This window comes from Rutidosis leptorrhynchoides, chromosome 3, assembly GCF_046630445.1.
Source record: "Rutidosis leptorrhynchoides isolate AG116_Rl617_1_P2 chromosome 3, CSIRO_AGI_Rlap_v1, whole genome shotgun sequence".
NCBI lineage: Eukaryota > Viridiplantae > Streptophyta > Magnoliopsida > Asterales > Asteraceae > Rutidosis > Rutidosis leptorrhynchoides.
The window spans coordinates 76,463,548-76,535,636 of record NC_092335.1 but is presented as its reverse complement, the minus strand read 5'-3'; the positions used below and the strand labels follow the sequence as shown (position 1 = coordinate 76,535,636).

Below are 72,089 nucleotides of genomic sequence, written 5' to 3'. Positions count from 1 at the left end.
ACAACCTATTGGGTTCATTTCAAATCAATTTCCAGAATATGTGTGCCGATTGAAGAAAGCTCTTTATGGCTTGAAACAAGCTCCGAGAGCTTGGTATGGTAAGGTTGCACAATACCTTGTCTTTTGTGGTTTTAAGATTTCTGATGCGGATTCTAGTTTGTTTGTAAAGAAAGAGTCAGGTTTCCATGTTTTGGTGCTATTATATGTTGATGACATGATTATCACCGGAGGAAATGAGTCAGAAATCTCTCGTTTAAGTGATAATCTTTCGGTTCGTTTTGAAATGAAGAATCTGGGGGAGATTGGATGTTTTCTTGGCTTGGAAGTTGATAAATTAGAAAATGGGTACTTTATCTCTCAAAGGGTTTATGCAAGAAGTCTCTTGGAACGTTTCAATATAGGGGAGTCAAAGCCTATGAGTACTCCAATGGAACCAAACCTCAAAATGAAGAAAGATCAAGGAAAAGAGCTCAAGGATGTGAAGTTGTTCCGACAAATGGTTGGAAGTTTGATCTATCTGAAATGCTCCGTTCATATTAATTATAAACGTTTCATATTAATTGGTTTCTTTGAGAGGTTTTGACCTCTATATGAGACGTTTTTCAAATCTTGCATTCGTTTTTAAAAACAACCATAACCTTTATTATTGAATAAAGGTCTTAATGACATAATTTAGATTGTCTATCAAAGACAATCTCCTCAAATAAATAAGTTTTTACACAACCCATTACAATATGATCAAATATATTACAACAAATACTCCGAATGCAAGTTTAAACAATATAAACAATTATGCCGACTCCAAATCTTGACCTTGGGTTGGCATACGACAGCGAAAGCGTTTTTAATATTCACCTGAGAATAAACATGCTTAAAACGTCAACAAAAATGTTGGTGAGTCATAGGTTTAATTTCTATATAATAATCATAACATTTAATAAGCCACAAGATTTCATTTAATTAAATGCGCAGGATCATTACAACTGCAAAAATCATTCATACGATGAGTCGCCTGGTAACCGACCTTAACATAGAGCTCTTAAGATATCTGGCATTATACATTCCACTATTCAAATGTATGACAAGAACCCTTCAAAGTACTAAAGCATTTCCACTATTCGAAAATGGGGGTGGTTGGTGCCCGTAGATCTACCTTTAGGATTCGCGTCAATTAGTGTTTTTCACTAATTCTTAGGTTACCAAGAATAATAATAATAAGTACAGATATCCGGTATAACAAAACAATCGTAGAATGTAGTTCCATGAACTTGTGCTTATTTTGTAAAACATTTATAAATTTTGCATGTATTCTCATCCCAAAATAATTTAGATAGTAAAAATGGGACTATAACTCACTTGTGATGATTTCTGAATAGATGGTGGTAAGACTTGGCCTTTGACAAATTCACGAACTTAATAATAATATTCTTGTGTCAAGATATATATATATATAATTAATATTCCATACTTATGATACTTGTGATAATTTTAATTGTCCATTGTTAGTAGTCCAACGTTCGTAGTCCAATAGTCCAACAGTATAAATATATATATATAATAAATATAAATGCGTATATTGTGTTAGAATATACTAACACTATAATATATTGTCTTAATATAATAAGACACATAATATGTATATTGTCTGAAGCAATCCGCGACCCATTGTATACATGTCTCAGGCTCGATCACAACTCAAAGTATATAATATTTTGGAATCCACTTCGACCCACAGCTAACTCGAGATTACTGCCAATGGTGTCTAATAGTTCGTTCCAATAATATATATAGAAGAAGTCAAAATGATATGTCAAAACTTTGTATACGAATCCACGGTGATCAAGTCATATATATATATATATATGGTGCCTTACGATCTTTATTAAGACTATAATATATTGTCGTAGAACTTAATCACGACTATTATAAATTGTATTTCCATAAGTTCGGGAGCAAGACATGTATAAATACATGTAGGATACAAGGTAAGTTAGCTAGGATAAGGTTAGCATCCATTTTTATAAATCATGTCCGTAGCTAAAAATTAAGAAAAATATCCAATTTTGTTTTACCCATAATTTCTTCGTTACAAATCCGTTTTGAGTGATTCGAGTTGCCATGGTTTCGTATCGAACTCAAAATTATTAATCTTAACAGAAAAATTATAGGTTTATAGTTGAAAATACAGCTTAGGTGTCAAATAAGAGAAGATAGTCATATCCGTCGTAAGAACGACATCTTGATGACCCTTTTGAAAAACATACTTCCACTTAGAGTTCAACCATGGATTTTGGATATATTTCATATCCATATAAAATGAGATTTTTCACCAAAGGAAATCTTTTAATTCAAAGTTTAAGATAGGTTTTTAAAATTAAACCCAAAACAGCCCCTGTTCGACTAAGACAGCGTATATTCGATTTTAAGGTGTTCTTCGTGTTTACAAGTTTTATATCCTTATGTTAGCTTGACATAATGTCATAATACATGTGTTGAAGTATTTTAAAAGTTAAGTTATAAGGATTAAGTTTATTTGCAAACAAGTTTAGAAATAATCTAAACTATGTTCTTGTTGTTATTAGTTATAACTCAAAATAAGATAGCTATATGAATATGAATCGAATAAGATTATGAATAAGGTTACTACCTCAAATCAAATGAGTAAAATTTCTGGAGAAATAAGGAGAATATCCTGAGTTCAAAGATACCCTTGATGGCTTGGAATTCTTGAAGTGTTCTTGATCAAGCTTTGTTATGATGATTATAACTTGGATTATGAGACCAATACTAGCTGAATTGAATGGAGGTTTGAGAGAGTGTTTGAGTATGTGTTTATAGAGTAAAATGATGTAGTTAATTGGAATGAAATGGATGGTTATTTATCCTACATGTTGGCATCAAAATGGGGGCAACAACATGGCTCCATGGTTTGTAATTTTATGCATTTAGTCATACTAGTTTCCAAGCCATGGTTCCCACAAGTCTACATCATGTTTATACATGTCTCACAACTGATTGAGGGCTGCTAAGATCAATGATTTGGTATGTATATACCCATAGTAAATACGTATAGAAGCTGGGTATGATACGGGTATAAATACCGTATGAATACTGTGACACCGGCCTTTTTTTTTTCTTTTTACAATACACAGCGGAAGACTTTAATAATAAACACAATATAAGTCACGTCATTACATTAATCCGTGCAATTACGTTTAAGTTTACACAACGGTGTTACGTTATTACAAAACATTATTTATACAAAAGTCCACATCAGAGTTGGGTTGTCAAACATGTCTTCTGCATCAATAGCCATCCCATCTAGCAGTACCTAAACCTGCAAAGGGGGAAACATGTGGGGGATTAGCGCACCGCTAAGTGAATGAAATCTATCTAACAGATATATCTTAAGCCACACACAAGCTATATACGAACAACAATACATGCTAACCACCAACTAGCATACAATAAGACAATACGAGGATCGGCGGCTTGTACGAGCACACGACTCCCAGCTGATCGGGCCTGAGTCTACCGATAGTCCCTGCTACTCAATTCACAGTATAGTTATCCAGATGCAGGGGGTGCATCGTTCACACTATACTCCACAATTAGTAGCCTATGGACCCAACCTCCCCTCGGCACGGTTGACCTCATACGGACTCTAACCTCTCCTAGGTACGGTCTCGAGTCCCCAGTCTCCCTAGGCCCGACTGGTGCCATTTACACAGTGTACACAAAATTCACATACAACATCAGGCAAACGATATTATTATTCTAACATGGCAATTTCTACACTATGCATGGTAAAAGAGTCAACCACAATAGCATGATATGCTACTTAAACTCTATCCGTAGATAGACCCACTCACCAATTACCAGCAACAGCTCAGTTATTATTTCTGAGCTTCCTCCTTGTCCTTATCTCCGGAGAACAGCAAAAACCAAGTTAGAATAGTGTTCCCATCAAGATTAGACACACTGACAGCGAATTATAGCAAATTAGTAGAAAAAATGCGTCCGCTAAAATTTTCATGCTTAACACTTGTGCACTTTCAAAATTTACATCCTGAACACCAAAATACAAACGGGCAGCATAACGGCTAGAAAAAGGCACTTTGGTAAAACATTCTGCCCTGGACACACAGTCGATCGACTGTCTCCTCAATCGGTCGACTAACGTAGACAGTCGGTCGACTGACTTTCCCATTCGGTCGACTTATTTGGTATCACCACAATCGGCCGAAAGTCGAACTCAGTCTGTCGATTCACTAGCCAGTCGGTCGACTGTCGATCGACATTCGGCCGACTGTGTTCATCATCTGCAGATTCTGAACACAACCTACGGACATCAAGCTAAATTCACCAAAACTCGATCTAGAGCTCGTTTTCGACACCAAAACTTACCACAACTCAATTACTACATGTTATAGACTATAAACCCACAAAGTTTTGACCATAACAACATCAAATCCATGGATTTTGACACAAAATCAAGCTTATGAACAAATACACTTAAAAACACCTTTTTAACACTAAATTGATCATGAAAGCTCATGATTCATACCTTAAAAGAATCAGTAAAGTGTAAAGAACGTGATTTCAAGACCAATTCGAGCTCAAGATCAACAATGGAGAATTAGGGTTTGGTTAGGTGGGAGGGATGAAGGTACGGGTGTGTGTGGGAAAATTCTAGAAATGGAAAGAAGAAGGCAGTACACTAGTCACTTAAGGCTGCTATTTTCCCCACCTCACAACACACGGGTATTTACCAGTTATCTGATATCTTTCGCACAAGATTAGGTAACCCAAACGAGGTCCAAATAAAATAAACAAATCTGTTCTGGGACCCTTGTCACAAACTGGTCACAACACAATTATAATAAAACACTAATAAAATAATTAAAATAAAAAGCACTTAAGACTAAACACAAACCCTAAGGGCAAAAATAGTCCACTTACAACTAGCCCGGGTTTCAGTCTGTCACAAATCCACCCCCTTAAGGAGATTCCGTCCTCGGAATCTGGTCTTGGTCAAACAAATGAGGGTAGCGGTTTCTCATCAACTCTTCCGTTTCCCACGTAAGATTAGAACCCAAACTGTATTTTCACTCGATCAACACCATCAGTATCTCTTTATTTCTCAACTTAGTCACCTTTCGGTCAACTACACGGACCGGCTCTTCCACCAATTTCTTATTCAAATCGACTCTAAAATCTTCTAAAGGAAGGAGTTGCGTTTCATCATCGACTTTACACTTACGAAGATAACACACGTTAAATGTATTATGAATACCGGCTAATTCTGGCGGAAGATCTAACACCACAGTCTGATCATTTAACACTTCACTGATCGGAAACGGACCAATAAATCTCGGTGCTAACTTACCACGTTTACCGAACCTGATAACCCCTTTCCATGGCGAAACTTTTAAATACACTCGTTCACCTACACTAAAGGTTACCGGACGTCTACGCGAATTAGCATACATTTTCTGTCTATCTCTAGCAGCTTTCAACTTTTCTCGCGCGATTACAACTTTTTCGGCTGTCATTTGAACAATTTCGGGACCTGCAAACTGTTTCCCCGGCTTCTAACCAACAAGTCGGAGTTCTGCAACGACGACCGTACAACATTTCATAGGGCGGCATCCCTATACTCGAATGATATGAATTATTATACGCGAATTCGACCAACGGTAAATGTGTATCCCATGAACCACCGTATTCTAACACACAAGCCCTTAACATATCCTCCAAAGTCTGTATCGTTCTTTCACTCTGACCGTCTGTCTGAGGATGATAAGCTGTACTTAAATTCACACGTGTACCCAAATTCTGTTGAAGACTATTCCAAAAATTCGGCACAAATCTGGAATCTCTGTCTGAAACGATCGATAACGGTACACCATGTCGACTAACTATCTCTTTCACGTATAATTCGGCTAACTCACGCAACGAAGCTGTCTCACGAGTAGCAAGAAAATGAGCACTTTTAGTTAGACGATCCACTATTACCCAAATCATATCGTGTCGTTACTGAGTTCGAGGTAATTTGGTCACAAAATCCATCGTTATATGTTCCCATTTCCACTCTAGAATCTGTAACTGACGTAACAAACCATAAGGTTTCTGATGTTCTGCCTTCACTTGAGCACAAATATGACACTTTTTGACATATCGAGTGATATCTGTTTTCATTGTTGGCCACCAATACACTGTTTTCAAATCATGATACATTTTATTACTACCCGGATGTACTGTCAACATGGATTTGTGAGCTTCTGTCAAGATTAATTCCCTCAAGTCTCCAAGCATAGGCACCCAAATACGATCATGAAAGGTTTTAAGTCCACGTGAGTCATCGGCTAGGTCAAATTTTCGTTTAGTCATAAGTTCAGATTTAACATGTTCATCTTCCAAAGCAATGGCTTGAACAGTTTTCAATTGGTCAATCAAATCTGAAGTTATACTCAAACGCAAGAATTTAACATTCTCACTAGACTTTTTGCGACTTAAAGCATCTGCAACCACATTTGCCTTACCTGGATGGTATTTAATTTCAAAATCATAATCTTTGATCAATTCTTGCCATCGTCTCTGACGCATATTCAATTCTTTCTGTGAGAAGATATATTGCAAACTCTTATGATCTGTACATATAACACAATGAGTTCCATACAAATAGTGTCTCCACAGTTACAAAGCAAACACTACTGCAGCCATTTCAAGATCATGCACTAGATAGTTATTCTCATGAACTTTCAATTGTCGCTAGGCGTAAGCGATTAATTTACCTCTTTGCATCAATACACAACCCAACCCAGCATATGACGCATCACAGTATACCACAAAGTCGTCTGAACCTTCTGGTAAAGCTAACACTGGTGCCTGACACAGTAGCTGTTTCAAAATCTGAAAAGCCTTTTCCTGTTCATCAGTCCATCGAAAGGCTACATCTTTACGAGTCAACTTAGTCAACGGACCTGCTATTTTAGAAAAATCCTTGATAAACCTGCGATAATAACCAGCCAATCCCAGAAAACTCTTAATCTCAGTCGGAATCTTCGGAGAATTACAATTCATTACCGCTTCTATCTTTGTCGGATCAACTTTTATACCTTCGGCACAAATCACATGACCCAAAAACTGCACTTCACGTAACCAAAATTCACATTTTGAAAATTTTGCAAATAGTTGCTCACGTTTCAACAAGTTCAAAACCTGTCTCAGATGTTCAGCATGTTCACTCTCTGTCTTTGAATACACTAGTATATCATCTATGAACATAATCACAAACTTATCTAAGAACGAACGACACACTCTATTCATTAAATCCATGAAGACTGCTGGCGCATTCGTCAACCCAAACGGCATGACAAGAAATTTATAATGACCATACCTAGTACTGAACGCTGTTTTCGGTATATCTGATTCAGCAACATGAACCTGATGATACCCGGATCGTAAATCTATCTTGGAAAAGAATGAAGCACCATGTAACTGATCGAACAAATCGTCTATTCGAGGTAATTGATACTTATTTTTCACTATTCTTTTATTCAATTCACGATAATCAATACACATACGCATTGACCCATCTTTCTTTTTAACAAACAATACCGGAGCACCCCACGGTGAAGAATTCGGTCGGATAAACCCACGATATAACTCCTGAATCTGTGACATCATTTCACGGATTTCAGATGGCGCTAATCGGTATGGAGCTTTTGCAACTGGAGTTGTTCCAGGAACCAACTCAATCTTATATTTGACTTCCCTTACCGGCGGCAGACCTGGTAACTCATTTGGGAACACTTCGGGAAATTCTGATACTACCGGAATATCAGCCACAGTTTTCTTTTCTTTCTTCGCATCAATTACATATGCAAGAAATGATTCACAGCCCTTTGCCATCGAATTTTTCGCTTTCATCATGGTTATCAACAGAAAATTATACCCGCCCCGCTCCCCTCGGGCCACAACACGGGTGATGTGCGCAGAGGTGTATATGAAATAGCTTATATTTTACTAGGAAAAATTATTAAATACGATACAATTTTACACAAGATATTTATTTATTTATAGAATGGATATACTTAAACCTTGCTACAACACTTATAGGCAGTGTACCTAATCGTACAGTAGTGTAGTTTTTAGTAAGTCCGGTTCGTTCCACAGGGAAAATCTTTAAACAAAGCTTAACGCTATATTAGTTTTAATTTATAAAAATACAAATATATAAATAAGTAATATTATTATTATAAATGGGGGTTTTTACCGTTTAATGACCGGTTTGTCGATTTTAAAGCTTAGTCGCAGTTAAAACCTAATGTAAAATATTAAAAATAAATATAACTTAATTTAAAGCGTAAAGTAAATAACGATAATGAAATTACGATAATAAAAGTGCGATAAAATAAAATTGCGATAATTAAAAAGTACGATAATTAAAAGTGCAATTAAATGAAATTACAATAAATAAAAGTACGATAATTAGAAGTGCAATTAAATATAAAATAAAGGAAATTAAATATGAAATAAAATAATTATGCTTATTTAAACTTCCGTAATCATTATGTTTGACGTGTTGATTTTAGTTTTATGCTCATGGGTTAATTGTCCTTTGTCCTGGATTATTTAATATGCCCGTCTGGTTTTTATCCATAACAGTCTATCAGTCATAAATATAAAGTGCGAGTATCCTCGTCAAATTATCCTTGTACCCGAAGTCAAATATTCCAACTAATTGGGGACTTAAACTGTAACAAGGTTTTAATACTCTGTTTAATAATTACACCAGGATATCGACTGTGTGTAACCCAAGGTTTTAATACTTTGTTATCAATTATTCCAAGTGTCCTTGTACATAATTTCATCCCTGTTTTAATAATTTCATAGACTGTTAATCCATTCTCGTGTCCGGTTAAATGAACGATTATTCGTACATATAAATATCCCGCTCATCGTGTCCAATCGAGTGTATATGGTTATTTATAGGTATGTCCAATTGTAAATCTTTATATTAAAATTAACAAACTATCATTTATTTAAACAAATATAAAGCCCATTAATAGCCCATAGTCTAATTTCCACAAGTGTCGTTCTTTTGTCCAAACCCCAATTATGGTACAAAGCCCAATTACCCAATTTTAATATTTTTAGCCCAACATCATGATTACTTCGATTTAAATAAGCATAATAATAACTTAGCTACGAGACATTAAATTAAAAAGGTTGAACATAACTTACAATGATTAAAAATAGCGTAGCGTTACACGGACAGAATTTCGACTTACACCCTTACAACATTCGCTAACATACCATTATTATTAGATATTAAAATTAAAATTAAAATATAAATATATATATATATATATATATATATATATATATATATATATATATATATATATATATATATATATATATATATATACGTTTAGATAGAGAGATTAAAGGATATATAAAACGTTCAGAATGCGCGAGCTTTTATAGGAATTTTTGTCCAGGAAAGCTCCGCGAGTCGCGGTATTTTTGCACTACAAACTCCGCAAGTCGCGGAGTTCGTAAATCCAGCTCACACAAGTTTGGATCCTAGTCTGCCGACGGTTTTAATATATAAATATAATATATAAATAATTTATATAATTAATTATATATTATATTATATTTATATACATAGTTAACTTGTAATTTTTAGTCCGTTGCGTCGAGCGTTGAGAGTTGACTCTGGTCCCGGTTCCGGATTTTCGAACGTCCTTGCGTACTATTTTATATAGTGTAATTTGCGTTTTGCGTCTTGTACTCTTGTCATTTTTAGACGTTTCTCATCAATAATTTGAACCTTTTTGATTGTATCTTGTACTTTTTAGCTTTTTGGACCTTTGCGTCTTCAATTCGTCGAATCTGCCTTTTGTCTTCACCTTTTAATATTTAAACGAATATCACTTGTAAATAGAACAATTGCAACTAAAAGCTTGTCTTTCTTGAGGGATAATGCTATGAAATATATGTTCGTTTTTAGCATTATCAAATATTCCCACACTTGAGTGTTGGTTGTCCTCAAGCAATATAGTCTTGAAATACTAGAATCACTTCTTTATTCTTCACACTTTGTACATCAGTGATTTCTTTACGGCGGTATAAACAATGGTAGTAACGTTATGGTTTACAGTCCCACATGACTATAAAAATTTAGATCCATTAAGGAAATTGGATCTTTATGAAAACATTTGATCTTTTGAAAATTAAATCTAGCTTTTATCCTAGATAAGTTTTCCTGAATAACCCTTCACCGGTGTTTGCAAATTCTTTTTGTGGGTTTGGTGGGTTTCAGATTTTAAAATTTTAGCTCAAGACTTACGGTTTTGTGTCACCCACTTGCTAACCTTGTATTGGGAAAGCAACACGTCCAGTATACTTGCTTCGTATATTACCTTTCGGTAAACTACCGTCCGGTTGTAAAGGAAAGCGTTGAACAAGCAACTGTTAAGGCAATATCCCCTGACATGCTTTTAATTATGGTCTATAACGTGTCGGACGCAATTACTATCCTTTGTAGGAGCAATAGTAAAGCTCACCCTTATAATTTTCTGGTCTGGCACAAGGCCCTGTCTTTGACCATGCTATGCAACCACCATTCTTACGGTTGACACCCGATTTGGTTCAGGTGACCTAATGAATTCCAGTTGAATTCCTAGGATTTTACATTCAATGGTAATGAAAGCATTGAAAATGGGTTTTTAGAAAACAAATCAGTTTGTAATTTTGATCAAAATATTTTCTCGTTCAAGCTCGAGTTTAGATATCATTGAATTCCATGAGTTTGTAATTCTCAATCTTTAAGGTCAATCTCTAGGATTGAGTAATATCAGGCTTAAATGCTGATTTTTAATCTTTAAGGAGATTTTTAATCTTTAGTGATGACTTTTCTAGATTTTTCGTCAACCTACAGCTGGTCTGGACGACAACTTCATGACCTAAATCAAGAAGCGCGTTTCTCTTTCGGAAGACTTTACTTCCTTTTAATGATGGAATTGATTCATCGTGTAGATCCATCTCTTCTTTTCTTTCATCGGGTAAAACAGTTAATTATCATCCAAAATAAAAGTATTTTCAATTATTTGTACAAAAATATGTGATATATATTTTGAATAACTTGGTAAATTTTCCCACACTTGGCTTTTATTTTCTTTTATTTGCCTTTTTATTGTCCTCTATTTCATTTTAAATGGATTCTAACATTTTGGTTTGTTTCTCAATTTATGTCCTTTCCAAGGTAACAATAATTTCGGTGTTAACACCTAGTTTTATCGTTCATAAATATGTATAAACATGATTTTAAATTCATTTAGTTGAAAATTTTGAAAAATTTTACTAGAATTGGGTAGTCAGTATATAAGACTAGGGCTGTTCTTTGTTATCAGAGAGCACTAGATTCTAATACAACTACTGCGTTACTAGTATTTTTAATGGTAACCAAGTGTTTAAATAAAAAATTTTAAAATCCGAAAGAATTTAACCCCCTTCCCACACTTAAGATCTTGCAATGCCCTCATTTGCAAGAAATCAGTAACAATTTAAATTATTGAGGGTGATTAGCGTAGAAAAATGATTAAATTTTACCAAAGTTTCCAAACATATTGTTGTTTGTGTTGAATGATACATGGTGCACATCATTTGTTCATTCCGTCTTGTTGTTATTTCACATATATTTTGCATCTTGTAGTAAAAATTAGTTGCTTTTGCTGAACTTAATGCCAGTCTTTGAAAATGCGTTGTTTTACCCTGTTGTGTACATAAGATAAACTGCAAACATATACATATTTTTGAAGTTTGGTATATTACCCCACATTCAAAAATTATTAAAATCTACTAATAAAAGTTAGAAAATTATAAAAACTATTACAATATCAACATAAGTGCTAAATGTAGTAACATTACAAAATAAAATAAATAAAACTAAATAAACTAGGGTTAATACTGATACCAGTAGGGGTTCCATGCATAACCGTATGTGTTATAAAATGCTTCAGCTGGGTTATAAGTAGGATACGGTGGTTGGATCTCTATAGACCAGGGAGGAAATACGGGCTTTGGAGTAGGAATATAGTTTCTACCTATATGTTGGCAATGAGCTATGATGTGGTTTTGATGAACTTGCCAATCTTCAAATGCTCGATGTCTAGCATTTTCATATTCTTGTGAAGCTATAAACCTTTGCATTTCTGTCATTTCATTTCCCCCTCCCACATTACCTGGCTGTTGATTTCTCTCAACCTGTGGATGTCTTCCATTATATCGTATTGCGGCGTTATTTCGCCTCTTCAAAACCTTAGCACCATGATATACATTTAAACCAATTATATCGTGGGGTTCTGGTTCTTCGATTAATAATCCCCCCCGACTTATATCCACATCGAGATACTCAGCAATTAATGTAATAAATATACCACCTCCTATTATACTGTGCGATCTCATCCTCCTAACCATAGCCGATAAATAATAACCCACACAATAAGGTATACTTACAGCGCTTTGTGGGTCTCGAATACACATGTGGTAAAATAAATCTTGCTCATTTACCTGTTCCTTATTTTTACCTCGCTGTGTAATCGAGTTTGCTAGAAACCTATGGATTACTCTTAATTCAGCTCTATCAATATCAAGATAAGAGTAATTTCCCCCTTTAAATCGGTGATGGCTAGTCATTTGACTCCATACACCATGTGTATCAAAATTTTCATCAATCTTCCTACCATTTAATATCAACCCTTGACAATCGGCAGATGCTAGCTCCTCAGGCGTATATATACGTAAGGCCTGAGCCATGTCTAGTAGAGACATGTGGCGCATCGAACCTCCTAACAAAAGTCTAATAAAAGTTCGATCGGTTAAAGTAGCTACCCGATCATTTATTTCTATACTACACAATAATTCTTCACACCATATTTTATATACAGGTCTACGCATGTTGAATAATCGTACTCAATCATTAAAAGTAGAATTACCATACTTCTGTGTAAGTAATTCTCTAATTGGCTCGACCAATTGCACTACCTCTAATGGTTCCCATTCTATTACCCTAGGTACTTCAACAACTTTAGAATAAAGAGTGTGCAAGCCCCTTTGGTATTTTGGATAATCTATCCAACGTCTGTCTAATCTCAAGTTCGGGTGCAAATCTTCCACGTGCATATCTGAAAATGTCATAACTGGATGAGGTATATCTTGTTTGTAATAGTTATCAACATCATGTTGTTTCGCATTCTCAGGAGGAGCAATGCGAGCTTGGGATGAAGATTTACCCCTTTCAGTCCGCAAAACACATCAAACACAATTTTTGTGCATCCAAATATGCATTAGTGTCAGCAAAATCATCAATCAAAATAATTACAATGACATATTCAATTTATATCAAACTTATGCTCATTTTCATATTTTTATCAAATCTACACTTTTTCAAATAAGCATATACGAAAATGTTCGCCAAGTTCATAAGCATTCAACTCAAATAACATGTCAAAATAATCATTATTAGCAATTAAACAAGTTTCAAATGGCATTATCTCTCAAAAATCAAGTTCATGAATTTTAGACTTGAAAAAGTCCACTTTAATTCTCAAAAATCATGTTTAGGCTCAACGTTTGGATCATTTAACTACCTAAACATGTTACACTACTTAATTTAGCAATAATTCATGATAAAAATCGGCCATAACCTGTTTATATCAAAAAGCCCCAAATTGCTCAAGAACACAAACCCTAGATTACTCAAAATTTGAAGTTTAAGGCTTCTAATCATGTTAAATAGCATCAATCTAGGTTATACAAGCATAATACATAAGCAATTTAAGCATAATTACACTAAATAGCATCAAAATCGAATTGGGTATAAATTTGCTCAAGAACACTAAATATTCGGATTAAAGGGTGTTTTGATGTAGAAATTTACCGTTTTCCTTGAGTAATTCCTTGATAGCATTCTTCTCAACATGATTTTGTGAAAGATTTGATGAAAAATGGCCAAAAATTGCGAATTTGTGATGTGTTTGTGTGTGTATATTCGCAGTAAAATGGAAATGGGGAAGGAGCTGGTCTGTTTGATGCGTTTTATTTTTTCTGGATTTTACAACTTTCGCGAGTCGCGTTGTTTGTACCTTACAAACTCCGCGAGTTGCGGCATTAATATATATATATATATATATATATATATATATATATATATATATATATATATATATATATATATATATATATATATATATATATATATATATATATATTATATAAAAACCTTTTACTAATTAAAACTTATAATTAATTAAATTTTAAAAATTTTGTTTCTTTTTAGGATGAGGGCGTTTCGGAACGATGTCCTAGTCCGTCCCTCGACAAAATTTTAAAATTTGTCAATTTAAAGCGCGGTTTTAAAAGCAAAGATTTTTGGGTTTTTTGTAATGTTTTTGGCATACTTTAATTCAATAAGATTAAAAATAATGATAATAAAAGTTCTCGTCCCTCCCTCGGGTAAAGCAATTTCAGTTCAACGACCTAGTCTTCAACTTACGACGAATTTTTAAAAATCATATTTTTAACTTAGAAAAATAAAGTAAATTTTTGTTTTTAAATTCACACCAAACTTAAATTTAAAATGCATAAAATTAAAATTCATATTATTAAAATTCACACCAAACTTAAATTATATTTTTATTTTTATACATACAAACTTATATTAATTTTTCAAATATTTACAATTTTAAATAAGTTTACAATATTAAATTAATATTTATATATTAATTTTAAAAAAAACATGGTAAAAATAAAATTAAAAATCTTTTTGGTCTTTTATCCCACTTTAATCAATCAAATATTATCAAAAATATACGCCCCTCTTTTCGGTAAAGTAATTTCGGTTCCATGACCTAATTTAACTCATGACGAATTTTTGAAATATTTTGGGTTGATTGATTAAAGATATTTATACCTTAAGAATAAACGTTAAATTTCGCAGTGATGTAATAAATTTTTGTATGATATCAATAATTTCGGTCGCAAGACCTAATTTTATTGAATACCAATTTAATACTTTATAGCGAACAAATTAGCGTTTATTATCAAAAGGTTAAAAATAAAAATAAAAATAAAAACTGTACAAACTTACCTGTGAAATAGATTTCTTAGTGATATGCTCTAGCCCACTCATAAGATAGTCGGACTAATTGATTTTCCATGGCTACATAGGCGTAACCTCGAGCATTCAATGTTTTTTCTTCTAAACATATGAACGGTCCATCTTTGCATAAAGTAACAAATTCGGTGTTTGAATAGGTTTGATTATTTGAACATTTACCTTCGTGTGACCATTTTCCGCATTTGTGACATCTTTCAAGGTGTCGTGCTCTTCTTTTCGCTGCGGATTTTGATTTTCCTTTACCAAATTGTAACTTATTATCTTCGCATCTGGATTCTTTTCTTACTCCGTCCAATTTACCTCTGATTAATGATACTATTTCACTCGGAAGTGTGTCATTATTTCATTTAGTGATCAAAGCGTGTAGCATTAGACCATGGTTTAGTTCACAGGAAGTCTTCATTTCGTAAAAATCTAAAAAAATAAAAATTCAGAATGGGGGGGAGAAGACTAGTTCTTTAGGGTCTGCTAGGGAAAGACCATTCGGGTTCCATTTTCGAGAACTACACGAAAACAGAAAATCTAACTCTAACAAAAATACATATTATCCTTTAAAGACTTGATTCTCCCCACACTTAGTTAGTTGTGGTATCGAAATTGTGATTAACTTCGTTGTTGACTTCCATCGGACTATATATGTAGTGTTTAACTCTGTGACCATTAACTTTAAATTCAATCCCATTTGAATTTATTAATTCTATCGTTCCGTATGGGAAAACTCTTTTGACTATGAATGGTCCAGACCATCTTGATTTCAATTTTCCAAGAAATAGCTTGAATGTGAATTGAAAAGAAGAACTCTATCTCCTTCTTTAAATTCTTTTGAACTTCTGATTCTTTTATCATGCCATTTCTTCGTTCTTTCTTTATAGATTAACGAATTTTTGTATGCTTCATGTCTTAATTCTTCTAATTCGTTTAATTAACTTAACCGTAGACGTCCAGCTTCATGTAAATCAAGATTACATGCCTTCAAAGCCCAAAATACTTTGTGTTCAATTTATACTGGAAGATGACATGCTTTTCCATAAACGAGTCTAAAAGGTGTGGTTCCAATTGGAGTTTTGTAGGCTGTTCTAAAAGTCCAGAGTGCATCCTCCAATTTTATGGACCATTCCTTCGGATTTGATCCTACAGTTTTCTCTAGAATACGTTTTAAAGCTCGGTTGGTATTTTCAACTTGTCCACTTGTTTGTGGATGATATGTGGTGGAGATTTTATGAGTTACTCCATATCTTTTAAGAACTTTCTCAAGTTGATTATTACAGAAATGAGTACCCCGATCACATATTAAAGCTTTCGGTGTTCCAAACCTTTCAAAAAGACGTTTTAAAAAGCTGACTACAACTCGTGCATCGTTAGTTGGGAGAGCTTGTGCTTCCGCCCATTTAGATACATAATCAATGGCTACGAGAATATATAGATTATTATGAGATTTTGGAAATGGACCCATAAAGTCAATACCCCAAACGTCAAATACTTCACATACTTGAATGACATTTTGTGGCATTTCACCACGTTGACTTATTTTTCTGGCCCTTTGACATGCATCACAGGATTTGCAAAGAAGGTGTGCGTCTTTGTAAATTGTAGGCCAATAGAATCCAGTATCATAAACTTTCCTTGCTGTTAGTTGTGGCCCATAATGCCCTCCTGTTGGTCCTGTGTGATAATGGTTTAAGATTTTACTAGCTTCATCTCCGAATACACATCGGCGTATTATTCTATCGGGACAACTTTTAAACAAATGTGGATCTTCCCAGAAATAGTGTTTTATATCACTGAAGAATTTCTTTCGTTTTTGGTACGATAATCCTTTTTCAAGGAATCCACATACTAAGTAGTTTGCATAGTCTGCAAACCATGGAATTTCATTACGATCTATCTTCAATAGATATTCATCAGGAAAGTTGTCTTGTATGGCCGATTCATTTAGAACTTCTAATTCAGGATTTTCAAGACGAGAAAGATGATCAGCGGCGAGATTTTCTGCTCATTTTTTATCTCGGATTTCAATATCGAATTCTTGTAAGAGTAAGATCTAACGGATTAATCTTGGTTTGGCATCTTGTTTCGAAAATAGGTATCTAAGAGCAGAATGGTCAGTATAGACCACCGTTTTTGCTAGAACGAGATATGAACGAAATTTGTTAAAAGCAAAGACAATAGCAAGGAGTTCTTTTTCAGTAGTTGTGTAATTCGTTTGTGCTCCTTGTAACGTCTTACTAGCATAATATATAGGTTGAAATCGTTTTTCAATCCTTTGTCCTAAAACGGCTCCCATTGCAAAATTACTTGCATCGCACATAAGTTCAAATGGTAGATTTCAATTTGGAGTTATCATGATCGGTGCATTAGTGAGTTTCTCTTTAAGAATATTAAAAGATTTGATGCATTCATCTGAAAAGATGAATGGAGCATCCTTTTCTAGGAGTTTATTCATAGGAGTGGCAATTTTAGAAAAATCTTTTATGAAACGTCGGTAAAAACCGGCATGCCCTAGAAAACTCCTAACTCCTCTAACATTGGTGGGATGTGGAAGTTTAGCAATTATATCTACTTTAGCTCTATCCACTTCAATTCCTTCCTTTGAAATTTTATGACCAAGAACGATGCCTTCTTTAACCATGAAATGGCATTTCTCCCAATTAAGTACTAGATTTGATTGTTCGCATCTAATAAGCATTCGTTCCAGATTAACTAGACATGATTCAAATGTATCACCGTAGACTGAAAAGTTATCCATGAAAACTTCCATGCATTCTTCTATCATGTCGTGAAAAATCGCCATCATGCACCTTTGAAAGGTTGCAGGAGCGTTGCAAAGTCCAAATGGCATGCGTTTGTAAGCAAAAGTACCATAAGGGCACGTGAACGTGGTTTTCTCTTGATCTTCGGGTGCAATTGGAATTTGAAAGTATCCGAAAAAACCGTCAAGAAAACAATAGTAACTGTTTCCGGCTAACCTTTCCAACATTTGATCAATGAAAGGTAAGGAAAAGTGATCTTTTCTGGTGGCGTCATTTAATTTTCTATAATCAATACAAACACGCCATCCTGTTACAGTCCTAGTAGGAATAAGCTCATCTTTCTCATTTGTAATGACAGTCATGCCACCTTTCTTAGGCACGCATTGAACTGGGCTTACCCATGGACTATCAGAAATTGGATAAATTAAACCTGCATCAAGCAGTTTAATAATTTCTTTTTTAACAACATCTTGCATATTAGGATTTAGTCTTCGTTGGCGTTGCACATACGTTTTATGACCTTCTTCCATAAGGATTTTATGTGTGTAATACGAAGGACTTATTCCTTTAATATCATGAATCTTCCATGCAATAGCTGTTTTATGAGCTTTTAACACAGAAATGAGTTGAGATTTTTCATTTTCAGTAAGAGAAGATGATATTATTTTACAGGTAATTCAGATTTACCATGTAAATAAGCGTATTCCAAATGGTTTGGAAGTGGCTTTAACTCTAATGTCGAAGGTTCTTCTATCGATGATTTATATCAATATCTGTCTTCTTCTTTTAGCTTTTAAATTTCTTCTGTTGTTGGTTCATATCCATTAGCTATTAGTGTAGTTAACATTTCAGTTTCATCAATTGGTTCAGTTCCTTCTCCTAAAGAACATTCTCCTGTTCCTTGTAATTCTGAAAATTCTTCTAACAATTCTGCATGTGAATCTATAGTTTGAATATAATAACATGTATCATCTGCAGATTGCGGTTGTTGCATTGCTTTATCAACTGAAAAGGTAACACTCTCATCCTCTATACTTAGGGTCAATTTCTTACCAAACACGTCTATCATTGCTTTAGCCGTGTTTAAGAATGGTCTTCCTAATATGAGAGGAACTTGAGAATCTTCTTCCATGTCCAGAACAACAAAATCTACTGGAAATACTAAAGTATCAACTTTAACTAGCATGTTCTCCATTATCCCTCTAGGATATTTTATTGATCGATCGGCTAGTTGTATGCTTATTCTTGTTGGTTTCAATTCTCCAAGGTCTAGTTTAGTGTATAGTGAATACGGCATTAAATTTATACTAGCATCTAAGTCTGCCAATGCTTCTATTGAACTAAGACTACCCAGAAAACATGGAATTATGAAACTTCATGGATCAGATAATTTTTCTGGTATCTTATTCAACATCACTGCTGAATAATTAGCATTCATAGTAACAGCCGAGAGTTCTTCCATTTTCTTTCTATTTGAGATTAGATCTTTCAAGAATTTAGCATATCTATGCATTCCTGAAATCACATCAATGAAAGGAATATTTACATTTATCTGTTTAAACATATCCAAGAATTTGGATTGCTCGGCTTCAAGTTTCTCTTTTTTCATTTTACTCGGGTAAGGAAGTGGTGGTTGGTATGGTTTAACATAAGGTTTAGCCTTAACTGTGTTATCTTCATTAACCTTTTCAACTACCGGTTCTTTTTTCTTATCTTGTTCAGGTTGTGGTTCTTGTGGAGTAGGAATAGCTTCATCAGAAATTATAGGTATTTCAGGTGGTTTAAGTGTTGTACCACTTCTTGTGGTAATGGCTTTAGCTGTTTCATTCCGGGGGTTAGCATTTGTATCACTAGGTAAACTTCCCGGTTTTCTTTCACCTATTAACCTTGCTAGATTACTTACTTCTTGTTCCAAATTTTGAATAGAAGCTTGTTGATTTCTAAATGCTTGAGCATTTTGTTCATTCGTTTGTTTCTGAGATGTGAAAAACTGCGTTTGAGTTTCAACTAGCTTCGTCATCATATCTTCTAAATTCGGCTTTTTATCATCGGTTTGTGGTTTGTTTTGAAAATTAGGTCTTTGCTGATTGTAAGTATTATTGGATACTTGTTGATTGCTAGGACCTGGTTGGTTGTTGTATGGAACATTTCGATTATAATTCTGGTTTTGATTGTAAATTGGTCTTGGCGGTTGATAATTATTCTGATAATTATTTCCAGGCCTTTGGTTTAGATATGAAACATGCTCTCTTTGTTCCCTTGTTAGTTCAATACTGAGACAATCTTTTGTCAAATGTGGTCCTCCACGCTACTCACAACTAATTCGTATTGAGTGTATATCCTTAGTCATCTTTCCCATTCGTCTCTCAACAACATCTATCTTTGCGAAAATGGAATCTAAGTCATGGCTAGAATCGGCTCTAGCTGCTTTAGATGATCTAACGATATCTTTTTCTTGGTGCCACTCATGTGAGTGGGAAGCAGTGTTATCAATAATTTTGTAAGCATCAGTTTCGGTTTTCTTCATAATAGAACCACCAGCTGCTATATCGATGTCTTTCCTTGTAGTGATGTCGCATCCTTGGTAGAATATTTGTACTATTTGACAAGTGTCTAAACCATGTTGCGGACATCCTCTTAATAACTTTCCAAATCTGGTCCATGCCTCATATAGAGTTTCATTCTGTTTCTGTGTGAACGTAACAATTTCTCCTTGAAGTCTCACGGCTTTAGATGCCGGAAAGAATTGTTTAAGAAATTTTTCAACTAAAACGTCCTATGTATCGATCGCCCCTTCAGGTAACGATTCCAACCAATCTTTGGCTTCTCCCTTTAAAGTCCAGGGAAATAACATGAGATATATCTGTTCATCCTCAACTTCTCGGATTTTAAATAGTGTGCAGATCCTATTAAAGGTACGAAGATGTTCATTTGGATCTTCCTTCGGCGCACCACTAAATTGGCATTGATTAGTCACCATATGTAGAATTTGTCATTTGATTTCATAATCTGGCGCATTAATGTCAGGATGAGTAATTGCGTGACCTTGGCCAGTGCGTTTAGCTCGCATTCGGTCTTCCATACTTAAAGGTTCCAGATTCTCCATGATTGAATTTGTTGAATTTGAATCACTAGAGGATTCTGATTTAATGGTTCGTTCCTCAACAATCTCTGTTTGAATGATTGGTGGTTCTGGAGGAAAAATTAATGGTTCAGGATCTATGAATCGTCCCTGAATATTCTCCGGATTCTCAATTGTGAGATCGGGTTCAAAAAATGGATTATCGGAAATTTGAATTGGAGTACTTGGTCGACTGGATGACGATTCTAAAGAAAAATCAACGGCGACAATATTAGCTAGATGTCTTGATCGAGTTACAGGTGGTGAACGTACAAAAGGTGGTGAACGTCTTGCTCGGTGCATTCACTGAATATCCTATTAGTTTTTAAAAGGAAAGAAAAATTATATAAGTTATCCAATTAATAGACTTTTCTGATTTTGTCCACTTTTCGAATAGCCAAAAGATGCAGCAGAGGGGCAGGATTTGTTTAGTCTCAATATAATTGAGTACTGTTTGGCTCCAATAACCCTGTCCATGTACAAATCCAACTATTACTACGAACCAGAAAATTTTGATGTCTATCAATTTAACCACTTAAAATAAATTTTCGTAATTTAAAGAAATTTAGATAAGAAATAGAATAAAAATCTATGTCCTAAAAACTAGAATGGCGAGAAATAAAAAAGAAAAAGAGCGCGTCGAAAAAGGTCGAAAAAGAAAAGGGTTGAAAATAAAAGGCGTCGAAAAAGAAAAAAAATGACTACAAAACTTTAAAACACTCGACTAATCCAACCTTATTACTATCACTAACTTAAAATTAAAATTGCAAATTGAGATTACTAATTGGAGTGATAATTGATACATAGGTAAAAGGCGTCGAAAAATAAAAATAAGAAAGTAGTGCGTCGAAACTTAAGAAGGAACTAAAAACTAAAAATTAAAAGTTGCGTCTAAAAATATTAAAGCTTACAAGTAAAACTATATCCCAAATGGCAATATCTTTAAAAAAATACTAAAACTTAGATAGGCGTCGCAAAATTCTAAAGCACCTAAATCTTAGTCTAAAGAGAAAGCACTTAAGCGATTTTACGGCAAAACCTAAAAATCTAGAAGTAAAAAAATAAGCTACGGCAAAATACTAGAACTTAAAACTAAAAATGAGCGAAAAATACAAAAATTACGCTAAAAACGAATAAAAAGGGACAAAATATAAAAATAAACTAAAAGTTGTAAAAAGTACAATTTTTATAAAAATATTATTTTTATATTATTTATTTTATAAAACTATTAATTTTATAAACTAATTAAACTTAAGATATAAATTAAATAAATAAAACTAAATTAATTAATTATTTAAAATACTAACCCTAAGTAGGGTTTTAATTAAATAATAATAATAATAATTACACCGTAATTAATGCAGAATAGGGTTTCTGTTCGTGTCAGGGTGGCTCTGCGAGTCGCGGTTCCATGTACCAGAAAAACTCCGCGAGTCGCGGGGTTTGAAAATTCAAATGAGGTGCAGGTATAAATTCGACAGTTTCAATTTTTTTTTTTTATATTTTTTTCTTTTCTGTTTTTAATTTAATTAAAATATTTATATAAATTAAATAAAAGTTATATTTTAAAAACTAAAATAGAAATAAAATACTTTATAATTTTAAAAATCTTAAAAATAAATTTATATATTTATTTATTTTTATTCTGTTTTTAATTTTTTATATTTTTTTTAATATTTAAAAAGTATATATTTTACAAAAACTAATTAAAACTTAATAATTTTTTTTTATGTGTGTGGCGTTTCGCTTCGGCGTTCCCCGGCAGGGCGCCATAAATACTTGATGTGCGCAGAGGTGTATATGAAATAGCTTATATTTTACTAGGAAAAACTATTAAATACGATACAATTTTACACAAGATATTTATTTATTTATAGAATTGATATACTTAAACCTTGCTACAACACTTTTAGGCAGTGTACCTAATCGTACAGTAGTGTAGTTTTTAGTAAGTCCGGTTCATTCCACAGGGAAAATCTTTAAACAAAGCTTAACGCTATATTAGTTTTAATTTATAAAAATACAAATATATAAATAAGTAATATTATTATTATAAATGGGGGATTTTACCGTTTAATGACCGGTTTGTCGATTTTAAAACTTAGTCGCAGTTAAAACCTAATGTAAAATATTAAAAATAAATATAACTTAATTTAAAGCGTAAAGTAAATAACGATAATGAAATTGCGATAAATAAAAGTGCGATAAAATAAAATTGTGATAATTAAAAAGTACGATAATTACAAGTGCAATTAAATGAAATTACAATAAATAAAAGTACAATAATTAGAAGTGCAATTAAATATAAAATAAACGAAATTAAATATGAAATAAAATAATTATGCTTATTTAAACTTCCGTAATCATGATGTTTGACGTGTTGATTTTAGTTTTATGCCCATGGGTTAATTGTCCTTTATCCTGGATTATTTAATATGTCCGTCTGGTTTTTGTCCATAACAGTCCATCAGTCATAAATATAAAGTGCGAGTATCCTCGTCAAATTATCCTTATACCCGAAGTCAAATATTCCAACTAATTGGGGACTTAAACTGTAATAAGGTTTTAATACTTTGTTTAATAATTACACCAGAATATCGACTGTGTGTAACACAAGGTTTTAATACTTTGTTATCAATTATGCCAAGTGTCCTTGTACATAATTTCACCCCTGTTTTAATAATTTCATAGACTATTAATCCATTCTTGTGTCCAGTTAAATGAACGATTATTCGTACATATAAATATCCCGCCCATCGTGTCCGATCGAGTGTATATGGTTATTTATAGGTATGTCCAATTGTAAATCTTCATATTAAAATTAACAAACTATCATTTAGTTAAACAAATATAAAGCCCATTAATAGCCCATAGTCTAATTTCCACAAGTGTCGTTCTTTTGTCCAAACCCCAATTATGGTACAAAGTCCAATTACCCAATTTTAATATTTTTAGCCCAACATCATGATTACTTCGATTTAAATAAGCATAATAATAACTTAGCTACGAGACATTAAATTAAAAAGGTTGAACATAACTTACAATGATTAAAAATAGCGTAGCGTTACACGGACAGAATTTCGACTTACACCCTTACAACATTCGCTAACATACCCTTATTATTAGAAATTAAAATTAAAATTAAAATATATATATATATATATATATATATATATATATATATATATATATATATATATATATATATATATACGTTTAGATAGAGAGATTAAAGGATATATAAAACGTTCAGAATGCGCGAGCTTTTATAGGCAATTTTTTTCCAGGACAGCTCCGCGAGTCGCGGTATTTTTGCACTACAAACTCCGCAAGTCGCGGAGTTCGTAAATCCAGCTCACACAAGTTTGGATCCTAGTCTGCCGACGGTTTTAATATATAAATATAATATATATATATATAATTTATATAATTAATTATATATTATATTATATTTATATACATAGTTAACTTGTAATTTTTAGTCCGTTGCGTCGAGCGTTGAGAGTTGACTTTGGTCCCGGTTCTGGATTTTCGAACGTCCTTGCGTACTATTTTATATCGTGTACTTTGCGTTTTGCGTCTTGTACTCTTGTCATTTTTAGACGTTTCTCATCAATAATTTGAACCTTTTTGATTGTATCTTGTACTTTTTAGCTTGTTGGACCTTTGCGTCTTTAATTCGTCGAATCTGCCTTTTGTCTTCACCTTTTAATATTTAAACGAATATCACTTGTAAATAGAACAATTGCAACTAAAAGCTTGTCTTTCTTGAGGGATAATGCTATGAAATATATGTTCGTTTTTAGCGTTATCAACGGGTTCCATCGGTCGAACGAAAGGTAATCATTTTCTTATCACACTTAATATTAGCCCTAAGCGAGCTCAACCAATCCATTCCTAATACTACATCAAAGCTAGGAATAGGTAACACTAAACAAGTCACTGGGAAAGACTTCCCTTCGATCTCTATACAAACCCCAGACACATATGTTGTGACGGGTGTGGTCTTACCATCGGATACTTCTACACTAACCGGCTTGGGTAACACAGTAGCTGGTAAATTCAACTTAGCACAGAAATCTAGGGACATAAAACACCTATTGGCACCACAATCAAACAATACACGAGCAGGTATTGAGTTGAGTAGAAACATACCGGTGATCACTTCGTCGGTTGCCACAGCATTCTCAACCGACATCTGAAAAGCTCTAGCCTATGCTATTGGAGGGTTCTTCCTCTTCTGCCCACTCGAGCCAGTTGACCCTACGGCTGATGCTAAACGCACCCCTGACCCTGCCCCGGAACTACCACTCTTCGATGGACAACTAACTGCACGATGCCCTGGTTTATGACAACTCCAACACACACTATTCAGATACGGACATGCTGAAGACTCATGCCCAACCACACCACACTTTAAGCATCTTCTTGTAGCCTCAGAACACTGACCACTATGAGAAGATCGACACGTGTGACACCAATTCCCTTTACCTGATCCAGATCCAGAACTACTCTGACCACTTTTACCCTTCGATTTAAACCCACTAGACTTCTTGGATTTAGATCCTGATTGACCAGATACTTGCCCACCTTGTTGTAGCACATTGCTAAACATTCTGTTTCTGGCAGCCTGAACATCACTTTCCACCATCTTAGCCATCACAACAGCTTGAGACAACGATGTAGCTGTTCTAACAAAAGTTCGGTACTCTGGCAAAATGATATTAACAAAATGTTGCATACGAGACGCTTCGTCTGGCACCCATTGATGTACAAACCTCAATTTATCCATATACTTCTCTACTACCTCATCGATCGTCATTTGAGGTGTCATCTTCATTTCAAGAAATTCAGTCTTGATTCGGTTCATATCAAACGGATTACAATACTGTTCACACACCTTCCCATGAAACTGCTCCCACGTGATCATTCTCACTTGCTCTTTTGGTATACTGGAAATCAAAGAATCCCACCAAATCATAGCCCTACCTTTCAACAATCGACTAGCATATGTCACTTTCAGCTCGGGTTCACACTGGCACGCTTCAAATATCCTTTCAATTTCTCGCAACCAATTGAGAGTTACAGTCGGATCAGTACTTCCAGAAAACTCGGAGGGTTTTCAATCACGGAAGTTCATATAAGTACATCTTTTGGGTGGTTGCATGTAAGGTTGATGAAACATTTGCATTTGGTATGGGTTCATCATCATGGGATTTTGGTAGGTAAAAGTGTTTTGCGGTGGCATATAGTATTGGTTAGGTATTTGATTCTGAAACTGGTTCTGGTGCATATTAGGTATCGTTTGGGATTGCGCGGTTGGGAATCCAGGTGGCGTATCATCATTTCCAGAATGCCTCGCTAATTCAAGCTCATTAATTTTGTCTTCAGCCTCTTTTAGCTTACTTTCTAACTGAAGGATGTAACTATTCTGATCATCATCTGACTCAACACCCTCTTCTGGTGCTCTGAATGTTTCGGGGTTGGATGGGCCAGTTGCGTTTCTATCAGCCATACATGTGCTACAAAACAGCTCACACAAAAGCTTAGTGGATAACAGTTAGTTCAATCACAACTAACACACCTATATCCTACTTTCACTTAGCCCCCACTCTCACGGACATGTTTGACTTGTCTCAGTGTTTAGGAAAAAAATTCGCACGCGTATTTGCTGCCAAACCATGCTCTGATACCAACTTGTGACACCGGCCTTTTTTTTCTTTTTTCTTTTTACAATACACAGCGGAAGACTTTAATAATAAACACAATATAAGTCACGTCATTACATTAATTCGTGCAATCACGTTTAAGTTTACACAACGGTGTTACGTTATTACAAAATATTATTTATACAAAAGTCCACATCAGAGTTGGGTTGTCAAACATGTCTTCTGCATCAATACCCATCCCATCTAGCAGTACCTAAACCTACAAAGGGGGAAACATGTGGGGGATTAGCGTACCGCTAAGTGAATGAAATCTATCTAACAGATTTAGCTTAAGCCACACACAAGCTATATACGAACAACAATACATGCTAACCACCAACTAGCATACAATAAGACAATACGAGGATCGGCGGCTTGTACGAGCACACGACTCCCAGCTGATCGGGCCTGAGTCTATCGATAATCCCTGCTACTCAATTCACAGTATAGTTATCCAGATGCAGGGGGTGCATTGTTCACACTATACTCCACAATTAGTAGCCTATGGACCCAACCTCCCCTAGGCACGGTTGACCTCATACGGACTCTAACCTCTCCTAGGCACGGTCTCGAGTCCCCAGTCTCCCTAGGCCCGACTAGTGCCATTCACACAGTGTACACAAAATTCACATACAACATCAGGCAAACGATATTATTATTCTAACATGGCAATTTCTACACTATGCATGGTAAAAGAGTCAACCACAGTAGCATGATATGCTACTTAAACTCTATCCGTAGATAGACCCACTCACCAATTACCAGCAACAGCTCAGTTATTATTTCTGAGCTTCCTCCTTGTCCTTATCTCCTGAGAACAGCAAAAACCAAGTTAGAATAGTGTTCCCATCAAGATTAGACACACTGACAGCGAATTATAGCAAATTAGTAGAAAAAATGCGTCCGCTAAAATTTTCATGCTTAACACTTGTGCACTTTCAAAATTTACATCCTGAACACCAAAATACAAACGGGCAGCATAACGGCTAGAAAAAGGCACTTTGGTAAAACATTCTGCCCTGGACACACAGTCGGTCGACTGTTGACACAACCGGTCGACTGACTTTCCCATTCGGTCGAATTATTTGGTATCACCACAATCGGCCGAAAGTCGAACTCAGTCGGTCGGTTCACTAGCCAGTCGGTCGACTGTCGATCGACAGTCGGCCGACTGTGTTCATCATCTGCAGATTCTGAACACAACCTACGGACATCAAGCTAAATTCACCAAAACTCAATCTAGAGCTCGTTTTTGACACCAAAACTTACCACAACTCATTTACTACATGTTATAGACTATAAACCCACAAAGTTTTGACCATAACAACATCAAATCCATGGATTTTGACACAAAATCAAGCTTATGAACAAATACACTTAAAAACACCATTTTAACACTAAATTGATCATGAGCTTTCATGATTCATACCTTAAAAGAATCAGTAGAGTGTAAAGAACGTGATTTCAAGACCAATTCGAGCTCAAGATCAACAATGGAGAATTAGGGTTTGGTTAGGTGGGAGGGATGAAGGTACGGGTGTGTGTGGGAAAATTCTAGAAATGAAAAGAAGAAGGCAGTATACTAGTCACTTAAGGCTGCTATTTTCCCCACCTCACAACACACGGGTATTTACCAGTTATCTGATATCTTTCGCACAAGATTAGGTAACCCAAACGAGGTCCAAATAAAATAAACAAACCTGTTCTGGGACCCTTATCACAAACTGGTCACAACTCAATTATAATAAAACACTAATAAAATAATTAAAATAAAAAGCACTTAAGACTAAGCACAAACCCTAAGGACAAAAATAGTCCACTTACAACTAGCCCGGGTTTCAGTCTGTTACAAATACGAATAGGATTCTTGATAAAATTGAATGAGAAAATGAGTATAGCTATCTTTATTGAGTATAAATATATTGATATATATTATTAAGTCTTTCAAAAGTGTATTAATACATATTAATACAATACATATACATACATTTTAATTTAGAAGTTATTACAAAGTTAATCGTTATATATATGTATATAGTCTTGAAGTCTTTAAGTTAGTAATCTCATTTTATGTATATAATCAATTGTTATTATATATAATGAGATACTTAAATTTCATTTTAACAAATCATAAGTATATATATATATATATATATATATATATATATATCCATATATACATCATTATATAATTATTTCAATTTATGACGTTCGTGAATCGTCAGACAGACTGGGTGGCCAAACGTTTGTATAAAATTCATTGCAAATAACCAATTCTTAATGAGTTTGATTGCTTAACATGTTGGAAACATTAATTATGTAAATATTAATCTTCAATATATTAACGGAAAAATCCGGGTCGTTACATTACACACCTGTTAAATTAAATTTCGTCCCGAAATTTAGAATAGTACCTAGTTAACGTGCGATATCGGAAAACAAATGTGGGTACTTCAGCTTCATTTGGTCTTCTTGTTCCCAAGTGAATTCAGGTCCTCTACGAGCATTCCACCGAACCTTAACGATTGGTATCTTACTTTGTTTGAGTCGTTTGACCTCACGATCCATAATTTCTACGGGTTCTTCGACGAAATTTAGTTTCTCGTCAATCTTAATTTCGTCTAAAGGGATAATGAGATCTTCGGTAGCTAGGCATTTCTTCAGGTTCGAAACATGAAAGGTGTTGTGAATCTTTTCTAATTGTAGAGGTAGTTCAAGTCGATAGGCCACCAGCCCAATGCGTTTTTCGATCTTGAATGGCCCAATGTATCTTGGGCTCAATTTCCCTCGCTTTCTGAAACGAATAACACCTTTCCAAGGTGATACCTTAAGCATAACCATATCACCCTCCTCAAACTCTAAAGGTTTCCTTCTAACATCCGCGTAGCTCTTTTGCCGACTCCGTGCTGTTTTCAATCGTTGCTGAATCTGAATGACCTTGTCGGTAGTTTCTTGGATAATTTCTGGACCTGTAATTTGTTTTTCCCCCACATCACTCCAATAAATCGGAGACCTGCACTTCCTCCCATAAAGTGCCTCGAATGGTGCCGCCTCAATGCTATAATAATAGCTGTTGTTGTAGGAAAACTCAGCTAACGATAGATGTCGATCCCAACTGCTTCCAAAATCAATAACACATGCTCGTAGCATGTCTTCGAGTGTCTGAATCGTCCTTTCACTCTGCCCATCAGTTTGTGGATGATAGGCAGTACTTAAATCTAGACGAGTTCCCAACGCTTCGTGTAATGCCTGCCAGAATCTAGAAGTAAATCTGCTATCACGATCAGAGATAATAGAGATTGGTATATCATGTCTAGAAACAACTTCTTTCATATATAATCGTGCTAATTTCTCTATACCATCCTCTTCTTTTATTGGCAGAAAGTGTGGTGACTTAGTAAGACGATCGACTATTACCCAAATCATATCATAACCACCTGCAATTCTCGGTAACTTAGCAATGAAATCCATGGTAATGTTTTCCCATTTCCATTCTGGGATTTCAGGTTGTTGGAGTAGACCCGATGGTTTTTGATGCTCAGCTTTAACTTTAGAACAAGTCAAACATGCTCCTACATATATGGCTATATCGGCCTTCATTCTTGGCCACCAAAAGTTTCTCTTGAGGTCTTGGTACATTTTCCCCGCTCCGGGATGTATTGAATATCTGGTTTTATGTGCTTCATCTAGTACCACTTTTCTCAAATCCCCATTCCTTGGTACCCAAATTCTTTCAGCTAAATACCTGGTTCCGTCTTCCTGAATATTAAGCTGTTTTTCTAATCCTTTGGGTATTTCCCTTCCAAAAGTTCCTTCCTTCAAAGCCTCCTATTGTGCCTCTTTTATTCGAGTAGTAAGATTAGTATGAATAATCATGTTCATAGCTTTTACTATAATAGGTTCTCTTTCCTTTCGACTCAAGGCATCGGCTACCACATTTGCTTTCCCCGGGTGGTAACGGATTTCACAATCATAATCATTTAGCAGCTCAACTCACCTACGCTACCTCATATTTAGTTGCTTTTGATTTAAAATATGTTGGAGACTTTTGTGGTCAGTGTATATGATGAACTTGACCCCATATAGATAATGTCTCCACATCTTTAATGCAAAAACAACGGCGCCCAATTCCAGATCGTGTGTGGTGTAGTTTTGTTCATGAATTTTGAGTTGTCTAGAAGCATATTCAATCACCTTCTTCCGTTGCATAAGAACACACCCAAAACCCATTTTTGATGCGTCACAGTAGATAACAAAATCTTCCATTCCGTCAGGTAACGATAAAATAGGTGCCGTAGTCAACTTCTTTTTCAACAATTGGAAGGCACCCTCTTGTTCGGAAGTCCATTCATACTTCTTCCCCTTATATGTCAATGCGGTTAAAGGTTTGGCTACTCGGGAGAAATCTTGAATAAATCTCCTATCACAACCGGCTAAACCCAAAAATTGACGTATTTGCGTTGGAGTTTTCAGGTTTCCCAATTTTTGATGGCTTCGATCTTGGCGGGATCAACTTTGATTCCATTACTACTGACTACGTGGCCAAGAAATTGTACTTCATTTAACCAAAAAGCGCACTTAGATAATTTTGCATAAAGTTGTTCTTTTCTTAACAACTCTAATACAAGTCTCAAGTGTTGTTCGTGTTCTTGGTTATTCTTCGAATAGATAAGAATGTCATCAATAAAGACAATAACAAACTTATCTAAATATGGACTACATACTCGGTGCATGAGATCCATGAAAACTGCGGGTGCATTGGTTAGGCCGAATGGCATAACCATGAATTCGTAATGGCCATAACGAGTTCTGAAGGCTGTTTTTGGTATATCGGCTTCTTTAACCCTCAGTTAATGATAACCCGACCTTAAGTCGATTTTGGAGTATACGCTCGAACCTTGGAGTTGATCAAATAGGTCATCGATTCGGGGTAAAGGGTATCGGTTTTTGATGGTTACTTTGTTCAGCTCACGGTAATCGATACACATGCGAAAAGACCCATCTTTCTTTTTAACGAATAAAATTGGAGCTCCCCATGGTGACGTACTCGGTCGGATAAAACCACGTTCTAATAATTCTTGTAGCTGACTTTGTAATTCTTTCATTTCGGTGGGCGCAAGCCTATATGGAGCACGAGCTATTGGTGCAGCTCCTGGTACAAGATCTATTTAAAATTCAATGGATTGATGTGGAGGTAGTCCCGGTAATTCGTCAGGAAACACCTCTGGAAATTCTCTTGCAACAGGAACGTCATCAATTTTCTTTTCTTCTTTTTCAACCTTCTCGACGTGTGCTAGTATGGCATAGAAACCTTTTCTTATTAGTTTGCGCGCCTTCAAACTACTAATAAGATTTAATTTGGCATTACCCTTTTCTCCGTACACCATTAAGCGTAACCCATTTTCTCTCAGAATGCGAATCGCCTTCTCATGACAAACAACTCCGGCTTTCACCTTGGACATCCAGTCCATTCCAATAATTACGTCGAAGCTTCCCAATTCCACCGGTATTAAATCAATTGCAAACGTTTCGCTAACTAAACTAATTTTTCGATTTTGGCAAATTTTATCAACCTTAATTAGTTTACCGTTTGCTACTTCAACTATACACTTTTTATCCAAAGGCGTTAACGGGCAATTTAATTTGGCACAAAATTCTCTACTCATATAACTTCTATCGGCACCCGAATCAAATAAAACATAAGCAGGTGTATTGTTGATAAGAAACGTACCCGTAACAAGTTCCGGATCTTCCTGTGCTTTCTCCCCATTAATGTTGAAGGCTCTCCCACGGCCTTGCCTATTTCCATTTCGGCACTGGTTTATGGTATGACCCAGTTTTCCACATCCATAGCAAACAACGCCGTATTATTTGTTCCGGCATTATTTGCTCCTTTGTTTTTATTTGGTCCGTAGACTTCACACTTTGCCACAATATGGCCATTCCTGTTGCACCTGGTACATAACTCTATACAAAACCACTCCGGATGAAACGTATCACACCTTGGGCATATAGTTCTTTGCTTTTTGTTGTCGTTGTTGTTGTTGTTGTTGTTAGGGTTATTGTTGTTGAGACGGTTGTTGTTGTTATTGTTAGGATTGAGGTTGTTGTTGTTGTAGTTTTGGTTGCGGTTGTTGTTGTTGTTGTAATTGTTATTGGAATGGTTGTTGCGGTTATTGTTGCGGTTGTTGTTGCGATTATTGTTGTTGTTGGGGTGGTTGCGATTGTTGTTGTAGTTGTTGTTTTGATTGTTGTTGTTGGACTGGTGACCCTGATCACTGCTTTCCTCCCACTTTCTCTTTCCCTGTTTCATTATGGCCTCCTCGACCGCCTCTTTCTTTATCCTTCCTGTAATTTGGCCTATCAATTTGTGGGCTATACGACTCGTTTTCTGCATTGTTGTAGGGTTGTTAGCACCTACATGCTCTTGGATTCGTTCCGGCAACCCTTTTATGAACGCTTTAATTTTTGCCTCTTCATCCTCAAATACTCCATGACACATTAAAACCAGTTCGTTGAAACGTCGCTCGTAGGTAATGACGTCTAACCCTTGGGTTGTCCGTGCTTTAAGCTCTTCCTTGAGCTTGTTGATTTCGGTTCTGGGACGGTACTCTTCCGTCATCATGTGCTTGAAAGCGGACCATGGAAGTGCGTAGGCGGTATTCTATCCTACGTAATCCATGTAGGTATTCCACCATGTCAAAGCAGTACCCCTGAAGTATGTGTGACATACTTAACTTTATCCTCTTCTGCGCAGTTGCTGATTGCGAACACGGCTTCAACCTTCTCTGTCCACCGCTTTAGTCCAACGGGTCCTTCAGTTCCTTCAAACTCATTGGGTTTGCAGGCCATAAAAGCTTTGTAAGAACATCCTACCCGGTTGCCATTGTTTCCTCCACTGCTGGAACCCGATTGGTTATTGTTGTTCATTGCGTTCACCACTGCAGCCATATTTGCAGTGAAAGCTTGAAGTTCTTCTGTGTTCAATTGTTGTTGTCTAGTAGCTGGAGGAGCCATTTCCTTCAAAAATAGCCGACTGAGTTAATCATATAGAATTTTAGAAGTAGCCAAAAAGTATTTTGTAGCTTATTATGAACTTATTATTATAAAAGCATTTTCTTCATATTAGCGTTTTATAACTGTAATAATGTTCATACTTAGCAGCTAACACACAAATTAACTACTAAAATTCTAATATGAAAAACTATGGTAAGTTATTACGTTACTACGTAATAATAAGTTGTAATAATAATAATAAACCTTCCATGCTTATTCTTATTATTATACAATCATAAGGAAAATTACATTGCGGATTTTCTTACAAACTTAAACACACAATATAATACATATTTCACAATGCATGGAATACAGGATAGTTGCCGATGGTTCAAGAACGGCGAGATTTCTTAGATGCTGACGTTGTTTCTTTCTCGGCCAAACGTTTGGATTTTCGTTTGGATAGTTCTTTTTCCAATTCCTCCCAATTGGGCTAATTGTTTGGGAGCAAAACCAACAGTCGTTATACGAGCGGTCATTTTATAAACTGGTCTCTTAGGTGGTTCAGGTAGATGATCACAAACATTTTGGGTCATAATAGGTTCATCGGGTTTGAGATCGGGTATAACAGCCAAAGATTTTCCCAAATCACGTTGTGGTTCGGTAATTTCCACAACTTCTTCAGGATCCTCTTCTTCGGGTTCCTCTTCGGGATCTTCTTCTGGATCCTCTTCTAGAACCTCTACTGGCAATTGTGAATCTTCCCAATTTTCCCAACAATTTTCCACTTTAATGGTAGCACCAAAAGTTAACTTTTCCGTTGGTTCATAAGTCGTATGCTTTGACTCAGCCTTCAAATCACTTGATAAGTAAATGAAATCTGAATCACTAGAGATGCTTATATGATCGGATGAAGTCATCTATCACATAATAGCAGGCACGTTAAGAGAATGATATATCTTATAATATTTATATGTTAATAATCTTATGTTTCCAACAATTATATTAAGCAATCATTTTTAAAATAATTACGGTCGAAGTCCAGACTCACTAATGCATCAAAAATCAGTTAGACACACTAATGAAAAATTTTCGATTCTCTAAGACCAATGCTTGGATACCAACTGAAATGCTCCGTTTATATTAATTATAAACGTTTCATATTAATTGGTTTCTTTGCGAGGTTTTGACCTCTATATGAGACGTTTTTCAAATCTTGCATTCGTTTTTAAAAACAACCATAACCTTTATTATTGAATAAAGGTCTTAATGACATAATTTAGATTATCTATCAAAGACAATCTCCTCAAATAAATAAGTTTTTACACAACCCATTACAATATGATCAAATATATTACAACAAATACTCCGAATGCAAGTTTAAACAATATAAACAATTATGCCGACTCCAAATCTTGACCTTGGGTTGGCATACGACAGCGGAAGCGTTTTTAATGTTCACCTGAGAATAAACATGCTTAAAACGTCAACAAAAATGTTGGTGAGTCATAGGTTTAATTTCTATATAATAATCATAACATTTAATAAGCCACAAGATTTCATTTAATTAAATGCGCAGGATCATTACAACTGCAAAAATCATTCATACGATGAATCGCCTGGTAACCGACCTTAACATAAAGCGCTTAAGATATCTGGCATCATACATTCCACTATTCAAATGTATGACAAGAACCCTTCGAAGTACTAAAGCATTTCCACTATTCAAAAATGGGGGTGGTTGGTGCCCGTAGATCTACCTTTAGGATTCGCGTCAATTAGTGTTTTGCACTAATTCTTAGGTTACCAAGCATAATAATAATAAGTCTAGATATCCGGTATAACAAAACAATCGTAGAATGTAGTTCCATGAACTTGTGCTTATTTTGTAAAACATTTATAAATTTTGCATGTATTCTCATCCCAAAATAATTTAGATTGTAAAAATGGGACTATAACTCACTTGTAATGATTTCCGAATAGATGGTGGTAAGACTTGGCCTTTGACAAATTCACGAACCTAATAATAATATTCTTGTGTCAATATATATATATATATATATATATATATATATATATATATATATATATATATATATATATATATATATATATATATATATATATATATATATATATATATATATATATATAATTAATATTCCATACTTATGATACTTGTGATAATTTTAATTGTCCATTGTTAGTAGTCCAACGTTCGTAGTCCTATAGTCCAATAGTCCAACAGTATAAATTTATATATAAATATAAATGCGTATATTGTGTTAGAATTCACTAACACTATAATATATTGTCTTAATATAATAAGACACATAATATGTATATTGTCTGAAGCAATTCGCGACCCATTGTATACATGTCTCAGGCTCGATCACAACTCAAAGTATATAATATTTTGGAATCCACTTCGACCCACAGCTAACTCGAGATTACTGCCAATGGTGTCTAATAGTTCGTTCCAATAATATATATAGAAGAAGTCAAAATGATATGTCAAAACTTTGTATACGAATCCACAGTAATATATATATATATATATATATATATATATATATATATATATATATATATATATATATATATATATATATATATATATATATATATATATATGGTGCCTTACGATCTTTATTAAGACTATAATATATTGTCGTAGAACTTAATCACGACAATTATAAATTGTATTTCTATAAGTTCGGGAACAAGACATGTCTAAATACATGTAAGATACAAGGTAAGTTAGCTAGGATAAGGTTAGCATCCATTTTTATAAATCATGTCCGTAGCTAAAAATTAAGAAAAATATCCAATTTTGTTTTACCCATAATTTCTTCGTTACAAATCCGTTTTGAGTGATTCGAGTGGCCATGGTTTCGTATCGAACTAAACATTATTAATCTTAACAGAAAAAGTATAGGTTTATAGTCAAAAATACAGCTTAGGTGTCAAATAAGAAAATATAGTCATATCCGTTGTAAGAACGACATCTTGATGACCCTTTTGAAAAACATACTTCCACTTAGAGTTCAACCATGGATTTTGGATATATTTCATATCCATATAAAATAAGATTTTTCACCAAAGGAAATCTTTTAATTCAAAGTTTAAGATAGGTTTTTAAAATTAAACCCAAAACAGCCCCCGTTCGACTAAGACGGCGTATATTTGATTTTAAGGTGTTCTTCGTGTTTACAAGTTTTATATCCTTATGTTAGCTTGAAATACTGTCATAATACATGTGTTAAAGTGTTTTAAAAGTCAAGTTAGAAGAATTAAGTTTATTTGCAAACAAGTTTAGAAATAATCTAAACTATGTTCTTGTTGTTATTAGTTATAACTCAAAATAAGATAGCTATATGAATATGAATCGAATAAAATTATGAATAAGGTTACTACCTCAAATCAAATGAGTAAAGTTTCTAGAGAAATAAGGAGAATATCATGAGTTCAAAGATACCCTTGATGGCTTGGAATTCTTGAAGTGTTCTTGATCAAGCTTTGTTATGATGCTTATAACTTAGATTATGAGACCAATACTTGCTGAATTGAATGGAGGTTTGAGAGAGTGTTTGAGTATGTGTTTAGAGAGTAAAATGATGTAGTTAATTGGAATGAAATGGATGGTTATTTATCCTACATTTTGGCATCAAAATGGGGGCAACAACATGGCTCCATAGTTTGTAATTTTATGCATTTAGTCATACTAGTTTCCAAGCCATGGTTCCCACAAGTCTACATCATGTTTATACATGTCTCACAACTGATTGAGGGCTGCTAAGATCAATGATTTGGTATGTATATACCCATAGTAAATACGTATAGAAGCTGGGTATGATACGGGTATAAATACCGTATGAATACGAATAGGATTCTTGATAAAATTGAATGAGAATGAGTATAGCTATCTTTATTGAGTATAAATATATTGATATATATTATTAAGTCTTTCAAAAGTGTATTAATACATATTAATACAATACATATACATACATTTTAATTTAGAAGTTATTACAACGTTAATCGTTATATATATGTATATAGTCTTGAAGTCTTTAAGTTAGTAATCTCATTTTATGTATATAACCAATTGTTATTATATATAATGAGATACTTAAATATCATTTTAACAAATCATAAGTATATATATATCCATATATACATCATTATATAATTATTTCAATTTATGACGTTCGTGAATAGTCAGACAGACTGGGTGGCCAAACGTTTGTATAAAATTCATTGCAAATAACCAATTCTTAATGAGTTTGATTGCTTAACATGTTAGAAACATTAATTATGTAAATATTAATCTTTAATATATTAGCGGAAAAATCCGGGTCGTTACACTATCTAACCATCACAAGGCCGGAAATTGCTTACTCGGTTGGCATTATTTCACAATTTATGCAATGTCCAACTAATGTTCATCTTGATGCAGCAAAAAGAATCCTTCGTTATGTGAAAGTATCAATAGGTCATGGCTTGTGGTATAAGAAGTGTGATAATGTTTTGTTAAATGGTTGCGTAGATGCAGATTGGAAGGGAGACGCAAATGATCGCCATTAAGCTTCGGGTTATTGTTTTAACATAGGTTCCGCGGTTATTTCATGGTGTAGCAAGAAGCAAGATGTTGTTGCTTTGTCTAGCGCGGAAGCGGAATACATAGCTGCAACAATGGCGGCTCAAGAATGTACTTGGTTAAGAAGATTGATTGGTGACATACTTGAAAAAGTAGATTATGTTGTCAAACTGAGATGTGACAACGAAAGTGCAATCAAGCTTGCTTCGAATCCAGTTTTTCATGCTCGTACTAAGCATATTGAAATGAGATATCATTTTATTCGTGAAAAGGTTCTAAGCGGGGAAATCGAGCTAGCAAATGTAAGGACAAATGCTCAAGTGGCGGATATCTTTACTAAAGCTCTAATGAATGCCAAGTTCATAGAATTTCGAGAGGCGTTAGGGATTGTTGATCGGGAGTTTGCACCAAGGGGGGGTGTTAAAATATTGGTGCAAACAAAATTTGAAAATAAAAGCGCCACTAAAAGTGAGTTAAAGTGTTGCACGGATTTTGCAGATTTCGGTATGCGTGAAACACACAAATGCGGCGCATCCCTTCACTGATGCGGCGCATCCCTTCACCAAAATGTCCCGAAGGTTTTAAATGCGGCGTTTCAAAGGGATATGATGAATCACCACAAAGAGATGCGGCGCATCACTAGCTGATCAGCTGACAGGCTGTTAAAGTTAACCCGATTTCTTTTGATTATTTTGGTGTATTGCTTTCTTGTTGGCATACTTTTGCCCATGTTGTGTGATCTATTTCCACATGTATGTTAGGTGTAAACATCCTTTAATGGTTGGCTTAGGTGTGTGTTTAATCATTATGTTTGTTCTTGATCTAGTATTTAAACAAGTGTATTTGTATCATTTGATTTAAGGAAAACCATTCACAATACACAATCAGTTTCATATCTATTGTTCTATATTTTGTTTACTACATTTTCATTCATAGCAAGTTATTAGTTGTTTTATGGTATCTAGAGCTTGGTTCTAAGATAAACTATTGTGTGCAAATACTCAAAGTTTACTCAAAGTTCCTAACTAGTTATCTTGCTATCAAAAATGGAAGGCTCAAATGGAAACAATGGTGGTATGGTCAATGGAATGGAGAAACTTGTAGGCAACAACTACAAGTATTGGAAGATGTGTATGGAGGCTTTTCTTCAAGGTCATGATCTATGGGAACTTGTGTCCGGAGGTGAAGCCATAATTCTCATAGAAACTCTAGAGAATGTAGAGTCAAGAAGAAAATGGAAGGTACGATGTGGAAAGGCTCTCTTTGCATTGAGAACTTCAATTAGCAAAGAGTTCATTGAACATGTTCGTGATATTACTTCTCCAAAAGAAGTATGGGATACTCTTGAGAAACTCTTTTCTAAGAAAAACACCGCAAGGTTGCAATTCTTGGAAAACGAGTTAGCAAATCTCAAGACAAGAAGGTATGAGTGTTTTCGAATATTTCTTACGGGTCAAAAATCTATGTTCTGAAATTTCAGAGATTGATGACAAAGAGAAAATTAGTGAAGCTCGTTTGCGAAGATATATGCGGTTTGAAGAAAGAGTATGTCCCATTCATAACCTCTATTCAGGGGTGGGCTACTCAACCTTCGGTTGAAGAATTGGAGAATTTACTCTCCAATCAAGAAGCTTTGGCCAAACAAATGGCTAAAGGATTTGAAAATGACGCAGTTTTGTTTTCAAAGGGAAAGAATCACAAGAAAGGTTCTTTAAGCAAAGAAAAGGAAGAAGAGCAAACTAGTTACAAAGGTAACTATGAGAAGAAACCTCCTACATGTTACAAGTGTGGGAAGGTTGGTCACATCAAGAGATATTGTCGTTCCAAAGTCACAAAAGCAAACGTGGCTTGTTCAAGTAACGATGATGATGATGTCAAATGGGAGCAATGTTTTACCATTGATACGGTTATCAAGAAGAATCAATGGATTGTTGATTCGAGTTGCTCTCATCATGTGACCGGTGATGGAACTCTTCTTCATGACGTTAGAGATCACAATCAAAATCGAGTTGTAATCACGGCCGATAACTCAACTCATCCGGTGAAAAAGGAAGGTAATGCTATTATTGATGTTAATAATGATACATTTACTTTGGAAGATGTTTATCTTGTTCCTAAATTGACTAAGAACTTAGTTTCGGTACCTCAAATTACCGAATCCGGGAAGTATGTTCTTTTTGGTCCAACGGATGTGAAAGTCCTTGAGAATGACAAGGAGATTGTGATTGATGTTCTTTTCACATGAGAAAAGAAAGGTTCTTTGTTTGTGTTGTCCGCAGGTGAAGCTTATGTGAAGAAAACAAGCCAAACTGACAACGGAGCTATTTGGCATGCAAGACTAGGGCATGTGGGATATCAAATGTTGCAAAAGATATTCTCACATAAGCTAGTTGATGGAATTCCTAAACTCAAGAATGTTCGTGAAGAGGTGATATGCCAAGGTTGTCAATATGGAAATTCGCACCGGCTTCCATATAAGAAGTCAACAAACCGAAAACAAGGTTTACTTGACTTGATTCATACGGATTTGATGGGGCCAACAAGAACACCAAGTTATAGCGGTCATTGCTATGTCATGGTGTTAATCGATGACTATTCTCGGTTCACTTGGGTGAAGTTTTTAAAGGAGAAGAGTGAAGCCTTATCAAAGTTCATAGAGTTCAAAGAAGCGGTAGAATCTGAATTTGGAAGAAAGGTAAAAGCTCTTAGGAGTGATAACGGTGGAGAATTCATGTCAAATGATTTCTTTACTTATTGCAAAGCTAATCGTATTTCTCGCCAAATGACTTGTCCGGACACCCCTCAACAAAATGGTGTTGCATAAAGAAATATTGCTTACTTTGTTTCAATTTGCTTATCTTGGTTACATGACAAAGGGTTGCCTAGGGAGCTATAGGCGGAAGCACTTCAATGTGCTTGTCATGTGTCTAATCGGTTACCATCTTGGCCAGGTACACAAAAATCATCTTTTGAGCTAGCTTATGGTCAAAAGCCAAATGTAAGCTATTTTAGGGTGTTTGGTTCTATTTGTTATGTTCATGTTCCTAAAGCTAACCGAACCAAACTTGACCCAAAAGCTCGAAAGTGTATTTTTGTTGGTTATGATTCTCACAGGAAATGTTGGAGGTGTATGGATCAAGAAACAAAGAAGTTTACCACTTCAAGAGGTGTGGTATTTGATGAAGTGTCTTCTCAATTTTCTGAATCAAGCAAAAATGGTGAAGAACATAGAGATTACAAATTTATGTTTCCTAGTTTTGACACTCAAGAAGAAAGTGAGAATGATGGTGTTTCTCAAACTCAAGAAGAGGCACCTAGTGAAGAAGTACCAACTCAAGTTAGAAGGTCAACAAGAGAAAAGAGACAACCAAAACATCTAAGTGACTATGAGGTGAACACAGTCACAACTTGTTTCTTTTCAGGTGGCTTAACCTAAGAACCAACATGTTATGAAGAAGCTAAAGATTCTCCGGATTGGAGAAAAGCAATGCAAGAGGAGATTGATGCATTGGAAAAGAATGAAACTTGGGAGCTTGTCAAGAAACCGGAAGCATGTAAACCGGTTACTTGCAAATGGGTCTACCGTTTGAAGAAGAACTCGAATGGAACCATTAATAGGTTCAAGGCTCGGTTGGTGGCTCGTGGCTTTTGTCAAATTTATGGGCTTGATTATGAGGAAACTTTTAGCCCCGTGGCTAAAATGGTAACGGTGAGAACAATAATCTCACTAGCGGCTTACAAAGGGTGGAAATTGTGGCAACTTGATGTGAAGAATGCTTTTCTATATGGAGAGCTTGATCGTGAGGTGTTCATGGAACAACCTATTGGGTTCATTTCAAATCAATTTCCAGAATATGTGTGCCGGTTGAAGAAAGCTCTTTATGGCTTGAAACAAGCTCCGAGAGCTTGGTATGGTAAGGTTGCACAATACCTTGTCTTTTGTGGTTTTAAGATTTCTGATGCTGATTCTAATTTGTTTGTAAAGAAAGAATCAGGTTTCCATGTTTTGGTGCTATTATATGTTGATGACATGATTATCACCGGAGGAAACGAGTCAGAAATCTCTCGTTTAAGTGATGATCTTTCGGTTCGTTTTGAAATGAAGAATCTGGGGGAGATTGGATGTTTTCTTGGCTTGGAAGTTGATAAATTAGAAAATGGGTACTTTATCTCTCAAAGGGGTTATGCAAGAAGTCTCTTGGAACGTTTCAATATGGGGGAGTCAAAGCCTATGAGTACTCCAATGGAACCAAACCTCAAAATGAAGAAAGATCAAGGAAAAGAGCTCAAGGATGTGAAGTTGTTCCGACAAATGGTTGGAAGTTTGATCTATCTAACCATCACAATGCCAGAAATTGCTTACTCGGTTGGCATTGTTTCACAATTTATGCAATGTCTAACTAATGTTCATCTTGATGCAGTAAAAAGGATCCTTCGTTATGTGAAAGGATCAATAGGTCATGCCTTGTGGTATAAGAAGTGTGATAATGTTTTGTTAAATGGTTTCGTAGATGCAGATTGGATGGGAGACGCAAATGATCGCCATTCAACTTCGGGTTATTGTTGTAACATAGGTTCCGCGGTTATTTCATGGTGTAGCAAGAAGCAAGATGTTGTTGCTTTGTCTAGCACGGAAGCGGAATACATAGCTGCAACAATGGCGGCTCAAGAATGTACTTGGTTAAGAAGATTGATTGGTGACATACTTGAAAAAGTAGATTATGTTGTCAAACTGAGATGTGACAACGAAAGTGCAATCAAGCTTGCTTCGAATCCAGTTTTTCATGCTCGTACTAAGCATATTGAAATGAGATATCATTTTATTCGTGAAAAGGTTCTAAGCGGGGAAATCTAGCTAGCAAATTTAAGGACAAATGCTCGAGTGGCGGATATCTTTACTAAAGCTCTAATGAATGCCAAGTTCATAGAATTTCGAGAGGCGTTAGGGATTGTTGATCGGGAGTTTGCACCAAGGGGGGGTGTTAAAATATTGGTGCAAACAAAATTTGAAAATAAAAGCGCCACTAAAAGTGAGTTAAAGTGTTGCACGGATTTTGCAGATTTCGGTATGCGTGAAACACACAAATGCGGCGCATCCCTTCACTGATGCGGCGCATCTCTTCACCAAAATGTCCCGAAGGTTTTAAATGCGGCGTTTCAAAGGGATACGACGCATCACCACAAAGAGATGCGGCGCATCTCTATGTGATGCGGCGCATCACTAGCTGATCAGCTGACAGGCTGTTAAAGTTAACCCCATTTTTTTTGATTTTTTTGGTGTATTGCTTTCTTGTTGGCATACTTTTGCCCATTTTGTGTGATCTATTTCCACATGTATGTTAGGTGTAAACATCCTTTAATGGTTGGCTTAGGTGTGTGTTTTAATCATTATGTTTGTTCTTGATCTAGTATTTAAGCAAGTGTATTTGTATCATTTGATTTAAGGAAAACCATTCACAATACACAATCAGTTTCATATCTATTGTTCAATATTTTATTTACTACATTTTCATTCATAGCAAGTTATTAGTTGTTTTAATGTGACAATGTTGATCAATATGGGGTTGTTTGAAATTAAATATTGTGTTAGTAAAATGCAATAATACCAAAGGACATTGATGTAGCATTATCGAGAAGTCCTTCCATTAAAAAGTTGTGAGTTTAAGTTCAATAATGAACATTTGTAAATATCTATGAATAAATTTTTTAGAGTGTGTGAATTTGTCTTTTAAAATATGTAAAATGTAATGTAGTTATTCAACAAATAATGTATGACAAAAAATATTACTATCGTATAGGAGTACATTATACTAGAGAGAATGCAATTAAAAAAAAAAAAATGCTAGAGATACTTTAAAAATCTAAAACTAATTTTAAACACTCAGTTTCAAACACCCTTTATATATGTCTTCTTGATTTACTCTATTATAGATTATAGATTTTAGATAAAGATATATTAAAGCTTTAATCGGGTAAACAAAGTACAAGTCATTTCAAAATTCATTACTATTACTATATTATGCTACCAGGCAGCCATCATGTTGTCGTTTTGTTAAGTTTTGCCGTCGTTTACTCTTCACATACAAGGCGTATGGGTGTGTTTTTGAGAAAACAGATACTAGTATTCTACATTATACTTGAAAAGATAGCTCGCTGGTTGGAGCTTTGAGTTCTTTAGCTCTCAAGTTCGAATCTTGTGTTAGATGAATATTTAGTAGTAGTAGTCAGGGATGTGTTGAAAACATCCAGGGAGCAGTGGTGACTCTAGCTATGACCTCGTGAGTTCACGAGACACCACTAGTTTATTTTTTAATAGAAAATACTTTTTAAATTGTATAGAACACTACTAAATTTAACTGCAGTATCCCATATATTTTTCAAATTTATAGTTTTTCTTTTAAATTATATAGGACCCAGTAAATTTAACTACTCGGGCTCTATATATTTTCCAAATTTGTAGTTTTTTTTTTAAAGTAAATTACCACTAAAATAGCATTTAAAGATAATTAATATTGAAAATAAAATTCTCCACTGTCGGGGAATAAGCATGTTGGGTTGCGTACATTAAGTATAAAGTCATATTACTCGCGCTCACTATAGCCTGAACAGATAAAAACCAATTACCATTTTTTTGTTTTTTTTTTACTTTTAAATAAGGTGCCATCTATAAGTCGGCTTAATAAGCCATCATGCATTGAATCATTTATTAAGTGGAGGGAGCGTAAGTTATACATGTAATGATTAAAAATTGTCACTTGATGGATTAAAAATTGTCACTTGATAGATTTAAAATTGTATGTATATATGTAATATACATAAAAATTCTTTTTTATATGTATATGTAATATGTAATGTAAAGGTAATAATATGTTTAGCGTAAGCGTATGTCTGGTGCTCCAGTTTGTTCATGTGCATGGATATTCTTGACTCTTGAGTTATTTAATAAAATTTTGCATTTTCTAAAAAAAGATTTAAAATTCTTTAAAATAATGCCTTTCAAAGAAAGGTCTTTATAATATAGATAAACAACCGATAAATTCTATCAAATTCATTTGCATTTGCTATATTAATATTTTACAAAAATAAAATAAAGTTAGGATTCTAAAACAATGCAAAAACGATAAAACAGGAATAGAACTTTTGATATGATTAAAAAATTTTAAGAAAAATGAATGAAGACTATTATGAGGTCAAGCAAATACAGAAAAAAAAAAAAAAAAAAAAAAAAGTATAAAAATATGAGAAGCTAGACTTTCCGTTATTAGTAAACCAAACATTTCTGTATATATTAAGCCTAAACAACTTAATATGATCAGATAATTAAGCTTTTAGTATTTGATCATAAATATTCAAAGTTCTCATTTTTACACGCAATCTTGAATAGTACTCCCTATAATGTTGATTGTTTGGTCATTTTTAGTTCTTTTCACATTAGGATACAGCTCTCATATCCCTTCTGTAGTTCAATCCCAGCCCACCACATACCGCCGTCCATTGCCGCCGTTCACCTTTCCGGCGGCCATCTCCACCGTCCTACCTGACCCAGCATCCTTCTTTTCTCCTAGCCTCCTTTCAAACCCACTTCCCACAAACTCATTTTTTCAAAATTTTGTTCTAAACAATGGCACTCAACAAGAATACATACACCCATATCTTATAAAATCAACTCTATCATCACTTTTAATTTCTTACCCATCTCTCTTTGGCAACGCTAGTATCACATACCAAATCTTCAATCCGGATCTTACTATATCCGTTTTCAATAACCCGAATCCGAATAAACCACACGTCATATCTTCATTTGAAGACCTTAGTATCACTTTAGATATTCAACCCAGTTTAAGATTCTTTTTTGTTCAAGGTAGTCCCTTTATAACATGCGAAATTTTAAAAAGTGACAAACTTTACATTTCAACTAATCATACCATTAATGGGTTTGTTCCAAATTCTTCAAAAACTAAGTACAGGATTAATCTTGATAATGGTCAAACTTGGGTTTTGTATTCATCATCACCTATTAAGCTGACTCATTACAACTCCAACATTTTATCTGATGAATTTTGTGGGATAATCCGCATTGCTGTGTTGGCGAATTCGGATTCAGGATTCGAATCGGTTCTTGATAGTTATAGCTCTCGTTATCCAGTTTCGGGTCGGGCTTTGTTTAAGGAACAATATGATGTTGAGTACAAATGGGTCAAAAAAGGTAGTGGTGATTTGTTAATGTTAGCTAACGCTCTTCATCTTAAGCTTCTTGATAAATCTTCAATTAAAGTTCTTAATGATTTTAGATACAAAAGTATTGATGGTGACCTTGTGGGTATTGTTGGAGAATCATGGGTCTTGAAAACCGACCCGATTCCAATAACTTGGTATTCGATTAAAGGAGTCGAGAAACAATCATACCCACAAACCATTAAAGCTCTTGTACAAGATGTAAAAGATTTGGATGCAAGTAATATATCCACAACATCATCATACTTTTTTGGAAAGTTAGTTGCAAGGGGAGCTAGGATGGCATTAATAGCTGAAGAAATCGGCTATCCTGCTGTCTTACCGAAAATTAAAAAGTTTTTGAAAGGTACAATCGAGCCATGGTTAGATGGTACCTTTGGTAGTAATGGGTTTTTGTATGATAACTCATGGGGTGGGCTTATAACCAAACAAGGGTCTAATGATTCAATGGGAGATTTTGGTTTTGGGATTTACAATGATCACCATTATCATATTGGTTACTTTCTTTATGGAATCGCGGTTCTTGCCAAAATTGATCCCATTTGGGGAGAAAAATATAAGCCTCAAGCGTACACGTTAATGGCAGATTTCATGACATTAGGTAGAAGTGTTAAGCAAAATTCAAATTTGGAGTACACTCGTGTGAGATGCTTTGATTTTTGGAAGTTACACTCATGGGCTGCAGGATTGTTTGAATTCATTGATGGAAGGAATCAAGAAAGCTCAAGTGAAGCAGTAAACGCGTATTACTCTGCTGCATTAATGGGATTAGCATATGGTGACACACAACTTTATAAAGTTGGATCTTTGCTTACATCATTAGAGATTCATGCTGTACAAAAATGGTGGCATGTAGAGGAAGATAGTAGACTTTATGATGCAAATTTCACTCGCGAAAATAGAATGACAGGAGTTCTTTGGTCTAATAAAAGAGACAGTGCATTATGGTGGGCCCCAGCTGAGTGTAGGGAATGTAGGTTAAGTATAAATGTGTTGCCATTGTTGCCGATTACTGAAGTGTTGTTTTCTGATGTGGAGTATGTGAAGCAGCTCGTGAATTGGACTTTACCTTCTTTAACTAGAGAGGGTGTTGTTGAAGGGTGGAAAGGGTTTACGTATGCGTTGGAAGGAATTTATGAAAAGAAGATTGCTCTTAAAAAGATCAGAACTTTAACAGGACATGATGATGGGAATTCGTTAAGTAATATGTTATGGTGGATCTTTAGTAGGGAATAAGGATGATGACTGCGGGCATTTTGGTTCGGTTCATTTGGTTACTGAAAGTTTGTTCTTATGAACTATTTATGTTGCAATTGTATTCACGTTTAGTTTCGCATCCTGCCCAAGAGTTGTGGGTTGTGATGTCTGTTGTATTCATGTTTTATTTAGTAAAGAAATTGTTACTCCATATCTCCCATTTTGCCTGTCATGTTACTATATGTGTTTTCCTCATTATAAATTGTCACATTTTAATTGATATTTACTAGAATTAATATTAGTTTTCCTGTTTTATGCTTAAGTAAAGAAATTATTGTTATTATCAGGATGGCAAGTTTTGCATTTATTCATATACAAAATGGAAACTTTGTTAGCTTGACATTGCATCAGTTGCAATGAATGGAGGATGCTTTTCTTTTAAGGTTATTTACGAATGATTAGTATTTTTGCTTTATTCACATGTATACGGCCTAATCAGGTTATTCCGCATTTGTTTCCAACATTTCATGATCATATAAAAATTATTATTTTGTTTTTGAAGAGTTAAAATGGGATATGGAGTCCTAGTGTTTATCCAACTATAAAATGACAAAAAAAGTGTATAATTTTAGTTCTATGTATCTATTGAAATAGAAGAAACCGTGTAAAGAGCCAATTATGGAGGCTTGATGATGATGTCTCAACTAACATGCTGATTTATTCAAACAGACTTCAACTACCTTTGTGATATCATATAAAGTCAAACACTGCACTGTTCTTTATTACGATGTATAATTATTTAAACAAACTTGTGGAAGAAGTACCGAATAATAAACCTGTGAAATTCACTATATATTGTTTTGTTCATTAATCTCTTAGTTTCACTTTTAGTAAATTTATATTTATTACGATATTGCTGTTACTTTATATTTACTAATTGTAAATTATAAAGTATATATAATAAAAAAGAGTTTTTTTTTGTGTTAAACTTTAAAAAATTTGTTAATATTTCTAAGGAGTGTTTAAACTTTAAATACTTTAGAATGAAGGTTCAATGGCTTAACCAAGTTTTAGAGAGTCCATTTTGAGCAGTAGATTTTATCAGTATGCTTATAAACCTATGTGACAAAGTATATCATATGAAGTAAAAAATGCTAACTTTGAAATGATCAATGCTCAATAATCAATGTGATCATAGCTTTTGGATTAACATTAGTGGATCAAGTATAGCACTACTGAAAAAGAGCCAAAAGAAATTTGAAACGAAAAAATACAAAGAAAAAACCCTGTTTGCGTAGTGACATCTCTATTTTAAAAAAAAAAAAAAAAAAACGGATTTAACGAACATACCGCATACGAAGATCCTTGCAATGAACACATATCCATGGAGATTGTGGGGGATCTAAACAATAGTTATGAATACATCGAAGATCACAAATATGGCATGTAATTAGAAGTTCTTCTGGTTCACGACAAGAGCACCGGTGGCAAACTGGTCTTGGTGGTGGCTGCTAAATTCACCCAAATGAAATCATAATCATTCATATGGTTTAAAATTTATCACTTAATGAATGTAATAAAGACGAAGATTACCATAATCTGATGTGTATATGATTCGACGTATGGTAGAACGCATACATCAATAGCGAATGGGTCATTAGGAACAGTTTGAGAGTATATTTTCTGATCAGAAGATGCAGCCTCTTCCATCTTCTGTATGCTATAAAAACTGGCCTTGCACAAGGGACATGTAGATACCTTTTTCATTGAAACCTGTAAATAATAACAAGTAATATAGGTTCTAGTAATCTAAGAATTGGTCAAGTTTTGTGTTTGCACAATAGTATGATAAAGATGAAATGATACCATGTGATCTGCCCAATTCTGTATGCACGAGAAGCAAAAGCGATGTCCACATGGCAGAACACCTCTAGTTGAACTAAAATCTGTCCAGCATATTACACATGATAATGGCTGCTGTGTTGATAATCTGGGATTTTGTAATGGTGATCTTGCGTTGGAGTCGTCAGCATCGCATGGTGGATCCTGAATATTTGAAGTACCTAAATCATCAACTTTTGCTGAATCATCATTATCATTGCATGATGGATCTTGAAGATTAAGAGTACTTAAATCTTCAATGTTTTCAGAATCCTCCAAAATCAAAGTTCTTTTTGTAAGACCATTTAACCTATTTCTGAAAGGTAATTCACATTTTTGCCTCCTAAAATCTAGAGAAGGCTCATCAATGTCAACATTATTGTTATGAATTTCTTTATCTTTGAAATCTGAATCTGAATCTGAAGAATTGATCACTTTACATATATTCTTACGTATCAGCCTGCGACTACTTTTAGAAGATTCACCTATGGTAGTGTTTATCCTTTTTTTATTCAATAGATGTGAAGAGGAAAGACAAAATTCATCATCAGACTGAAAGAAACAGAAACAGGGTTAAACTTCAAAAGGAGATACAAATAATTCAACTTACTGTGAGAATCATGTGTATATGAGTCATAAGAAAACTAATATACACCAAACTTATTCACCTCTGTTTTTCTCAAGCCAGAAAAAGAAGATTCGTCTAAACCATATTCGTATGTGAGCGAGACATCCTGCCTCGGGCACCTTTTAGTGGCTTTTCTCTTTGATCTACCCGAACGATCCTTATTTTGTCTCACAACAGGACTCAGGTTCTTCAACAAAAATAGCATGCAAAACATTTAGTAATTAGTAATCGTTAAACTCTAGTGGAAAAAAAAAAGCAGGCCATCAAGTGTAACATCCAGTTTTAAATCTAATGAATGACATGACTACAGTGAAAAAGTATAATGATGAAAGTAGAACTAAATAAATAAAATCACCAGTAAATGCTTTACATGTGCGTTTTATGGATGTGTTTATCAGATAAGGCATCCGCAGAGCAGCTTAACTCATTTTTGTTACATAACCAGACAATCAAATATACTATGGAGACGGGATGCCAAAAAAGAACGTGTACTCACCAGTCACCACAGAATTTATAATATACAAAATATAAATAGATAGATGTTGAAGAGTTTGCATAAGAGAACAGGTTTGCTCTTGCTAACAAACTATGTTCTGTAAGCATGGCTACTTCGACAAACCTAAGTGCCTAACCCAGGTTTCGCATAATAAGGCAGTGTATATACTCTGATATAGGATGTAGAACATATCTCATTTTTATATTTGATTAGTTCTTATTAAACTAAGAGAGATGCCATGGCTATTTATTGCCACTCTAGCCATACACAGACTATAGTAATTAGCTTCATGACTTAAAAACACATCCTTAAATGTATAATCGCACCATCTGCTTTAAGTAACTCTTGATAACTGATCTAATTAACCTTTCGGAAAATATATTCATATAAATTATAAACATAACAGTCACGAGATCTCGTCTAACCTCTTTCAACAACCAAGATTCAGTCCACTCATCATCACCACCATCACCATCATCATCAGAATCAACGTTGATTACAGATGTTTTAGCAGCAACCGGGATTTCCAATTGCAACGGCCCAATCACTGACCCACTGCGAAAAAAAATTAATAAAATGGAATTCAGAAACACAGTCTCACACATATTAGTACAAACTAACTGACTAACAATATAATAAAAGCATTTGTAACTATACCAATGCTTCGTGTAAGGGCGTTCAGAAACACGTCTGCCTTGTTTTATACAATCCTCAATCCAACGATGATTTACTATGATTATCTTAAATTTTCTGGCAAGTTCATACTTCCTTCCTTCAAATTTGTAACAAACCTAATCAAGTAACCGAAAAAATTGAATAACCTAGCTTACATAATAATAAGTTAATAACTAAAATAATAAAAACCACAAAATTCAAAAACGTGTACTCAGTAATAAATTAGTACCAAATGTGTAGTAGAGGGATTCATCGCACCAACATAACTTGCACCGGATTGAGATATCAATTTGATCAGCCGGAATCTCTCGGATCCATGGTATCCGCTAACCGTAGCAACAACCGATTCCATTCTAGTAAAACCTAACTAGGATTAAAAAGCTAGGGTTTGATGTATGAAGCACTATAGATATAGATATAGATATAAACATAGATAAATAGATCGTGTATAACGTCCCAAAGAATAAATTGCAATATAATAATAACATAGATGGATACCTGTTAGAGGTACGAGCAAACAAGACGGGCTGTTAAGAGGTGGATGACGGTGGCGCTGATGGTAGCGGGAAGGTTGAAAATTTTGAATCTCGACTGTCTGACGAAAGTTTTATATGGTGTTCCAATTTTTCATTTTCACAGGGTAAATAGAGTTTAAAATTGTTATGTAAATTTTTAATTTTTTAAAAACTAGATTAGTGTCAAATACAGTAATATACTCGGTACTAAAGGGCGATGATTCGTACATCACCACTTTTTAGCCATACATCACTAACTGTGCTTTAAAGTATTGTATTGTACAATACAACAATGCATATTTAGTGGTGTATGACTATAAATAATGGTTTACGAATCACCTCTTGTAATAAAATATTTTGCTGAATTTTCTATTTATAACTTTTAAGATCAAAATTAAAAATGGAAAAGAATTTGTCAATCTATTATTAATAACCAATCAACCGTCATCGAAACTAACTAACTTTAAACTCCATACAAAATTAAGGCGAATTTGAGTTGTAAAGAAAAATAAAGCTAACATGTACTCTTGAATTATTCGAGCTTGACTTATTTAAAGCTTATTTAGAAAAAGAATTAATGGGAAAAATAGTAAATTAAATAATTATAATAAATGTGTGGAAAAGGTAAGAGTTTTTCTCTCTGTATTGAAATGCGGGCCATACCTTTTCTCACCGGTAACGTTCCTTTTTCTTCTTTTTCCGGTTAGTTTTCAACTTTTCAACTCTTGCTCTGGTAACATTTAATCTTTCTGAACATCTCATCCTCAATTATTTCCAACCTATTTTTTACACTCTCAGATCTATTACGTATTTATACTCTTAATAGTGTAATTAACTTCGAATCTTTTTTCAATTTTTTTTTCTCTGGCTTAAGGCCTTCATACCAGAGGGTTTCTTTCCTCCCTTTTCTTTCTCTTTTTGTTCTTTCCTAACCCTAGCCTTAATCTCGTTTCAATGGCGGACACCATTTTTATTGGAAGGTTAAATAGGATCTCCCACAATTTACTTAAGGATACCTTCACTAAATTCGGTCCAATTAAAGAGATTAAGTCGTGGTCTTTTCGGCGGTTTGCCTTCATATCTTTTGAAGATATTGGTGATGCTTCTGCTGCTATAGATGAGATGAATGGCTCGACTGTGTTTGGTAAGCCGATTTTTGTTGGAAGACCTTGCAAACGGGATGGTGGAAACTTTGGTCGGGGAGCCAGGTCTGATTCATCGGTGATGATTACCCCCAATACTTCTGTCATTGATAGGATGAGCTTGAGGGTTTTAATTGTTGATTCTGTTCCGTTGAGTGAGGGTAAGGTATTGGAATTCCTCTCTTCGTGTAAAGCTACCGTGACCAAGCTCTTGAAGCTTGGTACATTCGCCGGGGTGATTGTGATAGTTAAAGCTAAGGGGTATAAAATAATATTAAATATTACTAGGAAATAATATTAAATACGATACAATTTTACACAAGATATTTATTTATTTATAGAATGGATATACTTAAACCTTGCTACAACACTTATAGGTAGTGTACCTAATCGTACAGTAGTGTAGTTTTTAGTAAGTCCGGTTCGTTTCACAGAGAAAAATCTTTAAACAAAGCTTAACGCTATATTAGTTTAATTTATAAAAATACAAATATATATATATAAGTAATATTATTATTATAAAAGGGGGGTTTTTACCGTTTATTGACCGGTTTGTCGATTTTAAAACTTTAGTCGCAGTTAAAACCTAATGTAAAATATTAAAAATAAATACAACTTAATTTAAAGCGTAAAATAAATAACGATAATGAAATTGCAATAAATAAAAGTGCTATAAAATAAACTTGCGATAATTAAAAGTGCAATTAAATACAATAACAATAAATAAAAGTGCGATAATTAGAAGTGCAATTAAATATAAAAATAAAGGAATTATGCTTATTTAAACTTCCGTATTCATGATGTTTGACGTGTTGATTTTAGTTTATTCTCATGGGTTAATTGTTCTTTGTCCTGGATTATTTAATATGTCCATACGGATTTGTCCATAATAGTCCATCAGTCATAAATATAAAGAGCGAAAGCCTTCGTCAAATTATTCTTATTCCCGAAGTCAAATATTCCAACTAATTTGGGATTCGAATTGTAACAAGGTTTTAATACTTTGTTTAATGAATACACCAGGTTATCGACTGCGTGTAAACCAAGGTTTTACTACTTTGTTAACAATTACACCAATTACCCTTAAATGTAATTCACCCCTGTTTCCCACACTTAAGATCTTGCAATGCCCTCATTTGCAAAAAATCAGTAACAATTTATATTATTGAGGGTGATTAGCGTAGAAAAATGATTAAATTTTACCAAAGTTTCCAAACATATTATTGTTTGTGTTGAATGATAAATGGTGCACATCATTTGTTCATTCCGTCTTGTCGTTATTTCACATATATTTTGCATCTTGTCGTCAAAATTAGTTGCTTTTGCTGAACTTAATGCCAGTCTTTGAAAATGCGTTGTTTTATCCTGTTGTGTACATAAGATAAACTGCAAACATATATACATATTTTTGAAGTTTGGTATATTACCCCACATTCAAAAATTATTAAAATCTAATAATAAAAGTTAGAAAAAAAAACTATTACAATATCAACATAAGTGTTAAATGTAGTAACATTACAAAAATAAATAAAACTAAATAAACTAGGGTTGTTACTGATACCAGTAGGGGTTCCATGCATAACCGTATGTGTTATAAAATGCTTCAGCTGGGTTATAAGTAGGATACGGTGGTTGCATCTCTATAGACCAGGGAGGAAATACGGGCGTTGGAGTAGGAATATAGTTTCTACCTATATGTTGGCAATGAGCTATGATTTGGTTTTGATGAACTTGCCAATCTTCAAATGCTCGATGTCTAGCATTTTCATACTCTTGTGAAGCTATAAACCTTTGCATTTCTGTCATTTCATTTCCCCCTCCCACATTACCTGGCTGTTGATTTCTCTCAACCTGTGGATGTCTTCCATTATATGCTACTGCGGCGTTATTTCGCCTCTTCAAAACCTTAGCTGTGACAACCCGGAAATTTCCAACCAAATTTAAACTTTAATCTTTATATGTTTCCGACACGATAAGCAATATTTGTTAAGTTAAATTTCAAGAATTTTAAACTATGTTCATACACTCATTCAACCTCGACCAAGTTCCAACGATTCACGAACCATTAAACGAATATGATTATATATGTATATGTGTATATATATTATAACTTGAAACGTAAACAAAATATTAGATTAAATACTTTATATGATTGTATCTGTTTCAAAATATTTATCAATGGAATTAGAAGATAAGATCAAATGATTGAATTATCAGATATATTGAATTATGATTACAAGTCTATGTTGAAAGGCCCACGTTGATTTGAGAAATCTTTCCATTTTAACAATATTCGGAAAATGGTAAAGTGATTTATAAATAAGAACAAATTGTCAATCATTGAGAACTAGACAAAGGATAGTGGAAGATTGAATCTCATAAAGACTCGATTGATCTATTTAGTTTCAAACGTACAAAAACGTTTTCAGTTTAAAAAGAACTTTATTATTAAAATGTATATAACTTTTATAAATATCTAGAACCACTTTTGACAACTCATTACTTAACTAGTATGATAAAGATAACGAATTTATATTTTATTTTATTAAACGATTTAAATTAATATTATATATATTTATACGCGTATTATACGTACATAGTTTTATACTTTTACTATACTTAAACTTTACCTTTACTTTATTTTTACTTTACTTTAACTTTAATAATTCACTTTAATAATTCATACTTTAATAATTCACTTTAATAATTCATACTTTAATAATTCACTTTAATAATTCATACTTTAATAATTCACTTTAATAATTCATACTTTAATAATTCACTTTAATAATTCATACTTTAATAATTCACTTTAATAATTCAAAAATATATTATAAATAGAATTCATTAGGTTTCATTATTTCATAGAAACTTGAAAATATTTTTCTCTAAACTCTCTCAATCGATTTACATATATATATTTACTCCGTATTATTTCAAGATATTATTAGTATACATAAAATATTACGACGGAGTGCTGTCCGAGTGATTTCGAAATTGTTTTTCGAGTAGGATAGGATTAAGGAAATTATGGGTTATAGCTATGGAGGTGATTGAGTATGGTTCATGGGTATGCTCGCGAGGTTAATATAGTGTTTATCATTTCCGTTGCGTCTACGTACCTTTCCTGCAATATTGAATCTCAATATTGATACGTGAGTACTCATAATTTAACTTTTACATACTAATAGTGTATCCCTGACTAGTGCTCGAGTATTTAGGATTATGCATGCTTGTACTTTTGATATTGTCCTTAGACAGGTTAGGTTGAATCTTGAATTAGTTACACTTGCGGTTGAGATAAGGTATAAGATATGCATGTCCTTGGAAATCTAGCGAAAAATTAAGAACTTTTCCTTTAGATATCGAATGGTTTCGATGAACGGATTAGAAGTTATAATCAATTGAATTTTCGATATTTTTATTAAAAATGATTATTATTATCGTCGTTCTAGTTTTATCTTATTATTATCATTATTATTATCTTTATCAATAAAAGGGATTTATCATTAAAAATTGTTATTTTTTTATTATTACTATCGTTATTATCGTTAAAGTTATAATTAGTATTATTATTATTATCCAATTATTATTATTATTATTATTATTATTATTATTATTATTATTATTAGTATTATTATTATTATTATCATTATATCATTATTAATATATATATCATTATTTAAAAATGGTTATTGATTATTGTTATTATTATTATTACTATATTATCATTAAGATAATTATTAGTATTATCGTTAATAATGTTATAGTAACTATCATTATTAATATTAGTGTAATTAAAACAAATATTTGTAACACCTAATAATTTTGATTACTATTATTATCATTATTATGAACACGGTATAAAAGACGATTAAAAGCTATTAAACGAAACGATTAGGAAATAATGAGTAAGAGTATCATGATGAAATTAAAATATTATAAGATATTGATTTAGATAAAATTATCGTTCTTATTATTTTTATCATTACTATTATTATTAAAAGTATCATTAGTATTAAAACTATCATTTTAACAAAAATTATCATTTTAATAGAAATGTCATTATTACTATAAAATATTATTATTATTATTATTTTAAATAGAATTATTATTTTAAAGATAATATTAAAAATTATCGTAAATATTAAAGTTATCATAATTAGAATTATCGTTTTATCATAATGTCATCTTAGTAATTATAAATATTGATATTTTTATAATAATAATTATTATTACAAAATAATACAACTTTTACTTACTATCATTATAGATATTATTTTATCAAATAAATATGTGATACAAACATATTTTACTACGTGTAATAACTTACTTTAATAATACCTATCATATTATCTTTATGATATTAAATGAACCTGGCCTATAAATTTTATTACTTAATATATATAAAAGTATATTTTATTATATAAATTTAATATAAAATTTTATTTATTAATAAATAAATTATATTATTTACTCTAATAAATCTTTTAAAAATATTTAAAAATATAAAACGACGATATTTAAACTATATATTAATCATGTACAGATTTTTGGAAATTATTTTGAGTCAAATTTACTTTTGTTGACTTTTGCATATTAGTCTCGAGCATTAGGATTGTGGTACACTATGACTTGACCTAATTTGTTAGACAAATATTGACCAACACATAAATATATATAATTAATTTAGGTTCGTGAATCCGAGGCCAACCTTGCACTTGTTCAATGACGTTATATGTATTTTTACTACGAAATTGAAAGGACCCGTTCATATATATTATAAACGATTCACAATAGTTGATTACATCGCGAGGTATTTGACCTCTATATGATACATTTTACAAACATTGCATTCGTTTTTAAAAGACAAACTTTCTTTACAACGAAAGTTGACGGCATGCACACCATTTGATAATACATCCAACTATAATTGACATAATAATAATCTTGATGAACTCAATGACTCGAATGCAATGTCTTTCAAAATATGCCATGAATGACTCCAAGTAATATCCTTAAAATGAGCTAATGCACAGCGGAAGATTTCTTTAATACCTGAGAATAAACATGCTTTAAAGTGTCAACCAAAAGGTTGGTGAGTTCATAGGTTTATCATAATAATCATTTCAATATATTAATAGACCACAAGATTTCCGTTTATAAATATATGTACACTCGCAAGTGTATAAAAGTATTCTATAAGTTGTAGGCACCCGGTAACAAGCCTTAACGTTCATGTTTTACCCTCTGAAGTACACCAGATCAGGTGTGTTTAAAATAACCTCGAAGTACTAAAGCATCCCATAGTCAGGATGGGGTTTGTCAAGCCCAATAGATCTATCTTTAGGATTCGCGCCTACCGTACATAGACAAGTAGTTTAATGTTACCAAGCTAAGGGTATATTTCTGGTTTAAACCCACGTAGAATTAGTTTTAGTACTTGTGCCTATTTCGTAAAACATTTATAAAACAGCGCATGTATTCTCAGCCCAAAAATATATATTGCAAAACCAATTAAAAAGGGAGCAAATGAAACTCACCATACTGTATTTCGTAGTAAAAATACATATAACGTCATTTAACAAGTGCAAGGTTGGCCTCGGATTCACGAACGTATCAATATTGAGATTCAATATTACAGGAAAGTACGTAGACGCAACGGAGATGATAAACACTAGATTGACCTCACGAGCATACCCATGAACCATACCCATAACCTCCATAGCTATAACCCATAATTTCCTTAGCTTCGACTCATTCAAAAAACTATTTTGAAATCACTAGGACATCACTCCGTCGTAATATTTTATGTATACTAATAATATCTTGAAATAATACAGCGCAAATATATATATATATATATATATATATATATATATATAAATCGATTGAGAGAGTTTAGAGAAATATATTTTCAAGTTTCTATGAAATAATGAAACCTATTGAATTCTATTTATAATAGATTTTTGAATTATTAAAGTGAATTATTAAAGTATGAATTATTAAAGTGAATTATTAAAGTATGAATTATTAAAGTGAATTATTAAAGTATGAATTATTAAAGTGAATTATTAAAGTATGAATTATTAAAGTGAATTATTAAAGTATGAATTATTAAAGTGAATTATTAAAGTTAAAGTAAAGTAAAAGTAAAGTAAAGGTAAAGTTAAAGTATAGTAAAAGTATAAAAATTATGTATGTATAATACGCGTATAAATATATATAATATTAATTTAAATTGTTATATATTTTTAATGAAATAAAATATAAATATCGTTATATTTATTATACTGGTTAAGTAATGAGTTATCAAAAGTGATTCTAGATATTTATAAAAGTTATATACGTTTTAATAATAAAGTTCTTTTTAAACTGAAAACGTTTTTGTACGTTTGAAAATAGATTAATAGAATATTATGGAAACCAATTTCCCACTAGCTTTTGTCTAACTTTCGTAAATGACACTTTTTATTTTTAGTTATAAATAGCTTTACAAATTATTCCGAATATCGTTAAGAGGAATAGATTTCTCAAATCATAGTGGACCTCTCAACAGAGACTTGTAATCATAATTCAATGTTTCTGATAATTCAATCATTTAATATATTTTTTTTTAATTTCGTCGATAATCATATTGAAACAAATACATTCATATAAATCATTATACTTTTAAATACTTTGTTGACATTTTCAATTTATAACATATACACATATACATACATATTCATATATGTTCATTTAATGGTTCGTGAATCATTGGAATTTGGTCGAGGTTTAAATGAATGTATAAACATAGTTTAAAATCCTTGAGGTTTAACTTAACAAACATTGCTTATCGTGTCAGAATAATATAAAGATAAAGTTTAAATTTAGTCGGAAATTTCCGGGTCGTCACAGTACCTACCCGTTAAAGAAATTTCGTCCCCGAAATTTGATAGAGGTCGTTATGGCTAACAATGAGAATGTTATTATGACGATTATGAAGTTTTATCATGTCTAAGAAGTATGGATAAAATAATTCGATTACTCAAAGCGTATGAGGGAAGTTATCGTAAATGAAGGAAATAAGATTATAGTGATTCATCATATCTTTTGACGTCATCACAATTGATCTCCGAATTTAAAGAAAATCTTTGTAATCTATGTTGGATTTGATGCTTCGGTGATTAAGGAGATTATGATTCTCTTCGAATTAATACGATAATCCATCTTGATTTCTGTGTCGGGTATTTCACTATAAATCCACCTCCTTCGTTTCCTTACAACTCACACCTTCTATTCTTTCTCCCTCAACTCATATTTTAAAGTATTTGTCAATATGCTTCATCCAGTACTGATTCTCGATATACTCCTCACTTTCATATCTGTCATTCTTCTTTTTCATCTGCCTCCGGAAGAATCTATTTACTTCTACTATATTCTCGGTTTTATAGTGTTTTTAGTTCTTCCGTGTCTTTATATTGCTATATGCATCGATATATACGGTTTATAATTTTTGGGTGGTTGTTGGGTTTTATATCTTCCCTTATATTTCAAAGCCCCTGCTTTCTCTTCTATAATCATTGACATCCAAGTTAATGCTCCCTTCTATTTGCTGCGATTTATACTCCAATTTCTATTTTGGAGTTTTGTCCTTTCGTTTCTTCTTGCGATTAAGCAACGTTTGTAATGGTCCAGTATTCGCAGATATGAATTTCAGAATGAACATAGTTAATGTTCTAATAAGGAAATGGTAATGGCACGATCTTGATTTGTTAATTTACCAGAATACCCTGAAAAGACCGAATCATCAAGAAAATATATTCTTGATATTTTTAGAGATTAAATAGAATACAAGAGTCGTGTAACATGGAACATGATGACGGCATGGTCTGTGAATCGTCATGTCCCATTAGAAACTCAGCATGACTTACTGTAATATAATCACGTTGATCAAGTGTCATTATATTATACTAACTCATGCTTCAGTTCCCAACACTACTTCAAAACATTCATAATTTAAACTCGAAAGTTTATAGAATATAGAAACTAATAGTTTCTTATGTGATGTAACACTGATAGCGCAAAGAGATAAATGACTTCAGATAAGATTAGTTGTGAAAATATTTTCAGAAATATCGCGGATATTTATAATGAAAGATATGATAATATCTTAGAATTTCTAATATTGATGGATGATGATGAAAATTTGTCTGTAAAGGTTTAGAATAAAGAGTAAGGTATTCGTTAATGACTTTAGCAGGCACTGAATCATTTGGATTCTTTGAAGGCAGATTTAGTCTTTGTGATTTGTCCACAGCCTCCTTCATAGTCTGTTCAATCCGTTTTCCAGTTTCAAACCTTCTCTTTTTCTCAGCTTTACCACCTTACTATTATTTGTCATCAAACTTTTTACTGTTAAGATCGTTTACAGTTTTTGATGCTTCGTCAGCATTTCAAGAACTAGTTTGCAGTTCAGAATATTTTTCAGAACTTCACATTTAAAGTATGTAAGTCCAGGAGATAGACGTTTTACGTACACATATAACTGTTGGCGTAGACATGCTACGAGATTTCAAAATACTGGTTACTGTTTTTCGATGATTCGTATGACAATTCTCGTTACAAGATGCGAATGAGTAAATGATGTGATTTCAATAAATATAATGATTTTTCGAAAAGTCAAAGATAATTGAAGTTGTTGGTAAGTTTATTGCTAAGGTGGCGAGATATGAAAGGTCCCCAGTAACGATGACGAAAGGGCAACGTATCTATCGAGGTTATAATAAGACTAGTCTGACTGAAAAGTCGAAGTTGACTTGCCGGAGCTGTGACAAAACTGTCTACTTTGAAAAGGAATTAAAAAGTCATTTTAGCTAATAAATGCCAAAGGGTCTGACACGGATACGCGTCGAACTATGACTTTGGCTTCGAGAACTTTTTAGGTACATAAATGTGGGTAATATGTGGTTGGATCATCATCTCGATTGTTCATTGTTTGAAGTGTCTTCGAAAACTTCGGAGAGTTTGAACACAGTTTGTAATCGTTAATATACATATGATGTGCTAACACAGTTTTGAAGTCAAAGTATAGCTTTGAAAGATGTAGGAATCTAAGAGTGATGTCTTCTGTTAAATCATGACTTGGATTTTGATTTGTCAAAATCAGAATGCGTAATCAAATTTGGGTGAGAATGGTTGTTTTGATTTCTATACAAGAATGTATATTGTTGTGAGATTTTGAGAGTATAGTTGATGATTTGCTTAATCAGATTCGAAAAATGTAATATATTAATTGTGAATTTATATATCTCTCGGGTATTACCTACCCGTTAAAAAAAAATTTCACAATTAATATTTTGTACAACAGAATTTTATTACAGTCTTTATGAAAATATATATGTGCATATTTTCTTCAGATGTAACATAGATTTAATGAGTTAATATTAAATTAAACTCATTTGATTTACGGTTGAAACTAGAACTGAATAATCCCTAAAGACTTTAGAAATTACATAACTTTTACGGAGTATTTATTCAATAAAATTGAAATTATGAATTAATACTTCGTTATTTGTTGGTGTTTGTAACCCTTGCACCATATTCTCTAAAGCCACTACTCGAGCGCGAAGCTCGTTGACTTCTTCTATTACATCGGGGTGATTGTCGGTTCGAACGAGTGGATAAATAAAATCTAGAATTTAATGTAGTATATAATCGTGACGAGATACTCTGGAAATGAGAGAGAAAATGGTGTTTCAGACCGGTTCGCTGGTAAGTGCTTCAGGTTCATCGCCAAGAGGGCAATGTGGTGGATGGAAGGGATCACCTTCTTCTTGTCTCCAATTATTGAGGAGGCTACGAACCTATCCCCAACTCATTCATAATAGATGATGGCTAATTGGTTGATCCATTCCGGTCACACTGCTTTCGGAGCTTGAGTGGGATTTCATATCGGAATTCGAGGGACTTGAACTAATGACGAATTCCATTTCGTTCGATTGAATAAAGGATTTTTCGATATGAAATGATTTTTCGACTATCGGGTGGTATTCTAATTACATAGAATATCTATATATATAGCGCAAAAGATTTCGTAGATTACGGAGGAATTTACGTGATATGTCAGGCAAAGTTTACAGTAACAGATATGCTAAGATATGGATTAGCAGATACGCTAAGATATGTATTTTGTCTATACACTATTTATGCAATCAATGCAGTAAGACGTGTCTAGACTAAGAATGATAAGCAGGCAATTCCGACAAAAATGATAAGCAAAACTTTTGACATGCAGACACGGTCGAAGTCCAGGCTCACTAATGCATCCTAACGACTATCAGTTAGACACACTAATACAGACCTGGTTCGCTAAGACCACCGCTCTGATACCAACTAAAAGTTGGGGACGCATCCCACTCAGTGCCTTCTCAGCTAACCGCCTGTGACCACTGAGCATACCTCAGACACTGATTTTATGGCCCGCCTCTCTGCAGTACAGCCAACCCTAATAGGGACCGCGAGGAGTAAGAGCCAATGCTTCGTCACAGGTAACACTGTGAGAACCTCCTCTACGATTAACCCGCTAATAAACGGCATTAAACCAGCTCTGATACCAACTGAAAGGACCCGTTCATATATATTATAAACGATTCACAATAGTTGATTACATCGCAAGGTATTTGACCTCTATATGATACATTTTACAAACATTGCATTCGTTTTTAAAAGACAAACTTTCTTTACAACGAAAGTTGATGGCATGCACACCATTTGATAATACATCCAACTATAATTGACATAATAATAATCTTGATGAACTCAATGACTCGAATGCAACGTCTTTCAAAATATGCCATGAATGACTCCAAGTAATATCCTTAAAATGAGCTAATGCACAGCGGAAGATTTCTTTAATACCTGAGAATAAACATGCTTTAAAGTGTCAACCAAAAGGTTGGTGAGTTCATAGGTTTATCATAATAATCATTTCAATATATTAATAGACCACAAGATTTCCGTTTATAAATATATGTACACTCGCAAGTGTATAAAAGTATTCTATAAGTTGTAGGCACCCGGTAACAAGCCTTAACGTTCATGTTTTACCCTCTGAAGTACACCAGATCAGGTGTGTTTAAAATAACCTCGAAGTACTAAAGCATCCCATAGTCAGGATGGGGTTTGTCAAGCCCAATAGATCTATCTTTAGGATTCGCGCCTACCGTACATAGACAAGTAGTTTAATGTTACCAAGCTAAGGGTATATTTCTGGTTTAAACCCACGTAGAATTAGTTTTAGTACTTGTGCCTATTTCGTAAAACATTTATAAAACAGCGCATGTATTCTCAGCCCAAAAATATATATTGCAAAACCAATTAAAAAGGGAGCAAATGAAACTCACCATACTGTATTTCGTAGTAAAAATACATATAACGTCATTTAACAAGTGCAAGGTTGGCCTCGGATTCACGAACGTATCAATATGGAGATTCAATATTGCAGGAAAGTACGTAGACGCAACGGAGATGATAAACACTAGATTGACCTCACGAGCATACCCATGAACCATACCCATCACCTCCATAGCTATAACCCATAATTTCCTTAGCTTCGACTCATTCAAAAAACTATTTTGAAATCACTCGGACATCACTCCGTCGTAATATTTTATGTATACTAATAATATCTTGAAATAATACAGCGCAAATATATATATATATATATATATATATATATATATATATATATATATATATATATATATATAAATCGATTGAGAGAGTTTAGAGAAATATATTTTCAAGTTTCTATGAAATAATGAAACCTATTGAATTCTATTTATAATAGATTTTTGAATTATTAAAGTGAATTGTTAAAGTATGAATTATTAAAGTGAATTATTAAAGTATGAATTATTAAAGTGTATTATTAAAGTATGAATTATTAAAGTGAATTATTAAAGTATGAATTATTAAAGTGAATTATTAAAGTATGAATTATTAAAGTGAATTATTAAAGTTAAAGTAAAGTAAAAGTAAAGTAAAGGTAAAGTTAAAGTATAGTAAAAGTATAAAAATTATGTATGTATAATACGCGTATAAATATATATAATATTAATTTAAATTGTTATATATTTTTAATGAAATAAAATATAAATATCGTTATATTTATTATACTGGTTAAGTAATGAGTTATCAAAAGTGATTCTAGATATTTATAAAAGTTATATACGTTTTAATAATAAAGTTCTTTTTAAACTGAAAACGTTTTTGTACGTTTGAAAATAGATTAATAGAATATTATGGAAACCAATTTTCCACTAGCTTTTGTCTAACTTTCGTAAATGACACTTTTTATTTTTAGTTATAAATAGCTTTACAAATTATTCCGAATATCGTTAAGAGGAATAGATTTCTCAAATCATAGTGGACCTCTCAACAGAGACTTGTAATCATAATTCAATGTTTCTGATAATTCAATCATTTAATATTTTTTTTTTTTAATTTCGTCGATAATCATATTGAAACAAATACATTCATATAAAGCATTATACTTTTAAATACTTTGTTGACATTTTCAATTTATAACATATACACATATACATACATATTCATATATGTTCATTTAATGGTTCGTGAATCATTGGAATTTGGTCGAGGTTTAAATGAATGTATAAACATAGTTTAAAATCCTTGAGGTTTAACTTAACAAACATTGCTTATCGTGTCAGAATAATATAAAGATAAAGTTTAAATTTAGTCGGAAATTTCCGGGTCGTCACAGAAATACAGTATGGTGAGTTTCATTTATCTTTTTACCCTTTATATTTTTGGGACTGAGAATACATGCGCTTTTATAAATGTTTGACAAAATAGACACAAGTAATTGAAACTACATTCTATGGTTGAATTATCGAAATCGAATATGCCCCTTTTTATTAAAGTCTGGTAATCTAAGAATTAGGGAACAGACACCCTAATTGACGCAAATCCTAAAGATAGATCTATTGGGCCTAACAAACCCCATCCAAAGTACCGGATGCTTTAGTACTTCGAAATTTATATCATGTCCGAAGGAGGATCCCGGAATGATAGGGGATATTCTTATATGTATCTAGTTAATGTCAGTTACCAGGTGTTCACCATATGAATGATTATTTTTGTCTCTATGCATGGGACGTATATTTATGAGAACTGGAAATGAAATTCTTGTGGTCTATTAAAATGATGGAAATAAATGATTATGATAAACTAATGAACTCACCAACCTTTTGGTTGACACTTTAAAGCATGTTTATTCTCAGGTGTTAAAGAAATCTTCCGCTGTGCATTTGCTCATTTTAAAGATATTACTTGGAGTCTTTCATAGCATATTTCGAAGAACGTTGCATTCGAGTCATTGAGTTCATCAAAGATTATTATTAAATCAATTTATAGTTGGATAGTGGATATTATGAAATGGTATGCATGCCTGTCAATTTTCGATGTAAAGAAAGTTTGTCTTTTAAAAATGAATGCAATGTTTGTAAAATGTATCATATAGAGGTCAAATACCTCGCAATGTAATCAACTATTGTGAATCGTTTATAATGTATATGAACGGGTCCTTTCAGTTGGTATCAGAGCGGTGGTCTTAGCGAACCAGGTCTGCAATAGTGTGTCAAACTGATAAGTCGATATGATGCATTAGTGAGTCTGGACTTCGACCGTGTCTGCATGTCAAAAGTTTTGCTTATCATTTTGTGTCGAAAATTAACTACTTATCATCCTCAGGAAATTACCTGCTTATCATTTTTAGTCTAAGACACGTCTTGCTGCATTGATTGCATGAATAGTGTATAGACAAAAATTCATATCTTAGCATATCTGCTAAATCATATCTTATCGTATCTGTTACTTTAAACTTTGCCTGACATATCCCGCAAAGTCCTCCGTAATCTACGAAATCTTTTGATCTATATATATATATATATATATATATATATATATATATATATATATATATATATATATATATATATATATATTCTATGTAATTAGAATACCATCCGTTAGCCAAAATCATTTCATATCAAAAAAAAAAATCCTTTATCCAATCGTACGAAATGGAATTCGTCATCAGTTCAAGTCACTTAGATTCCGAAGTGGAATCCCATTCAAGCTCCGAAAGCAGTGTGACCGGAATAGATCAACCAATCTGTCATCACCTATTCTGGATGAATTGGGGATGGGTTCGTAGCCTCCTCAATCATTTGAGACAAGAAGAAGGTGATCCTTTCCATCCACCACATTGCCCTCTTGACGAAGAACCTGAAGCACTTACCGGCGAACCTGTCCGAAACACCATTTTCTCGCTCATTTCCAGAGTATCTCGTCACGATTATATATTACATCAAATTTTAGATTTTATTTATCCGCTCGTCCGAACCGACAATCACCCCGGTGTAATAGAAGAAGTCAACGATCTTCGCGCTCGGGTAGTGGCTTTGGAGAATATGGTGCAGAGATTACAAACACCAGCAGCAGCAGCATCAGCAGCATAACTAGTACCACCATCATCAACGCCAACAGTACCATTACCACCTCCAACCACAACCGCGTCGTAAACCTCAACTTCACAATCTGTCCCACGAGCATCAACGTCATACGCACCATAGATACCAAGGAGTACCAACAACAATAACTGATGAAGTATTAATTCATAACTTCATTGGAAAAACATTCCGCGGCGATTATGTAATCTCTAAAGTCTTAGAGATTATCTAATCTAGCCCTAACCATAAATCAGTTAAGCAAACCAAAATGATAGAAGGAAGAGTAGAAACCCTGACAAAAATGGTGTGTGATTAACAAGCTAAACTTGCTTTACCAACAGGATCAACAGTACCGTCAGCGTTACCAGCATCGTCAGTACAGTCAACATCCGAATCAACAACACCGATAACATCACAAACTCCGTCAGTTCAAGAATCACTGTGGACATCATTACGAATCAATAACGTGTATATTGTATCAACGAGTTATGAAGAATTAACTCATTCCCTCTGAAGAAATTATATGTATATTATATATATATATATATATATATATATATATATATATATATATATATATATATATATATATATTGAAATAAATCTTTCCGTGCTAAGCTATTGTGTGTGAATCTTAACTACTCGGTTAATTCATATTACAAATATGCAATAATGTACGTTCTTCGGCCGCAACTTAACCAGCGTTAACTACAATCTCTGTTGCAATTCAACAAATTCCAATTCATAATAAATCAAGTATATATTTGATTTTACACTTTCATCATCGATGTACCCGAAATTTTTCAGATAACATCATTCGTACTTTGCGAAATTCACAAGAATTCCACGAACCGAACATCATACATCAACAAATAACGAAGTATTGATTCATAATTTCAATGTCATTAAAGAAATACTGCGTAAAAGTTATGTACTTTTTAAAGCCTTTAAGGATTATTCAATTCTAGTTTCAACCGTAAATCAAATGAGTTTAATTTAACATTAACTCATTAAATCTATGTTACATCTGAAGAAAATATACATATATATATTTTTATAAAGACTGTAATAAAATTCTTTTGTACAAAATATTAATTGTGAAATTTTTTTTAACGGGTAGGTAATACCCGAGAGATATATAAATTCACAATTAATATGTTACATTCTTCGAATCTGATTCAGCAAATCATCCATTATATTCCCTACTTTCACAACAATATACATTCTTTTATAGAAATCAAAACAACCATACTCATTCAAAATTTAATTACATATTCTGATTTTGAAATCTCAAAATTCAACTTGAGATATGACCAAAATCATCACTCTTAGATCCTTACATCTTTCACAAGCTATATTTTGACTTCAAAACTGTGTTAGAATATCAAATGTATGTTAACGATTACAATCTGTGTTCAAACCCTTCGAAAATTTCTGAAGACACTTCGAATGATGAGCAATCGAGATGATGATCCAACCACATGTTACCCACAGTTATGTACCCGAAAAACTCTTGAAACCAAAGTAAAAGTTTAAACAACGTATCCGCGTCAGATTCTTTGGCATTTATTAGCAAAAATAACTTTGTGACTCCTATTCAAAGTAGCCAGTTTTGTCACAGCTCCAGCAAGTCAACTTCGACTTTTCAGTCAGACTAACCTTATTATAACCTTGAGATATACACCATCGTTACCAGGGAACCTTTTACATTCCACCACATTATTAGCAGATGTACCAATTACTTCATTACCCTTTGACTTTAGCCTCTCCAAAAAGTCATTATCATTATTCATTGAAACCCCATCATTTACTCATTTGCATCTTGTAATGAGAATTGCCATACGAATCATTGGGAATTAGCAATCAGTATTTTGAAATCTCGCAGCATGTCTACGCCAACAGTTATATGTGTATATATAACGTCTATCTTCTGGACTTAATTTGAATGTGAAGTTTCTGAAAAACACTCCGAACTACGAATTGGTTCTCCGAAAATGGGGAAAAAATGCTGATGAAGCAGCAAAAACTATAAACGACTTTAAATGGTAAAAGCTGGATGATAATGATGAAGTGTACTGGCAAAGCGCAGAAAAAGAGAAGTTTTGGAACTGGAAAACGGATTGAGCAAAGTAGGAAGGAGGCTGTGGACAAATTATAAAGACTGAACCTGACTTCAAAGGATCCAAATGATTCAGTACCTGCTGAAGTCATTAATGAATACCTTGCTCCTGACTCTAAACCCCTGCGGACAATATTCTTCATCATCCTCTGATATTAGAAATTCTAAAATATCATCATATCTTTCATTATAAATATCCTCCATATTTCTGAAGATATTTTCTAAATTTTTCTTATTTGAAATCATTTACCTCTTCGCGCTATCTGTATTACATCATAAAAGAAACTATTTTAGTTTCTAAATTCTGAAACATTCAAGTTTAAAATAGGAATATTTTGAAGTAGTGTTGGGAACTGAAGCATGAATTAGTATAATATAATAACACTTGATCAATGTGATTATATTACAGTAAGTCATGCTGAGTTTCTAAATGGAACGTGATGATTCACAGATCATAACATCATCATGTGCCATGTTATACAACTCTTGTATTCTATTTAACCTCTAAAATATCAAAAAAATATTTCTTGATGATTCGGCCTTTTCCAAGGTATTCTAGTAATTTGACAAGTCAAGATCGTGCCATCACAATTTCCTTCCTAGAACATTAGCAATGTTCATTCCGAAATTCATATCTGTAAATTCTGGACCATTACAAGCGGTGCTTAATCGCAAGAAGAAGAAACGAAAGGACAAAACTCCGAAATAGAAATTGAGGTATAAATTGCAGCAAATAAAAGAGAGCATTATGTAGTGACCCGAACTTTTCCATGTTTATATATATTAATTGAGATTGATGTTTACATGATTAAATGTTTCCAACATGTTAAGCAATCAAACTTGTTAAGACTTGATTAATTGAAATAGGTTTCATATAGACAATTGACTACCCAAGTTGACCGGTGATTCACGAACGTTAAAACTTGTAAAAACTATATGATGACATATATATGGTTATATATATAGTTAACATGATATTATGATAAGTAAACATATCATTAATTATATTAACAATGAACTACATATGTAAAAACAAGACTACTAACTTAATGATTTTGAAACGAGACATATATGTAACGTTTATCGTTGTAACGACATTTAATGTATATATATCATATTAAGAGATATTCGTACATCATAATATCATGATAATATAATAATTTAAAATCTCTTTTGTTATTATAAACATTGGGTTAACAACATTTAACAAGATCGTTAACCTAAAGGTTTCAAAACAACACTTACATGTAACGACTAACGATGACTTAACAACTCAGTTAAAATGTATATACATGTAGTGTTTTAATATGTATTTATACACTTTTGAAAGACTTCAATACACTTATCAAAATACTTCTACTTAACAAAAATGCTTACAATTACATTCTCGTTCAGTTTCATCAACAATTCTACTCGTATGCACCCGTATTCGTACTCGTACAATACACAGCTTTTAGATGTATGTACTATTGGTATATACACTCCAATGATCAGCTCTTAGCAGCCCATGTGAGTCACCTAACACATGTGGGAACCATCATTTGGCAACTAGCATGAAATATCTCATAAGATTACAAAAATATGAGTAATCATTCATGACTTATTTACATGAAAACAAAATTACATATCCTTTATATCTAATCCATACACCAACGACCAAAAACACCTACAAACACTTTCATTCTTCAATTTTCTTCATCTAATTGAACTCTCTCAAGTTCTATCTTCAAGTTCTAAGTGTTCTTCATAAATTCCAAAAGTTCTAGTTTCATAAAATCAAGAATACTTTCAAGTTTGCTAGCTCACTTCCAATCTTGTAAGGTGATCATCCAACCTCAAGAAATCTTTGTTTCTTACAGTAGGTTATCATTCTAATACAAGGTAATAATCATATTCAAACTTTGGTTCAATTTCTATAACTATAACAATCTTATTTCAAGTGATGATCTTACTTGAACTTGTTTTCGTGTCATGATTTTGCTTCAAGAACTTTGAGCCATCCAAGGATCCATTGAAGCTAGATCCATTTTTCTCTTTTCCAGTAGGTTCATCCAAGGAACTTAAGGTAGTAATGATGTTCATAACATCATTCGATTCATACATATAAAGCTATCTTATTCGAAGGTTTAAACTTGTAATCACTAGAACATAGTTTAGTTAATTCTAAACTTGTTCGCAAACAAAAGTTAATCCTTCTAACTTGACTTTTAAAATCAACTAAACACATGTTCTATATCTATATGATATGCTAACTTAATGATTTAAAACCTGGAAACACGAAAAACACCGTAAAACCGGATTTACGCCGTCG

At 33.4% G+C, this 72,089-nt stretch overlaps 3 protein-coding genes across 3 annotated transcripts; 2 read left to right on the top strand and 1 right to left on the bottom strand.

Annotated features, from left to right (window-relative positions):
* The first annotated feature begins 42,614 nt into the window (after positions 1-42,614).
* On the top strand, positions 42,615-43,226 carry LOC139900119 (secreted RxLR effector protein 161-like). The gene has a single exon (XM_071882919.1). The coding sequence runs from the start codon at positions 42,615-42,617 to the stop codon at positions 43,224-43,226; it is 612 nt and encodes a 203-aa protein (XP_071739020.1).
* Positions 43,227-45,719: 2,493 nt separating this feature from the next.
* LOC139896386 (glucan endo-1,3-beta-D-glucosidase-like) lies at positions 45,720-47,982 on the top strand. Its single transcript, XM_071879020.1, has one exon. The coding sequence runs from the start codon at positions 45,767-45,769 to the stop codon at positions 47,840-47,842; it is 2,076 nt and encodes a 691-aa protein (XP_071735121.1). The 5' UTR covers positions 45,720-45,766; the 3' UTR covers positions 47,843-47,982.
* A 1,056-nt stretch (positions 47,983-49,038) lies between these two features.
* On the bottom strand, positions 49,039-51,835 carry LOC139900118 (uncharacterized). The gene is made up of 7 exons (XM_071882918.1): positions 51,713-51,835; positions 51,466-51,599; positions 51,234-51,363; positions 50,353-50,499; positions 49,670-50,236; positions 49,397-49,576; positions 49,039-49,311 (listed from the first exon to the last, which is right to left on the bottom strand). Exons 1-7 carry the CDS (start codon positions 51,833-51,835, stop codon positions 49,141-49,143), a joined length of 1,452 nt encoding a protein of 483 aa, XP_071739019.1. The 3' UTR covers positions 49,039-49,140.
* Between the last annotated feature and the right edge of the window lie 20,254 nt (positions 51,836-72,089).

Excerpts from the sequence above, each read along its gene's own strand:
- LOC139900119 (XM_071882919.1), top strand. The coding sequence starts at position 42,615 with ATGGAACCAAACCTCAAAATGAAGAAAGATCAAGGAAAAGAGCTCAAG.
- LOC139896386 (XM_071879020.1), top strand. The coding sequence starts at position 45,767 with ATGTTGATTGTTTGGTCATTTTTAGTTCTTTTCACATTAGGATACAGC.
- LOC139900118 (XM_071882918.1), bottom strand. The coding sequence starts at position 51,835 with ATGGAATCGGTTGTTGCTACGGTTAGCGGATACCATGGATCCGAGAGA. Across the intron at positions 50,500-51,233 it reads AATCTTGGTTGTTGAAAGAG|AACCTGAGTCCTGTTGTGAG; the intron begins GTTAGACGAGAT and ends TTTTTGTTGAAG. Across the intron at positions 49,312-49,396 it reads CATATACACATCAGATTATG|CCACCACCAAGACCAGTTTG; the intron begins GTAATCTTCGTC and ends TGAATTTAGCAG.